Source organism: Lutra lutra, chromosome 8, assembly GCF_902655055.1.
Source record: "Lutra lutra chromosome 8, mLutLut1.2, whole genome shotgun sequence".
Taxonomy (NCBI): domain Eukaryota; kingdom Metazoa; phylum Chordata; class Mammalia; order Carnivora; family Mustelidae; genus Lutra; species Lutra lutra.
In genome coordinates, this window is record NC_062285.1 from 91,168,558 (window position 1) to 91,229,141 (window position 60,584).

The window sequence follows — 60,584 nt, forward strand, 5'->3', positions numbered from 1 at the left end:
AGAGGATCAACAATAAACCCAGTCAGGACCAAGTTCACCTACCAAGGAGTGCAGTTTCAATACCAAGGAGAGCAGCGGAATTCCAGAGGAGAAGAAAGCAAAGCATGGAACTCATGGCTTTCTCCCCATGATTCTTTAGTCTTGCAGTTAATTTAATTTTTTTTTCTTTTTCAATTTTTTTTTCTCTTCTTCTGCTAAATTTTTTTTAACTTTTACCGTTTTCTTTTTTAACGTTTCTTAAATAGTTTATCTAATATATATATATTTTTTTTCCTTTTTATATTTTTTATCGGTTTTCCTTTTTTAATAGTTTCTTTTTTTTTTTCTTTGTGAACCCCATTTTTATCCCCTTTCTACCCCCTCACGATTTGGGATCTCTTCTGATTTGGCTAAAGCATATTTTCCTGGGGTTGTTGCCACCCTTTTAGTATTTTACTTGCTCCTTCATATACTCTTATCTGGACAAAATGACAAGGCGGAAAAAATTCACAACAAAAAAAGAACAAGAAGCAGTACCAAAGGCTAGGGACCTAATCAATACAGACATTGGTAATATGTCAGATATAGAGTTCAGAATGACGATTCTCAAGGTTCTAGCCGGGCTTGAAAAAGGCATGGAAGATATTAAAGCAACACTCTCAGGAGATATAAAAGCCCTTTCTGGAGAAATAAAAGAACTAAAATCTAAACAAGTTGAAATCAAAAAGCTATTAATGAGGTACAATCAAAAATGGAGGCTCTCACTGCTAGGATAAATGAGGCAGAAGAAAGAATTAGCGATATAGAAGACCAAATGACAGAGAATAAAGAAGCTGAGCAAAAGAGGGACAAACAGCTACTGGACCACGAGGGGATAATTCGAGAGATAAGTGACACCATAAGATGAAACAACATTAGAATAATTGGGATTCCTGAAGAGGAAACAGAGAGGGAAGCAGAAGGTATGTTGGAGAGAATTGTTGGAGAGAATTTCCCCAATATGGCAAAGGGAACAAGCATCAAAATCCAGGAGGTTCAGAGAACCCCCCTCAAAATCAATAAGAATAGGTCCACACCCCGTCACCTAATAGTAAAGTTTACAAGTCTTAGTGACAAAGAAAAGATCCTGAAAGCAGCCCGGGAAAAGAAGTCTGTAATGAACAATGGTAAAAATATTAGATTGGCAGCAGACTTATCCACATAGACCTGGCAGGCCAGAAAGAGCTGGCATGATATATTCAGAGTACTAAATGAGAAAAACATGCAGCCAAGAATACTATATCCAGCTAGGCTATCACTGAAAATAGACGGAGAGATTAAAAGATTCCAGGACAAACAAAAACTAAAAGAATTTGTAAACACCAAGCCAGCTCTACAGGAAATATTGAAAGGGGTCCTCTAAGCAAAGAGAGACCCTAAAAGTAGTAGATCAGAAAGAAACAGAGACAATATACAATAACAGTCACCTTACAGGCAATACAATGGCACTAAATTCATATCTCTCAATACTTACCCTGAATGTTAATGGGCTAAATGCCCCAATCAAAAGACACAGGGTATCAGAATGGATAAAAAAACAAAACCCATCTATATGTTGCCTACAAGAAACTCATCTTAAACCCGAAGACACCTCCAGGTTTAAAGTGAGGGGGTGGAAAAGAATTTACCATGCTAATGGACATCAGAAGAAAGCAGGAGTGGCAATCCTTATATCAGATCAATTAGATTTTAAGCCAAAGACTATAATAAGAGATGAGGAAGGACACTATATCATACTCAAAGGAACTGTCCAACAAGAAGATCTAACAATTTTAAATATCTATGCCCCTAACGTGGGAGCAGCCAACTATATAAACCAATTAATAACAAAATCAAAGAAACACATCGACAAGAATACAATAATAGTAGGGGATTTTAACACTCCCCTCACTGAAATGGACAGATCATCCAAGCAAAAGATCAACAAGGAAATCAAGGCCTTAAATGACACACTGGACCAGATGGACATCACAGATCTATTCAGAACATTTCATCCCAAAGCAACAGAATACACATTCTTCTCTAGTGCACATGGAACATTCTCCAGAATAGATCACATTCTTGGTCCTAAATCAAGTCTCAACCGGTATCAAAAGATTGGGATCATTCCCTGCATATTTTCAGACCACAATGCTCTAAAGCTAGAACTCAATCACAAGAGGAAATTTGGAAAGAACCCAAATACATGGAGACTAAACAGCATCCTTCTAAAGAATGAATGGGTCAACCAGGAAATTAAAGAAGAATTGAAAAAATTCATGGAAACAAATGATAATGAAAACACAACGGTTCAGAATCTGTGGGACACAACAAAGGCAGTCCTGAGAGGAAAATATATAGCGGTACAAGCCTTTCTCAAGAAACAAGAAAGGTCTCATGTACACAACCTAACCCTACACCTAAAGTTGCTGGAGAAAGAACAAGAAAGAAACCCTAAACCCAGCCGGAGAAGAGAAATCATAAGATCAGAGCAGAAATCAATGAAATAAAAACCAAAAAAACAATAGAACAAATCAACGAAACTAGGAGCTGGTTCTTTGAAAGAATTAATAAGATTGATCAACCCCTGTCCAGACTTATCAAAAAGAAAAGAGAAAGGACCCAAATAAATAAAATCATGAATGAAAGAGGAGAGATCACAACGAACACCAAAGAAATACAGACAATTATAAGAACATATTATGAGCAACTCTACGCCAACAAATTTGACAATCTGGAAGAAATGGATGCATTCCTAGAGACATATAAACTACCACAACTGAACCAGGAAGAAATGGAAAGCCTGAACAGACCCATAACCAGTAAGGAGATTGAAACAGTCATCAAAAATCTCCAAACAAACAAAAGCCCAGGGCCAGTCGGCTTCCCGGGGGAATTCTACCAAACATTTAAAGAAGAACTAATTCCTATTCTCCTGAAACTGTTCCAAAAAATAGAAATAGAAGGAAAACTTCCAAACTCATTTTATGAGGCCAGCATCACCTTGATCCCAAAACCAGACAAGGATCCCATCAAAAAACAGAACTACAGACCAATATCCTTGATGAACACAGATGCAAAAATTCTCGCCAAAATACTAGCCAATAGGATTCAACAGTACATTAAAAGGATTATTCACCACGACCAAGTGGGATTTATTCCAGGGCTGCAAGGTTGGTTCAACATCCGCAAATCGATCAATGTGATACAACACATTAATAAAAGAAAGAACAAGAATCATATGATACTCTCCATAGATGCTGAAAAAGCATTTGACAAAGTACAGCATCCCTTCCTGATCAAAACTCTTCAAAGTGTAGGGATAGACGGCACATACCTCAATATTATCAAAGCCATCTATGAAAAACCCACCGCAAATATCATTCTCAATGGAGAAAAACTGAAAGCTTTTCAGCTAAGATCAGGAACACGGCAGGGATGTCCGTTATCACCACTGCTATTCAACATAGTACTAGAAGTCCTAGCCTCAGCAATCAGACAACAAAAGGAAATTAAAGGCATCCAAATCGGCAAAGAAGAAGTCAAACTCTCACTCTTTGCAGATGATATGATACTATATGTGGAAAACCCAAAAGACTCCACTCCAAAACTGCTAGAACATGTACAGGAATTCAGTAAAGTGTCAGGATATAAAATCAATGCACAGAAATCAGTTGCATTTCTCTACACCAACAACAAGACAGAAGAAAGAGAAATTAAGGAGTCCATCCCATTTACAATTGCAGCCAAAACTATAAGATACCTAGGAATAAACCTAACCAAAGAGACTAAGAATCTATACACAGAACTATAAAGTACTCATGAAAGAAACTGAGGAAGACACAAAGAAATGGAAAATGTTCCATGCTCCTGGATTGGAAGAATAAATATTGTGAAAATGTCTATGCTACCTAAAGCAATCTACACATTTAATGCAATTCCTATCAAAGTAACATCCATTTTTTTCAAAGAAATGGAACAAATAATCCTAAAATTTATATGGACCCAAAAAAGACCTCGAATAGCCAAAGGAATATTGAAAAAGAGAGCCAAAGTTGGTGGCATCACAATTCCAGACTTCAAGCTCTATTACAAAGCTGTCATCATCAAGACAGCATGGTACTGGCACAAAAACAGACACATAGATCAATGGAACAGAATAGAGAGCCCAGAAATAGACCCTCAACTCTATGGTCAACTCATCTTCGACAAAGCAGGAAAGAATGTCCACTGGAAAAAAGACAGCCTCTTCAATAAATGGTGTTGGGAAAATTGGACAGCCACATGCAGAAAAATGAAATTGGATCATTTCCTTACACCACACACGAAAATAGACTCAAAATGGATGAAGGATCTCAATGTGAGAAAGGAATCCATCAAAATCCTTGAGAAGAACACAGGCAGCAACCTCCTCGACCTCAGCCGCAGCAACATCTTCCTAGGAACATCACCAAAGGCAAGGGAAGCAAGGGCAAAAATGAACTATTGGGATTTTATCAAGATCAAAAGCTTTTGCACAGCAAAGGAAACAGTGAACAAAACCAAAAGACAACTGACAGAATAGGAGAAGATATTTGCAAATGACATATCAGATAAAGGGCTAGTGTCCAAAATCTATAAAGAACTTAGCAAACTCAACACCCAAAGAACAAATAATCCAATCAAGAAATGGGCAGAGGACATGAACAGACATTTCTGCAAAGAAGACATCCAGATGGCCAACAGACACATGAAAAAGTGCTCCATATCACTTGGCATCAGGGAAATACAAATCAAAACCACAATGAAATATCACCTCACACCAGTCAGAATGGCTAAAATGAACAAGTCAGGAAATGACAGATGCTGGCGAGGATGCGGAGAAAGGGGAACCCTCCTACACTGTTGGTGGGAATGCAAGCTGGTGCAACCACTCTGGAAAACAGCATGGAGGTTCCTCAAAATGTTGAAAATAGAACTACCCTATGACCCAGCAATTGCACTGCTGGGTATTTACCCTAAAGATACAAACGTAGTGATCCGAAGGGGCACGTGCACCCGAATGTTTATAGCAGCAATGTCTACAATAGCCAAACTATGGAAAGAACCTAGATGTCCATCAACAGACAAATGGATAAAGAAGAAGTGGTATATATACACAATGGAATACTATGCAGCCATCAAAAGAAATGAAATCTTGCCATTTGCAACAACGTGGATGGAACGAGAGGGTATCATGCTTAGCGAAATAAGTCAATCGGAGAAAGACAACTATCATATGATTTCCCTGATATGAGGGAGAGGAGATGCAACATGGGGGGTTAAGAGGGTAGGAGAAGAATAAATGAAACAAGATGGGATTGGGAGGGAGACAAACCATAAGTGACTCTTAATCTCACAAAAGAAACTGAGGGTTGATGGGGGGAGGGGGGTTGGTAGAGGGGGAGTGGGGTTCTGGATATTGGGGAGGGTATGTGCTATGTTGAGTGCTGTGAAGTGTGTAAACCTGGTGATTCGCAGACCTGTACCCCTGGGGATAAAAATATATGTTTATAAAATCAAAAAAAAAAAAAAAAGGTCTTTCTGGCTGAAGGAGCCTTACCTACAAGAATCATGACACTCAATCAAAGTTAAATCTCAACAAAGTTAGAGATTACTTCATAACTCATTCTTTGGTTACTTACTTTGGACATAGAGAGGAGACAGAGATTATTAATATTAAATGTGGATATCCCAAGGATTTATTACCTAACTTATAGTAGATTCTCTACATGCTAGTATTTTTTTAATTTTATATGATTGAATTCTCAATAGTATTTTTCATATGAATAGAAGTCTACTTTTTTAGTAAAAAATCATTGTTCTCATTCTGGAAAAATGTTAAGAGTACAGTAATAAAATTCAACATAACATTAACTGTTTTAGTAACCCAACATACAATTATCAAGTATCTGTTGTGTTTCAGGCATAGATTGAGTGATGAATATAACAAATAAGAATAATAGAATGTGATTCTCACTCTCAAAATCTAGAAAGCATTATCACATCACAGTGTGGGCTTTGGACTGTTTGATAGGAGTTCACTCTGAAAATGTACTGTTCATGCAACTATTTGCATATAACCACTCAAAGTCAGTTTTTCATGTAAAAAATACAGATCAACATATAAAGTGTTAGACAACCCAGGAAAGAGAGAGTGTCTCAGCCATCTTGAGAGACAGAGGTCCTCCCATAGTCACTCCATGTCAGAAGCCTTGTGGGTTAGCCATTATACTGAGGGAACCCTCAATGCCAGAAAACCAAGGTCTGTTCTCCAGCTATTTGATTAACATAGATAAAATTCCTTGGATCCAAGTTAGTGAGGATGATTACATTTTAAATAATTCTACACAATGTATTTGGATGAGTGTTGAGGGAATCAACTCTTTCATGCACAGAATTCCAACTAATCTAATGGTTATACTAATGCCTCCTGTCATTTTTCATATCTGATATTTCTGAGCTCTGAGTCTTTTGAGGGTTTCGCAGGTGGTTGGTCCCTCCTCAGGTATTTCCCTCTGCTTATTCTAGACTTCACTTCCTTCTGTTTTGTTTCATCCATGATTATATCTCTATCTTTCAGAAATTGGCTGATTTTTTTTTTCCTTCGCTGCCAGAACTCACTTCTTTTTCATTATTGTTTGAGGCTTTTAAATTTTTATTCCTTTAATATAATTTTAATGGAGGTTTAGAAGAACCAGGAGATTAAAATCTATGTTTTCTATATTGTGCTCAAAAGGAAAATTCTATGAACCTTTTTTAAACATAAGATTTACTTTTTTTTAATGACACAACCTTAAGTTATTTTGACTGAGAGTTTATTTCTGCCTCTTAAACATAATTTTCCATTTTGGAAATTCTCTGCAGAATCCATGCTTTAACTCAGTTTGATGCTAATATTATAAAGCACATGAGAGAATAAGAGGTTTAAGGGAATTTTTACCTAGGTGTTAAAAAAAAAGTATTAGCTAGGTAAATGCAATGTATTTCAAGATGAGAAGTCTATCAATTATTTCTATCACCTCCATAATAAAATCTCTTTTTCTTTATCCTCCTTCCAAATTGCTATTCCACGTTGGAGAAAATGTTGAAAGATCAGAGCTTCTGCCAGAGAATATATGTCTAAACTAAAAGAGGAAGTGGTTTATAGAAGGGGAAAAAAGGGTATGATATCTTCTGTGGTGTTAGAATTATTCCAAACTTAGAAAACTAACTGTAGAGCAAGTAAACTGCTATAAGAATAGTAGTTTTCTTCCATATCATGAAGTGTTCAAAAATCTATTCCTTGATTGGTAAGACTGAACACATTGTTTTTGTCCTATATTCATAGAGGAAATCCATCAAATTTGAGAGAGCAGAAGAAAATTGTCCATCTCGATTTATTTGACTTACCGGAAGTTTATTTGCAGAACTATGAGACTCCCTTCAGTAGAATGTCATTTTTGGTCTTCTCTCTCTTTTTAAATGTGCAATGGCTGGAGATATAGTCTATGCTGATATTAAAATTGATAGGACTTTTTCTTTAGAAAATTCATCGTCACTTCAGAAATCTGGTAAGTTGGCTTTAGGGGTCCTTTTAAAATTAATATTTTACTTTTAATCTCCTTTATTTCTATCCTGCATTTGTATATGTCTTAAATAGTTAGCAGGCTGGATTCCAAGAAAAGTTGATTGAATGCAAGAATAAGAGTGACGAGGTGATGGACATTGGGGAGGGTATGTGCTATGGTGAGTGCTGTAAAATGTGTAAGCCTGATGATTCACAGACATGTACTGCAGGGACAAATAATACATTATATGTTAATAATTTAAAAAATAAAATAAGTGTAAGAAAACTAAAATAAATAAAATAAAATAATAAAAATAAAAATAAAAAAGAATAAGAGTGAATGTTTTTAATCAGACAAAATTAATTGTAATTTTATTTTTTTCTTTTCTTTTTCAAGTTTTTTTTTTAATTCCAGTTAGTTAACCTACAGTGTAATATTAGTTTCAGGTATAGAATTTAGTGATTCATCATTTACATATAACACTGTGGATGCAGCTAGAGAGTATTATGCTAAATGAAATAAGTCATTCAGAGAAAAACAAATACCATATGATTTCACCCATATATGGAATTTAAAAGACTAAACAAATGAATATAGGAAGAAAAAAACAGAGAGGCAAACCAAAAAACAGACTCTTAACTGCATGGAACAAACTGAGGGTTCCTGAAAGGAGGGTGAGCAGGGGGATGAGTTGAACTTTGCTTTTGATTTTCATAGCCTTTCTATTCTTTTTATTTCTTACAGTGAACATTTATACAGTGACTTCTATATTTATGACCCCCTTTCTTTACAGTTTCATGTACCTCTGATTAAATCTGTCTTTTGACTATAATATAAATTCTCTTAAACAAAGGAAAAAAGTACTTGGCTATAATTCACATTGTTAATTATCTTTTTGAAATTTGCATAATGTTAGGATAACAATGTTAAACTAAACTAAGAGGACATGAAATGCTGGTATTTTATTTCATGAAGTTTAGAATTAATGAAACTCTGAGTAATAGAATATTTGTGGAATACGAAGAGAAAGGTACATAACTAAGGATAACATTGTACCTTAAACACAAGCCACCGCAAAGGGTGGTAGATTTTCATATTCAGTGCGTTTTTTCATCCTCTAAAGTATTAGGGAAACTTTTGTGTTGCATTTCTGTTCTTTTCTCTAGGGTAAGAATTTGTTATATTATAAAGTTTATATAAAATGTTTACATAATTTAAGTCTCATTGCATTTGTACTGTGTAATGAATATAATGTTTTGCTTTACTATATTTCCAAATAATGTATTTCTACTTTTATATTTTTTAATTTGCTGTTACCAAATAAATCTGAGGTGTGGTTTTCTCTGATTGCAAACACATATTATTTCTTATTTTTAAACATTACCTCTCTGACCTTGTCCAATAAAAGCTTATCCGCCTTCTTTTTTCCCTAGTCTGAGTGCTTTCATTTTCAATGACAAGATAGAACTTAATTTTAAAAATAATGTGGACTAGAGTTGCCTTCTTATTCTTCCACCCAGGAAAACTCTCATACTATTAGTCCAATTTGCCAGAAGTTATTTTAGCTCAGTTCAAGGAACAAAACTAGTATTTTCAATTCTGCATTCCAGGGTTTGATTTCCTTTTTGTTTACAGATAGAACTTTACTTCCTTCCTGGTTTAGAGATTTGGGGATAACATTTTTAATGCTATCTGGTCCAGTCTACTAATATTAAAAAGAGAACACCTAAATATATAAAGATTAAGTTACCTACTCACAATGGTGCTTGTGACCAGAAGCCAAATATTTTATTACTTCACTGCATATCCCTAGGGTAGGATAAATAAAACTTCTGTTCTCATGTGTCATATCATTGTAAATGGAAAGAATTATTTGATACACTGAATTGTCATGTTCTACAGAGCCCTACATATGATATGACATGGCCTTAGTTTTCCTCTTCTAACTCCCTATGTTTTACTTATTTTGCTCTGGCTGTTGTCCTCTTTCCTCCTTGAAGTTACATATGCCTTACCACTTCAGAGCCTCACATGTGTTGAGACCCTTTCCCTATTCTCTTAATCTTCATATTCATTTGTTCTTTAAGATAAAACAAAGAGACTGTCATGATAAAATTGAGCAGATTACTAGTGAGAAAGTATGATTCCACTGGGAATATCCCAGGCAAACATTGAGAAATTCGTGCTTTTCATAAATCTTACTTTGGGGCCTGAAAGAATGACCTAATAACCCTTATGTCAGTGTTCTAATGAAATCTGAAATTTTATTCTGTAAATTTTTAGGTCCACACACCTAGCTGTTTATATTAAAAACATATGTAGGGATACAATCCCCTTCTCCTTGCAATTGCCTTGATGGGCACAATTTGCATTGTTTTACATGATACATGAAAATACATGGATATTTTATGCTCTGAGAATTAATAAGCTTCCATGAAAGATGTTTTATTCAACAACAGTAGTCATTTAAACATAGAGCAAAGTTCTCTGTAGTAATAGATAAGAATTTAGGTTAATCGGTCTTGATGCTTGACTTTATAATTGGTTATATTTCAACATCAGTTATTTCATTACTTTCTCAATGTATTGTATATATGTTTGCATATGTCATGTATCTAGTGGCATTGATATACTGCAATTATTTTGGAATAGAGATTGTTGGTTTAACCATCGGCCAAAGCTAATAATTCTTGCTTCTTTTCCTGATTTATTTTTATCTTTTGAGTACTCCAAAGACAATGAGGTAGTATGGACAGCAAACCAGCCACTGTTTGGGTAGTCAAGAGAGCCGAAGCTTGATCTCAGCTCTCTTTTCAAATAACTGTAATTGTGGACTTGAATATCCACATAAATATGTAGACATTGGACAAGGTAATCCCTAAAAGTACTTTTATTTTAAAATAAAAATGAGTGAAATGTATGAAATTACTGTTATGTATCACTATGTAAAGTAGGCATATTACATAAGAGAGAAAAGAATGGATTAATCCAAATAGGTGGATGTTGTCAACAAACTTACAAGAGAATCTGGAGGGTCTCAGTCTTATATAAAAACATAGGACTGCAGAGAGCAGATCACTGTAAGATTAATGCTGTGAAACATGTATGATGAACCCACAAAGAAAAACTCATATCCATTCACAGTTTTATAAGTCTCCTCTTCACAAACCGGAAAGCCAAATATGTTCTCTGTGTGTGTGAACATGAGCAAAAAGAAGCTGGGTCTATGTATTTCAAAGGAAATTAACTTAGAAGCTTGATAACCAAGGAAGTTTATTTAGCTCCCTCTTACCTCTGACTATATAAGGATTTAACTGCTGGTCTTATGATCAATTTCTATCTGTCCAATCTATCCAATATTGTAGATTCTCACCATCATGGCATTTTCCTGAAAGTTGGATGTGCAATGATCATCACCCTATTTGTAACAGTAATTGTGCTGAGCATTTTGAGTAAGTAATTAATCAAGATTATTCATTTATCCTAAAGCATTTTTCTTTAATGACCTGTTGTAATTGTGTTTGCTGTTCAAGTGTTTCCTGAACAATACAGGACAACTTCACAGAACATATGAAATTTGAAAAAATTAAAATTAGAGATTTTTTCATAGACCTTCAGCATGTGATGTCATTACGGATTCATTTCACTGATAAAGGAAAAAGAAGTCAAGAATATGTTTATATTTTGTGATCAAATCACACAATGCGGGTTGATAGTGCGTTATACACAAGCTTCTCTAAAACTACATTCAGATGAAAGGAAATTAAATTATGTAGTATATTTCTATATAAGTTTATTCATATTAGCTACTCCTGGCCACTATCAATCTTGTATCAATAAGTGAGAAATCTGCCTACAATTAATCAACTAACTTGAGTATTTAAAAATTGTACTCATGGATTATGCTGAGTGAAATAAGTCAAGCAGAGAGAGTCAATTATCATATGGTTTCACTTATTTGTGGAGCATAACAAATAGCATGGAGGACAAGGGGAGATGGAGAGGAGAAGGGAGTTGAGGGAAATTGGAAGGGGAGGTGAACCATGAGAGACTATGGACTCTGAAAAATGATCTGAGAATTTTGAAGGGGTGGGGGGTGGGAGGTTGGGGGCACCAGGTGGTGGGTATTGTAGAGGGCACGGATTGCATGGAGCACTGGGTGTGGTGCAAAAATAATGAATACTGTTATGCTGAAAAAATAAAAAAAAATAAAAAATTAAAATAAAAATTGTACTCATGTACTTTGGACATAAGGGCATAATTCAATATTCAGATAGCAAATATTTTAAGTATTGAATAAATGTTTGGAGAAAAGTTCTTCATATATATCTATAGAACAAAGGTAATATATAGATTATATATATTCCAAGGAATTCAGGCTTTCAGATGAAATCCTAGAACAGGCCAATGCATACAAACCTTAAGCCCCAGAAAGCTATTTAATTTTACAGCTTTAATAAAAGTTTTAATTTTACAGCTAATTGCAGCTGTAAAATTAGGGCAGAGGGAAGCAAAAATAAAATCTCTTCTATATATTTTTTGTTAGGTTAATAGATTTGTTTGTTACTAGCATAGCAGTTTTTTAATAAAATATTTTTGTTACTAATAGATTCATTACTAAAATAGATTTTTAAAGATTTAATTGCATAATACACAATATTATGAAATTAGAAGTTACCAAAAGTAAGCTCAGTTAAATGGCCCTCAAAAAAAAAAAAAAAAGATACCTTCCTCATTGGAGAAAAACTACTCTGGGCTCACCCTACCCTTCTCTATGCAGCATTTACATGCAAAATCCTGAAAGAACCAGAATTATGAACCAAACCAAAACATACAAAATCTTCCCTCTGAATCAGGTGACACTGGACATAATTTAACAATATCTCACTAAACCCAAACTATACAAATGAAGCTTATGACTACAGCTGGTTATTTTGTGTTCATTAAAATAAATATGAAAACTCCAAGAAAAAAATTAGGTGACTAGCCCTCCTCTCCCAGATCATATTTTATTAATATGTTAATAAAAGTAATAAGAATGCAAAGAAAAGATCAAGCCTTAGAAAAATAGTGTTGTTTGTCTCCTTAAGTTTTTAATTATTTAACTTACAATAGAATTTCTACGTTATTGGACTTTAGAGAGTCACTAGAACCCAATAGTTTTATGCTTTGTATTTAATTAGGAAAATACGTTCCTTCTTTCATCAGTTATCCAGTTGAAATATGCAAGACATAATGCAGTGGAAAATGAATCAAAAGAGAAATTTTGTACTGGTAAAAATAAATCTGGAACAATCACCTCAACAGGTAACATAATTTTATGTTGTCTAATTCCAGAGACATGGACAGTAACATCGGTTTTACCAGAATATATTTGAAAAGAGAGATTCCTCTACCCTATAGAGGGATGGTTAAGGTCATTGTTTTTTATGGATCCATTATAGTCTATGACAAAAATGTTCAAGGATCCAAGACAAATGAGGAAAATGAGCTTATAAAGAGTTCTAGATTAATGAAAATGTATTTCATGGAAATGATTGCATTTTATCATTTTTATTTCAATTGGGACATACACAAGTGCAGAATGTAGTCAAAATATTTTCATTCTTATTTTTTTTAAGATTTTATTTGTGTATTTGACAGAGAGAGAAACAGCAAGAGAGGGAACACAAGCAGGGGGAGTGGGAGAGGGAGAAGCAGTCTCCCGCTGAGCAGGGAGCCCAATGAGGGGCTCCATTCCAGGACCCTGGGATCATGACCTGAGCCAAAGGCAGACACTTAACGACTGAGACACCCAGGCACCCCTATTTTCATTCTTAAAGTTCATGACATATTCATTTTTTTTTACCAGGTAATGTTATTACATGCAAAATTATTGTAAATGGTAATGTTATGTTAATCTTTCTCTTGCTCTTTCATATTTGCACACTTTTAAAAGTCAAGAAAACAATTATTCAGCCTTTCTGCATTTTTTCCAGTGGTTTTATTACATCTTTAAATTTCTTAAAGTCAATCAGAGAAAGACAACGGTCATATGATCTCTCTGATATGAGGAATCTGAGAGGCAGGGCAGGGGCGTCGCGGGGAGAAGGGAGTGAAAAAGTGAAACAAGATGGGACTGGGAAGGGAGACAAACCATAAGAGACTCTTAATCGCAGGAAACAAACTGAGAGTTGCTGGGGTTGGGGGTGTAGGGGTAGGGTGACTGGGCGATGGACATTGGGGAGGGTATTTTAAAAATTGGTTAATTTAATTCTTAACTCCATATTGAAAAACTATATATCATTCTTCTTTTGAACATCCAGGTATAATTCTATTAGAAAGACCTACTAGTCCATAATGTTGTGTACATACAAATTCTGGGAATGCATTAAACCATTAAATTGGACTTTGATATTTCCAAGTCCCCTTCACCACATTCTAAAAACTATCTGATACACCATATGTTCTTCTTTTTCTAACTTGTGTGACTCTGAGGGCAAATTTTATGAGATGCTATCCCCAGAGAAAAAGCACTGCGGTATACTATTACCAATACAGAGGCAGTAGCAGTGGTATTAAATAAAGCTCTAGCTTTAAATTCTGTCAAACCTGTTTTCTTTTTTTTTTAAGATTTTATTCTTTATTTGTCACAGAGGGAGAGAACACAGGCATGGGGAGTCGCAGGCAGAGAGAAAAGCAGGCTCCCCACTGAGCAAGGAACTTGATGCAGGACTCTACCCAGCACCCTGGGATCCTGACCTGAGCCAAATGCACACTTAACCAACTGAGTCACCCAGGCCTCCCAAACCTGTTTTCTAATCCTCATCCTATTCTTATAAATGTGTAAGCCACCACTCCTAGAATCTTAGATCGAATTCATCAGGAAAGAAAAACAATAAAACTTTTAAAATATGTGAAGTAAAACTTAATTGATCTATTCAGCCATCATTTCTAATGCTTTGTTAACCTTCTCTCTATTTTCTTTCTAGAATCTAAATCTAGAATTTAGATGTACAATAGGCTTATGCTCCCCCATTTCAGTTACCATCCCATTTTTGTCTTCCTTGTCGATTTGTGCTGAAGGCAATGTTTCCAGGTGTATCCTGCAGCTTACAAGGTCCCTCTCTTCCTGTGTCCAAGCAACGGACTCATTCATGGAATCTAATTTCAATGATCAGAGTTTTCTCTTTTTTAAAAAATAATATATATACCTTTAAAAAAGGTATATATTGGGGCACCTGGGTGGCTCAGTGGGTTAAGCCTCTGCGTTCAGCTCAGGTCATGCTCTTGGGGTCCTGGGATAGAATCCCATATCGAGATCTCTGCTCAACAGGGAGCCTGCTTCCATTCCTCTCTCTCTGCCTGCCTCTCTGCCTACTTGTGATCTCTGTCAAATAAATAAATAAAATCTTTTTAAAAAAATGGTTGGGAAATCCTGCTTCATACTATCTAGTCAAATTATCTACTATCAGAAATATAGAAGTAAAAATATAGTAGTTTCTTATTAAATATGTTCTTAAAAGTCCCAGTTGCGTGGTTGCTGCTTTAACTATAATCACAGCATATATTTGGCATTATTACCTGGAAAGGGTTGGATTTGGTGTATTATATCAATCTAAAGAAAAACTGTACAACTGAGACAAGTGTGGGGACTTAATATTGAAAGCAAGAGCAAGGATCCTGTGAATATACATTGCTCACCTTCCACTTTTATTTTTACCTATATGCTTGCCATTTCTGATGTTGTTCTCTCTCCGATACGAAAGTTTCCAGTGAGAAACATTCCCCATTGGTCCGAAGAATTTTCTCTGATATTCATTGTAGTGACTATTTGATAATGGATCCTTTTAGTTTTCTTTTATCTGAAAGTGTCTTAAATTTGCCATGCTTTTAGAAAGATATTTTCATTGGATGTGAAATATTTTGTTGATTTTTTTCCCTTAAACAATTTTTTAAGGTTTTTATTTAAATTCCAGTTAGTCAATGTACAGTGTAATATTAGTTTTGGGTATGCAATACAGTGATTCAATAGTCCCATACAGCACCCAGTGCTTATCACAGCAAGCCCCCTTCTTAATCCCTATCTCCTACGTCACTCATTCCCCATCCACCTCCTCTCAGTTTGCTCTCTCTAGTTAAGAGTCTGTTTCTTAGTTCCCTTCAAAAATTTGAAGATATTTTTCACTATGTTCAGTTCCCCTCAATGCATGATGAGAATGAGGGATTTTTTTCTTTTTAAATAGTTGTATTCTTGTAAATGGCACACAGTTTTTCTCTGCTTTCAAGATTTTCCTCTGTCATTGGTTTTAAGCAGTTTGTTTTATTTTTACATATGATTTTCCTCATATTTATCCTGCTTAGGGCTTGATGAGTTTCTTGAAAGTATAAATTTATAAATTTAAATATGTTAGAGAAATTTTAGCTATTATCCTTTTTTCCCTTTATTTTCTCCTTCATCTAGTTCTAAGACTTCAATTTCTTTTTTTTTTCTTACATTTTTTTAAAGGTCTTATTTCTTTATTTGTCAGAGAGAAAGAAAGCAAAAGCAGGGGGAGCAGCAGGCAGAGGGAGAAGCAGTTTCCCCACTGAGCAAGGAGTCCGATGCAGGATTAGATTCTAGCACCCTGGGATCATGACCCAGGGCAGACACTTAACTTCATCAGTATATGATATTAGGGATACGGTTTCTTTTCATTACTTATCCTTGTTCCTTCTAGTTTCTTTCAATTTCTCCACTGCTCACAAATCATGCCCCTCTAAAGACTGGAAGCTACATGGAGGGAAATGTTACTGGATTGCTGAAGATAAGAAATCTTGGGATGAAAGCAAAAATGACTGTGCCATGAAAAATTCACATCTCCTGGTGATTCAAGACTTCATTGATATGGTGAGATATCAAACTTAGAGATTATAGCATCTTTCACATTTTCAAGGCAGTCATTGGGCTACATATTTGAAAATTTATTTTTTTGAAGATTATTTATTTATGTGTCAGAGAGAACCCAAGCAGGGGAAGTGGCAGGCAGAGCACACAGAGGGAGAAGCAGGCTCCCTCCTGACCAGGGAACCTGAGGCAGCATTCGATCCAGGAACCTAGGATCATGACTTGAGCCAAAGGCAGACGCTTAATCTACTGAGTCACCCAGGTGTCCCACATATTTGAAAATTTCTATGAAATAAATTCTAAACTTCATTGCTATTAACTACGCAAATACTGTTTGAATGAATCATTGAACTACAGGATTATTTTTGGCTTTTTTGGGGGGGGGGCTATGGATTGAAGGAATTCATTTGGTACTGTACACCTAAGTTCTCCTCCACAAGAGATCCCCACTGCTAACTAGATTCCATTTTAAAATATAAGACAGTAAGTATTTTATCTCCTCTCTCATGTTTATTGCAATGTTCCCAAAGGCTGCAGTCAGATATCATGGCAGCTAAAATTAAGATGATAACTGAGAGAAAGGAAATATAGAATAGTCGTCACTAACATTTCATTCTCCCTTGAGCAGAATACTTCGTTAACTCTGGTTTAATTTAAATGGGAGTTCTATTGCATGAATGTCAGACACAAAACCTTTAATTAATAAGGCCAATGTAGATGTTAATTAGCAAGCATCAAACAAGGATAATCAGCATGAGGATTAGTATATTGGCATAACAAGTTATGTCAAAGCTTCTGGTTCTGAAAATCCAGTGATCAGAAGTGCTGTACTACCGTGGTTGAGTCATAGCCATCTGGGGTGGATAGCACAGCTGTTGAAACTTCTGAAGAGAAAAAAAAGTCTCCTGAGTTTGAGAGGAATCCACCACAACTAGAAAAACAAGAGCAGAAGTAAACTATCGTCTCGCTGTAACCAGAGTAACCCCAAATCTCAAACTGTCAGACTGTCTATCAGATGCAGTTCAAATTGATTCAAATATCAGCCAAATTCAGGATAGATTAAGAGCTGAAAAGAGATCTATTTTCTTCTCCAAGAGGTAATTTTAAGACAAAAAAGGGGAAGCAGATATCAACTGGAAAGCATTTCGTGAGAATGCTCTGAAAGGGATAAATAATAAATCATTTCATGGAGAAATTATGCAACAAAAGATTTCACTCAGAAACCCATCTATTTCCTGCTCACCATCAAAGGGAAGGATGCTGAAATGGAGAAAAGACATGTCTTCTAGGCAATTGATTAACCAGACTAGGGAGACCAGTAAACTGAGACAACTTTTTTGAAATTTTTTTATTTAAATTCAATTTAGTTAACATACAGTATACTATTAGTTTCAGGGATAGAATTTAGTGATTCACCAACTGTGTATAACACCAAGTGCTCATTACATCATGTGTCCTCCTTAATGTCCATCATCCAGTTACCCTATCTCCCCACCCAACTCCCCTCCAGCAACCCTCAGTTTGTTTAGAAACTTTCTTCTTCCTGTTCAGATTACCTCTCTCACATTATTCCTAAGCAAATCAATGGGCCAGATATAATTGTTCTCTTTCATGGATAAATAAAGAATCTGAATGGAATCAGCATAGGATTTATGCACACATATTTCTCTTCCAAAAAAGACATGTATTAGAGTTGGTGGGAATGCAAGTTGGTGCAGCCACTTTGGAGAACAGTGTGGAGATTCCTTAAGAAATTAAAAATAGAGATTTCCTATGACCCTGCAATTGCACTACTGGGTATTTACCCCAAAGATACAGATGTAGTGAAAAGAAGGGCCATCTGTACCCCAATGTTTATAGCAGCAATGGCCACGGTCGCCAAACTGTGAAAAGAACCAAGATGCCCTTCAACGGACGAATGGATAAGGAAGATGTGGTCCATATACACTATGGAGTATTATGCCTCCATCAGAAAGGGTGAATACCCAACTTTTGTAGCAACATGGATGGGACTGGAAGAGATTATGCTGAGTGAAATAAGTCAAGCAGAGAGAGTCAATTATCATATGGTTTCACTTATTTGTGGAGCATAAGAAATAGCATGGAGGACATAGGGAGATGGAGAGGAGAAGGGAGTTGAGGGAAACTGGAAGGGGAGGTGAACCATGAGAGACTATGGACTCTGAAAAACAACCTGAGGGTTTTGAAGGGGCGGGGGTTGGGAGGTTGGGGGAGCCAGGTGGTGGGTATTAAAGAGGGCACATATTGCATGGAGAACTGGATGTGGTGCAAAAACAATGAATTCTGTTACACTGAAAAGAAATATAAATAAATAAATAAATAAAATATATATTAGAAAAAAATAATTCCTCCAAAAACCAGAAAATAATTTTCTAGCAAATACTTTTCTAGCTCTCAAATAAGTGAAGAATAAAATGAAACAAAGAGAATTATTAGTCCATCTAGAATTCCCTTGTGCCATCATATGGCAAAAAAAAGAAAAAAGAAAGAAAAGTAGAAAGAGGAGGGGAAAAGGAAGTAAGAAGAAGAGAGTGAGAAAAAGAGATAGTTAAACAAACAAAAAAAAACAGGAAAAGAAAGGAGGTTTATAGCTTTCACGAATGATGCAAAGATCTCGAAATGTTACTACAATTTTTAAATGAGAAAGAGTCGATTAACTTTAAATTGCCAGCTTGTTTCAAATTCATTGGAAAGTTAAGTTTGCAGAGCCAAAATCTCTGCTGAAACAGGTACCTGTGGGAGAGAAGACACGTCCTCACTTACTTGGAACACACAAATCAGACACCAAACATCAGAAAGGGGAGTTCTGTCAGAGTAATTGAAAAATGAGTTACGTCTGAGAGCGAGTGGGCAAAAACAATGTGAATGAAGCTCCTGGGCTTGGCAGAAACTGGAGGATTCTACAACCCCTTGAAGGCTATTTTTTTTTCTGTAAATGCCACTGGTTCTCAAGATTAGAAAGAACCATAAGAATGTGTCCTTCGCGGTCCAGACTCGGGAGAAGAAAAGAGCAATGTTGAAGTAGCAAGGAATTCCGCCAAGATCCTTGTCCCCAGTCTGCCCTGTGCGCTATGGAACAACAGCTTTCATGCATGTGTTGGTGAGAAGGACAAGTGCCCTTGGGGAACTGGTGCGAAACACCGCTGCACGTGCGAAAGAGGATGGGGAGGGGCGAGAATACTGGATGGGATCACAGTTACAGGCAGGGTAGGGGTGGCAGAAGGGAGAAAGCCACACAGAGAAGACACAGGGATGAGTGACTGCCTAAGACTGAGGCATAATCAGAACAAACAAGACCACTGAGTCCACCGCCTCTAACTGTCATGCTAACAGATTTCAAACAGGAAGTAGAGAAGAACACTGCTGCGAGAGGGGCAGGGGAGGAGGAAGAACATGCAGAGAGATCTTCTCTGAGGCATGGTGCAAAGGGAAACTGAAATGCTCCGGTCAAGCAGACATTTCTCTGGCAAACAAACAAACAAAAACCAGGAAACACGAGACATTACAGGAATTAGAAACCTGTGGCGCATTGAGGATAGCAATAATTCGCACACTCACCCCCGTAATGATAAACTTAAACCCCACATTGAAGACACAGGAGAAGGAACTCTGTGTTCATTTCTATCCACAAAACTATTTAACTCAGTCGCCACATGCTAGACAGCTTTCAACAATCAAGTACGAGGTATAAAAAGAGGAAGGAGGAGGGGGAGGGGGGAGGGGGAGGAGAAGGAAAAGGAGAAGAAGAAGAAGAGGAAGAGGAAGAAGAAGAAGAAACAAGACCCTCCCAAGAACAAGGAGAACTATTGCACAATGATAAAGGGGTTATATGAGTTTGCCAGGGCTGCCATAACAGAATACTACAAATTTAATGACTTAGGCAATAAAGATTAATTTCTCCAGGTTCTGAAGGTTGCAAGTCCAGGATCAAGATATTGGCAGGTTTCATTTCTCATGATGACTCTCTCCTTGGCTTTCAGCTGGCCACCTTTCTACTGTGTCCTCACATGGTCTTTCCTCTGTGTATGTGCATCTGTGTCTGTGTGTCCAAATTTTTCTTATAAGGCCACCAATCAGACTTAATTAAGACCCATTCTAATAGCCCTACTTTAGCTTCATGACCTCGTTAAAGGCTGTGACTTCAAATGCAATCATATTTTGAGGTACTGGGGTTAAGACTGCAACATAGGAATTTTAGAGAGACACAATTCAGTCCATAATATTACGCCATTCTGTCCCCTGAATCTCATAGCAGGGATCAATTATATATGTATATGCAGCAAGGTTAACACTGATAGAACTAAAAAAGGAAATGGAGAAATTCACAATTACACTTGGAGTTGTCAACACTCCTCTTTGAGTAACTGAAAAAACAAGTCTCATAAATAAATAAATAAATAACCTGAACAATGCTTTCAACCAATTCAACCTAATTAATCTTTTTAAAAATTATTTTTATTAACATATAATGTATTGTTTGCTCCAGGAGTACAGGTCTGTGAATCATTGGGTTTACACATTTCATGGCACTCACCTTAGCACTTACCCTCTCCAATGTCCATAACCCAACCACGCTTTTCCTACCCCGCCCCGGCAATGCTGTTTGTTTCCTGAGATTAAGAGTCTCTTATGGTTTATCTCCCTCCCCAGTCCCATCTTGTTTCATTTTTTCCCTCCCTTCCCTCCATGACCCCCTGCCTTGCTTCTCAAATTCCTCATGTCAGAGAGATCATATGATAATTGTCTTTCTCTGATTTACTTATTTCACATAGCATAATACCCTCTAGTTCCATCCATGTTGTTGCAAATGGCAAGATTTCATTTCTTTTGAAGGCTCCATAGCATTCCATTGTATATATACACCACATCTTCTTTGTCTATTCATCTGTTGATGGACATCTAGGTTCTTTCCATAGTTTGGCTATTGTAGACATTGTTCCTATAAATATTCAGGTGCACGTGCCCCTTCGGATAACTACATTTGTATTTTTAGGGTAAACACCCAGTAGTGCAATTGCTGGGTTATAGGGTAGCTCTATTTTCAACTTTTTGAGGAACATCCATGCTGTTTTCCAGAGTGGCTGCACCAGCTTGCATTCCCACCAACAGCATAGGAGGGTTCCCTTTCTCGGCATCCATGCCAACATCCTTGACCTAATTAATCTTATAGAAAACTATATCCAATAAAAGCAGGTTGCACTTTTTTTTCAATACACCTAGAACTTTCATGAAGACAGACCATATTTGGAGACCCAGTAAACTTTAAAAAATTACAAATACAGATATTATCTAAAACATGTGTCAGACCATAACAAAATTAAACTGGAAATTAGAAATGGAGTAGTATTTGGAAAATTCCCAAATATTTGAAAATTAAACAATACACTTTTAAATAATGTATGGGTCAAAGAAGTAGTGATCAGAGGAAAATTTTTAAATTATATGATGAATTGAATGTAAACAACATTTTAACATCAAAAGTCACACGTTTCAGCTTAAGAAAGAGCTTAGAAGGAAATTTATAGCATTGAGTGTTTACATTTGAGAAGAAGATAATGTAGAGTCAATCATCTAAACTTCTCTTAAAAAAAAAGGCTAGAAAAAGAGAAAACTAGACCCAAAGCAAGCAGAAGAATGGAAAATGTACATTACTAAATGCAAGTCTTACTATAAAGCAAAATTAATTAATATAGTATAGAATTGGCAGAGGAGAGATATGTAGATCAGTGAAACTGAACAGAGACACTAGAAACAGGCCTACCAGAATTTAGTCAACTGATTTTTTGGCCATAGTGCAAAGATAATTCAATGGAAAAACACTTATTCCCTCTCTTGTATGCCAATGACTATTTATGTTCCTACAAACAGTTATGACATTTGGCATATGAGTTTGACTGCAGGTGGGGGAGAACCAAAATCACTGGAGCTTAACCAAGGTAGTTGTATACTTTGTTTATTGAATCTGAAACACTTTTAATTATAAGAGGTAACATTAGTACACATAAAAGCATTAGCACAATTAAAAAGAAAAACAAAGCTCCCAATTAAACTGCTACAAGCTATAGACTGATGTTTCCAATTTCAAAGTGTTAAAATAGGAGGGAAATCTGTCTATTCATATATGCAATAGGTCATGTCAACCACATTGTAGTCCATACAGCTATGGATTTCTGGGCTCAACAGTAGGGTGCTCTCTGTGTTACCTATTTCCGGTTGATTTGCACCATATCCATGTGCTAGCCATCAGAAAAGAGGAAAATGACAAATGGAAGGATATAGCCCTAGCTTTTAAATGTGCGATTAGAATTTCAGTATCTGGCTAATTCACTAGCCAGAAATTAGGTCAGTCACATTGTCACACTAAGCCAAAAGGGAGCCTTAGAAATACAGCCTTCATTAATCTGGCCATATATATGGCTCAGGGGTTATATTCCTATAGAATAAGAAATATTCATGGGGCACCTGGCTGGCTCAGTGGGTTAAAGCCTCTGCCTTCAGTTCGGGTCACGATCCCAGGGTCCTGGGATTGAGCCCCACATCGGGCTCTCTGCTCAGTGAGGAGCCTGCTTCCTCCTCTCTCTTTGCCTGCCTCTCTACCTACTTGTGATCTCTGTCTGTCAAATAAATAAATAAAATCTTAAAAAAAAAGAATGTTTAAAAAAAAAGAATAAGAGATATTCAGAAACTATGAACAGTATGTCTCACACCAGCTCAGACATTGCTTGCTTTCTTTAATTTTCCCTGTATATTCCCCTCCTTCTATATATTATTTCATACTCGTACTTAACAATAACCACTAACATTTATGTAATGAGAATTTATTATGTGCCAGGCAGTATATCATAATATTATTTAATAGCAAAACAATGGTAGCTCTTTGAGATAGGTACTATAATAATCTGAGTTGCAGAGATTGGGGAAAACAAGTAAAAAATTTAATAACTGCAGAGATGCATGGTAGTAAACAGTAGAGACGGGACACACATTTGGAAGTTTGACCTCACAGCCTTAGTATCTCCTGCAACCATACACAATTCCACCTTATTGTTGCCACATGGCATGGCAGTAGTTTGTCCCACTGCTCTGATCTGTTAGAAAAATGTGAAGTAGGCGCACCTGGGTGGCTCAGTCGGTTAAGTGTCTGACTTCAGCTAGGTCATGATCCCAGGGTCCTAGGATCCAGCCCCGTTTCTCCCTCTCCTTCTGCCTCTCCCCTCAACTCATTTTCTCTCTCAAATAAATAAAATCTTTTTTGGAAAAAAAAAAAAAAGAAAGAAAAATGTGAGGTATGTCTTACCTGCCCCTTTCCTGCTTCTAGCACAGGGCCAAACACATAGGAGCTTCGCTAGAGATATATAGTTTTTTTGTATCTGTAAGGATCAGTCAGTTGTTTCATGTAACATTTCCGATTCTCTTTAGAGTTTCCTGTGGCGGTACCTCAATACCTCAGTGTTTTACCTTATTGGCCTATCTATTCCACCTGGAGGGCAGTCATGGACCTGGGTAGACAACAAACTTTTTGACTCCCATTTGTGAGTTTATTGTTTTTTAGCTTTCTTGCAGTCCGAATCCCATATTGTGTGACAAGAGTCGTCTGATGTTGTTAGAAAGAGGTATAAATTTCCTGACTGACTCATGACCTGATAAATACATGTATAAAATGGTCTAGTTGGAAAGTTGAGAAACAAAAGAAATCTCCCTCGACCCACTCAGAAGATTTAGGTGTGAAATAAGGCTTGCCAATGGTGCCTTTTTATTTTATCACCTTATTCAAGAGGTAAATGGAAAAGTGTAAAATCTCTTATAAGAGCACAAGTTTAGTTTACAAAATATAAATTTATGCTCATTTCAATAATTTCTAAATAAGCAAACCAGAGGTGCCCTTTTGGCAACATCCATACACATCTCTGACTAACCATCATTAGCTATTAACTTCTCTTGAGAAATAAAACTGAGGGTGGGAAGAATTACTTTACCCATCATACTATGTATTGTTTACGTTGTTTTCATGATCATATTTTTATTTTAAAAATTAGAAAGTATTTTCTGAAGCTTTCTTGAGTCTCTGGACATATACTGATGTAAAGATAAGCATTTTCTTTCTTTATAGGTTTCCAGTAGAAGAAAAACGGATAACCCGGAGCATGAAATGTGCCCAGGTGTCTCGTAGGAAGGTTACCAACCAAAACTGTGAGCAAAATGACCAGTGGATTTGTCAACTCTAATCCGCACTGCAGAAAATCAGTCTCCATTTCTCTGACTAAAAGACACATGACACCACATGAAGTTTGATGTCAGACCATATCAGAGTCCAGAGGGCTCTATCTGTGTGCACACGCACACACACACACACACACACACACACACACATTTGTTCATTCGTGTGGGTATAGTACTATTTCTCAGAGATGTAGGAAGGCTAATAGAGGAAATGAAATGTCATAGAAACTGAGTAGATAGAATGAATATATTTTTCATCTGCATAATCAATGACCAATGACTCTCTTTGCCTGTATTTTTGGAACTTCAGTCTTCTCTACATCTTGCCTCTACAATATCCTTACATTCTTCCAACTTTAATGACCACGATGTACAAAGCAATTCCTCTCAAATTTACATCTCTGGCCCAGTCTTTCCCTGATCACCCTAGTGCTTATTTAACCTATCAAATCTAAAATCTCAAAGGCATTTCAAACTCAATGTATAAAAATAATTCATTAACTTTCCTCACAAAAGGAAAAACCCTCCAGTACTTAGCCTCTCAGTCAATGGCACAACATATAAGAAATTACACAACCTATAAACTGGCTGTCTCGTTACCACTTTCTCTCTGGCCCACACTTCCGGGCTGCTCTCCACTCTACTTCTCACAAAACCAAGTCTTGTCACCTGTTTTTTTTTACTAATATCTCTCAAATCTGACCTCTTCTCTTCACCATTTTCACAATCTTAATAACAAAGAATTAAAATGTTAAATAACTGCCGTAACAGGGTCTTCCTGTTCTACTCCTAACCCATTTCAGTTACTCTCTGTCATGCAACCTAGGTGATACTTAAAAAATACATATACTGACAGTTCACACTTTCTTTTGAAAAACACTTCAACATCTTTCTTTTTTTTTATTTTTTTAATTTTTTTTTTATTTATTTGACAGAGAGAAATCACAAGTAAGCAGAGAGGCAGGCAGAGAGAGAGGAGGAAGCAGGCTCCCTGCTGAGCAGAAAGCCCGATGTGGGGCTCGAACCCAGGACCTGGGATCATGACCTGAGCCGAAGGCAGCGGCTTAACCCACTGAGCCACCCAGGCGCCCCACTTCAACATCTTTCTTGAAATAACACCAAAGTCTGTAACACTGCTTAGAAATCCCTCGTTAGGTCTCATCCTTACTTACTTAGTCAGTGTCTGTCTACACAAAACTTACCCAAACTCCCAACACCACAGCCACATTAGACAAAATTTTAAGAACTCATACAGAATTGCACCAGACTGCATTACATTTTCCCTATATCTTGAATTCTCTTTTCTCTCTTCTCCATTGGGTGAACTCTCAAACATCCTTTGTATATAAGCTGAATTTTTAAGAACCCTTTCTTGAGTTCCATAACAAGGTCGAATATCCCAACATTATAGTCCTTTCCCCAATACTTACCACATTTTTGGTCTTATATATATCAATCTTTGAGTGAATATTTGATTAATGTTCTCCACCCTCAGTCACCCTCAGTCACCCTCACCTGACTGTAAATTACATAAGGTTTCCATATCTGTTTTTGTATTTCTAGTATCTTTTAAATTGTCGAGCACATAATAAATCCTCAAAAGACAATTTAGTATACTAAGTATATTAGTATATTAAGTTTTCTCTAAGCAATCGCAGAAGTAAAATATTGATGTGTGGCTGGGGAGACAGGCTGGAAAAGAAACAGAGACTTCCGACAACAGAGAATCAATTGGTAAGTCATTCTGTGCCAGGGAAAACTGAAGAATTATTCTGCATGGGAGACTGATATTGAAAGAGAATCATACAAATGCCAAGGAAGTTTATGTGAAGGGTTAAATGTTTCAGAGACAAACTTTATTTGTGATGTTTATGTTCCCCTCTTTATGGTGATCACAAACTTACACGTTTTCTTGCACATCATATCATAACAACGACAAACCAACTTGTGTATGTTGAGTTGGACAGTTATATAAACTGATGGGTAAAACTTTTGTATTGTGGTATGTTGGCACTGCATTCCAGCAAAAAAAAAAAGTTTTATTATATGAGCACAATAGTGTTTATAAAACTATAAGAATACGTATTTGCCTGATTTTCAGACTAAACTACTTGAAAACACAAAATATTTCAAGGCACAATAATCACCAAGGCCTTGCTTTGTACAAGGGATAGACACAGAAATACCTAACATTTGGGATGCCTGGGTGGTTCAGTCTGTTAAGAAGCTGGCTTCTGCTTGGTTCATGATCCTGAGGTCCTGGGATCGAGCCCCACATCGGGCTCCCTGCTCAGCAGGAGTATGCTTCTCCCTCTGCACCTGCCCCCCCTAAATAAACAAATAAAATCTTAAAAAAAATACCTAACACTTTATGCTGCAAGTGGTCTACAAAAGTCCTGGAATTCAGACACTGCTAATGACACTGCAGGTATTCTGGTTCACATTCTTTCACTAAAGGGCATGGGGTGGGATGTTTTCCACTCATGTGATTCTAGGGTAGAGTCTAGCAAGTGATTCTTTGGTGGTCCCAGAATAATTCGTTTGCTAATCTTGCCTCAGATATTTTGGGAATGATCCCTTACTTTCTTTCTTCACTCAAATTTGGAAGTCCATTCCCATATATATATATATATATATATATATATATATTCTTATATATATGTATTTATATATATACACACACACATATATATGTGTATACACACACACACACACACACACATATATACATATACATATATATATCTCCAGGAGTTCTTGGATTATAGTCTTCAGGAGATAGAAGCTACCGACATCTACGGGCTTAGCTGAAGGGTCTTCCCAGAAAGAAGTCTCTGATGGATGAAGAAAATAGGCCGACCTATGAGCAGACCTAAGCCACAACTTCAATCATCATTTGAACTCCTTATGCCCCCACTCTGATCAGTATACTACAATGACGGTTTGGGTCTCCTGAAATTAGTGTCCATTCAGAGCCACTGCCCAGCAACTCCTCAAAAGTCTAATTATTTCCCTTTCCTTAATGCATAGTCATTCAGGATAATGGTCATAGATCCTTTTGGGGAAGAATGGGGAAAAATGAACTATATAATTTGTTTTCTTGTTTCATAGAGTTCTTTCTCAAAAGCTTGCCTCCCAGTTTTAATTAAAGAGATTCTGGGCCTGTACAATGTTTCAAGTCAGGAAATTGACTGAAGGGACATAATCTCTTATTTATAGAATTCAGGTTAGACTTCTGTTCACTTGACCTAGAATCCATCTACTTAAGGGAGGGCATTACAGGTGCTTCAAGCAAAGCAAGGTTAACCTCTTCGTATGGGTGAAATGAGTACATTAATTAGCAAAAAAAAAGGGGGGGAAAGGAAAAAAACTCAATAGAATTTAGGGTTCCATGTCCCTAGCTTGCTTGATTAGAATCTTTCCATATGTCCCCATTCCTGTTTTCAAGATCCCAGTCTTTCCCAATTGATGCCCTCAACTTTAACAAAAGACATTTTGCAATGCTGAAAATCCAGAATTTCCCTCTACTCAGTCACTCACAATGCTGCTAACAGTAGTTTTATCTTTAGGCCAAATTCCTGAAAAATGTCCAGCTGTACCTGGGAACTTTTCTAGCTTATCTCAGACAACTTTATCTAGTAACAAAAAGAAGCAGTACAGACTCTCTCCAGCAGATGGAGCCAGAAAACTTCGCCCTTTTTCTCTATGGTCTGGGATACTGACAGCAACTACTCACATCAGTAACTGACTGACTTACTGCCGCTTACCAATAAGAAAGGAAAAAAGAAAAAAATGCAATTAGTAGACACCATACAACAAACTTAGGGAATGAGAGAAAACCCTGACCACAGCAGGAACAAATTGATAGGGAGACAAGAATATCCAAGTAAGAGCTGACTCCTCTGCAGAGCTCAGTGACACCTTGTGGTCTCCAGTGATTCTCAAGAATAACAGGAGGGACATGTGGGGGCAGTTCCTAGGGAATGAGGGTAGGAGGAGACTGAAAGAAAGTTTCAAGTTTCCTGCAGCCAGGCAAGCTGTCTACCAACGTCTTTGGAACAAAACCTGTACCCAGAAACTGAAAGCTGAGCTATGATTCATAAGGAATCATTAGATCACTTTTTGTTCATCTCCACAATGCATCTGATTCCTTGTACAGCTCAATCAAATAATTAAATTAGCCTTAAATTTCAGGGGAGGGGGAGAAAGCATGGAAACATGTAAATAAATCAGTATCAATACATCTCATTTTTGCAGTTTCCGTTAACCAGAGAACCATACCACCCCACTCTAAATATAGAAGTGAACCATAAAACTGACACAGACTGTTTGATAAGAACGGTGGCAACAGAACCTGGACAGTAACTATGAAATATACCAGTTGGGGGGAAAAGAAAACAAAAATCAGGGTACTACAAGGTCAACATGAATACTAAAAATCAGATGCTCTGTGAAAAAAAATTGACTACAGAGGTATGACTTAGAAATTTTTATCAGAATGCTTAGAACAGTTGAAATGAACAGGATCTCTGATGTAAATTGAATAGAAGGTAATCATACAAAATCATCCCAAATCTGCTTTAAACACCTCACTCTCTTGGGTCCCCAACTTGAATATTAAAAAGTCACCACTTAAATAGTAGCTACTACTTGTTGAACATAGTTCTAAGGTACTTAAGAATTTTAAATATATTTGAACCTCATCAAAAAGCTGCTAGGTAGAGGCACATGGGTGGCTCAGTCAGTTAAGTATCCAACTCTCGATTTCAACTCAGGTCATAATCTCAGGGTCATGAGACTGAGCCCCGCACTGGATTCAATGCTCAGCACGGAGTCTGTTTGAGATTCCCTCTCTCTCTCCCTCTGCCCCCTGCACTCTTTCTCTCTCAAACAAATAGATCTTTTTTTTTTTAACTGCTAGGTAGGCATGGTTATGATTCTCATTTTAAAGATGGAAAAACTTATCCTTCTGGAGAATCTGAGTAAATTTTACAAAATCTCACATCTAGTAAGTGATAGAGTGGAAATTTAATCTCAGGTAATCTGATCTCAGAGTCCATGTTTAACCATTCAGTTAGTTATATTGCATCTAAGAGCCAGATGGGAAAGTTAGCTGAGTAAAGATGAGAGCTGTGGGGTCTGTGGCAAACTTGGGCGGCCCTTCAAAATTGGTATTGGTATTTTCTATTTAAACCTCCTGTGCGACAAAAATCCTATAATTGTAAACCAAATACCATGGTTGTCCATGATATGAAGTCTCCCTTGGACCAGTATTATATAAACTTGATTATGAACATCACACATATGTCTTGGCCCAGAAATATTAACAACATCAATCATTAATTCTCTTAGTTCTAAAGGAACCACCTGTGTTTTGGCAACAGTGTGTCAACAAAATAAAAGTTTGCCTGTGATCTAATATACCTCAATACAGAAAAGATCATGGAAGAGATACACTTTTGAGTACTACAAAATTAATTTTACAACCCCTAAAGAATTGATATGCTCCATAATTTTAATAGTGAGAACTGTATAAATAATCATGCTTCACTCTCACTTTTAGCTACCTGAAATCTCAAAGTTAGTTCTGGCTATCAGAAAGCTCAGAGTTAGATTGAGTATTGAAAAAATCATAGGTTTTGCCTAGTTTTACGGCAGTATATTAAGTTTCGTCCCTTTCTTTCATTCCTGATAATGAGTGAATATTTCTTTAAGTGTATGTATTTTTATAAATCAACTCAAAAACTTTTAAAATAAATTTTAGTAGAAATAAATTTATTTTTGTTTTATTTATTGTGTTTGAGACAACTCCAGGATATTTCTTCTCTTAGTAGATGTCTGGATTTGCATTCACACCAAACTATCTTCCAGAATAATTTGAGACTAGGCTACTAAAGACCAAGAGTCTTATTTTACCTGTATCACTTCCTGTCCCTCGAGGAACTACATATGCTGCCTCTTCTGTACCACCAACCCCAATTCTATGAACAGAGTAGTCATTTGAATGAATTAATTAATAAATGAGTGAATGAAGTCAAAATTTTCATTCTCAAGGAGCTTGGAAACACCAGTCAAGTCTCTAACTCTCCTTTCTTTGGGGTCTAGGTGGCAACCTATGCACTCAAAGGATTCAGTTTTATCTCAAGTTTCTATCAGAAGAGTCCTAGTTCACAAGAGTTCACATGAATAATTGGCCTAGCAATCGATTGCCACTTCATGCCAGACCCATCATTCACTACCTGCTCTGTTGTCATGGAGACGGACTGTAAATTTTTCTGCCATGCCAGATGGCACAGAGTTAAATTTTGTCAGTCGAGGGTACCGGAAGAACTCTGTAAGACAAAGGAGTTTCTCTTCCTAGTTCCAGTGTACTTGGTTCACCAGACTGTAACACAGTTGGGTTTTCTTCAGTACCCAAAGGCCAGCTGCACGGAGCACCTGCCCCTAGGAAACTTTTGATGACACTATTTCAAGTGCCTTCAAAATTGAGTGGTGCCAGCAGGGCAACCCTGATGGTGGACTTCCCCCCCATGTGCTCTGGTGGCTCTGGAGTGAACTCCTGATGGTGGACACTTTACCCAGAAGATTTGCAGATTCCTGCTGACTTGCACCTTTCCAAGTGTTCCAGTCATCTGGTGAGCCATGCTGGCGTCCCTCTGCTGAGATCAGGATTTCAATCCGCAGTGTGGCATTGGACGGAGGCTCTTCTTTCCGTCTTCTCTCCCAGCCCAAGCACTAGTGGATGACTGCTTCCTGTGTCTGATATTGTATTCTTTAGAGTTTTCTTTACCTCCTTTTAACCAACAACCCATAACTTTAATCCTCTATTAATATTTTTATTAAATTTTCCAGTTCAACTTATTGTGGTTTCCAATCCCTTGCTTAGACCCTGCATGATATAAGAATGTAGTAAATTCGATTGAAATTTTACTTGATCCTTTTTTTTCACCTCTAGTGCCTCTAGAATTTCCCTCTGATTCAGTAATATTCGAACATTTTAAGTAACGGAATCCTGTTTAGAGACAAAAACCCATGTGGAATACCAATAGGTATAACGCATAAAAAACAAACGTGCTTTGATTTAAGTGGGTATAGATTGCAAGATGTCTTAGGTGTGGCTTCTCCTCCTCCTCATTCTTTGCCCATGGTTGTCTTGAAACATCTCTCTGGAACACAGAAGATTCTCAGGACACAGTGTCTTAGTCAGTTAGGACTGCTATTAACAAAATATCACAGTCTGAATGAAATTTATTTCTCATAGTTCTGGAGGATGGAAGAAGTCCAGGTCAGGATGCCAGCATTGGTGAGTGAGGAGCCTTTTCTAGGCTGTGGACCTCCAGTTGTAGCCTCTCATGGTAGAAAGGGCCAGGAGCTGTATGGGGTCTCTTTTATAAGGTACTAATTCTATTCATGAGGGCCTCACCCTCAAGAACTAATCAACTCCCAAAGCCCCCACTGGCTGATACCATTACACTTGGTGTTAAGATTTCAACATACAAATTTTGGGGACTGCAAACATTCAGATCTCATAACATTGAGAAACAACTCTGTGTCCATCTTATGTATAATAAAATAAAGAACCTTCTTCCAAATTTACAAATTGTATTGGCGTATTGGTTATAACTGGTTCCTTTTTATTCAAGAAATAAAATAATGTCCTTTAGACCAATCCAAATACCTAATCGTGAAGCTATAAGATAAGGTAGCAAGAACTTAAGGATCCCTGAACCAAATGTCCTTATTTCTATTAAATCAGAAAGTGGACTCAAAACAAGAGGAAATGATAGGATGGGATGGGATGTTTAAAAGGATGGATTTCTCAAACGGAGGGTTTTGGAGAGGTAAGGGGGTGAGAGGCTGGGAGGGCCTGGTGGTGGGTATTATAGAGGGCACGTATTGCATGGAGCACTGAGTGTGGTGCATAAACAATGAATCTTGGAACACTGAAAAATAAAATAAGATTTTTTAAAGGATGGATTTCTAATTTCTGTAGCTGAATATTAAACTGAAAAAATAAAATAAGATTTTTTTAAAGGATGGATTTCTAATTTCTGTAGCTGAGTATTAAAAATTATGTAAACATTAAAAAACATAAACTTCTAATTCACTTCTTGCATGGAAGACAGAAACTGCCAGTTTCTCTGGAAAGTCCCTGTTCTCACAGGGGCGAAAAGGGAAATGCTGAGAGAGACAGCTTCTCCTTTCATAAAGAACCATTCGGTCAAGAATAGACTTACCTTCTCACCAGAGTACTCAGTCTGAAAAGCCCTCCCTTCAAATCTGCACATTAGCTTTATATTACCCACCCTCTAATTCAGAGAATGATTGAATATGAGCTACACCGCAGAGGTCTCATCCTATAGCATCAGCATCCGAGGACTGCATATCGCAAAGCCCATTAATATTCCAAAATAAAGTGGAATAAAACTATTTATCTTTACAATGACTTGCTATCCTGACATCAACATAAAATGAACCTGGTTTCCCAAAATAATATGGAAAGGAGTAGGATATAGTGATCATACAGTACAGATTTTGGTGTTCTGGAAGAATTTCGTGGAAGGAGGAAAGTATAAAATAAAAAATATCATAAAAATACTATAGCATTCTCCTGAGATTTCAGTGTAATAGGTACATTCTGGAAACAAGATACAACCAGGTTTCATGTTAGCAATCATCCACAAAAACAAAAAACAAACAGAAAATACTCTGCAGCTTGTATTATAAAGAGGATTATAGTAAAAAGGTTCATGTATTGTCATTCTTAGACTCTTAGACTATGCATCGATTATTTCTAATTTGATAACCCTCATTTGAAAGAGAATGGCACAATTTTCTGAGAACAAGTAAAACTAAAAGAAGTAAGTTTTGATTATTGAACACAGAAGTTCAAATTGCCAGAAGAGTTATGAGTTGAGAATGTGATAATACAGAATTGACAACTCAAACTTCTACAAAGGTCAAGAGGTCATGTGAGTATGGAAGTTTAAGTGAGGACTGGTTTAGTGGTAAACCAAAGAGCATGTACGCCACCTCATACCCCATGTCAGTGCCTGCACATAGAATTTACTATGGTTGAGCCTCCATTCAAAGATTACAGTTGAGTTGGTCACAAGTGGGACCCAGGCTTGTGTGCTTTAAAATCGAAGTGTTTCTAATGTATTCAGGTTTGAGAACCCTGTCATCTTCCATTCTCACCCTCAGCTCCCACAGAGGTTGTTACTAAAAATGATTATAGACCCAATGATAATATATTCCTGTATTTCGGGAAACCTTATTTTTTGTGTAACAGCTCATGACATTCAAGTGTCATCTAATATGGCACAATGTTTTTCTGAAACATTGTTTATGCAAACAAAGGAAGTATAAAGACTGAATCCCATCCATAGGTCACCAGGTTTTACTTTTTGAATCAGAGACTTTTTTCCCCCAAGGAAATATAAAATATTCAAAAGGAAATTTGGCTTTTGAAGTGAAATTCAATAGGAAAAAAACATGAGTTTTGAAATCAGACAACATATGTTTAGCTGTGTCATACCGAGTAATCTTTTGATTCCTGACCTATAAAATGTGTATCATAAAAAAATGTTCTACCTATAAAACACAGAAGTTTCATGAGGATCAACTATGTATGGGAAAACAATTTATATTTTTCTAAAACTTTGACAAATTTTTGTTAGGTTTTGGGTTACATGCCACACTTTTACCTCAAACTTTCTTCCTTTTTGGAAAATAGGAAGATGGAAGAAATAAAACAAAACTCACAAAAGACAAAAAAAAAAGAAAAGGAAAAAGAAAAGAAAAAAAGAAAAAGAAAGAAAGAAAAGAAAAAAGTACAGGTGTGAGAATCTTTTCACTGTTTTTGGAAACCCTGTCAGCATCTGGACCATCTTACCCCTCTAATAATATTGACCACTTCTCAATGTAAACCTGCAATCCAACTGGGCCTCTCACTTTTCTGTTAATTAAAAAAAGACATAACCATAATTATTCCAAAAGGAGGGGGCTGTGATATTTGTCTAGGTCTGGATTAGAAGAGCAATTATTTTAGAGAAGGTGATAAATTATGATCCATGGCTAAGATCTGCTCCCCTCAGGAAAAAATAGAAATGGGATAACAAAGAAAAACTGCAACAGTAAATGAAGGCCCCGCCAGAGCAGAGTCTTAACCCTACCCTGTCCCTCCAAGATGCACATCAGTGCCTGAATCTGGGGACACCAAGATACTGGTGAAAACAGGTTCTGGGAAAGGAAAAAACATTCATCTGCTATAGCCTTGGCTCAGAGTCAAGGTATGAAGAAGCTCAAGGTGATGGAAATAGCAAGAAGGGCAAAAGTGCTGGTTATTTTCCATGAAGAACTCATATGTCTGTATTTTCTTTGCCAACAGTATAAATTATCTGGTAGAATAATGCCAGCTGACACAAACTCCATGTGTAGACAACACCTCCCCCTCTCACAATGATTCAGAATTCACATGTCCCATTCTTGCATCTCCAATCACAAAAATAGAAGATTGGATCCTGGATTACCCAGAGATCAATGTCATCAAGAAAGGAACGCACAGCACCTGTACTAAAGAGGTAATATCTCATGTACTTTTGTAATGAGAAAGTAAACACATTAAAAATAAAAATGAGAGGCACCTGGCTGTCTCAGTCAGCTAAGGGTCGGATTCTTGCTTTTGGCTCAGGTCATGATCTCAGGATCATGAAATCAAGCCCCTTGTAGGGCTTGTGCTCAATGTGGAGTCTGCTTGGGATTTTCTCCCTCTCCCCACCCCCAAATAAATAAATAAATAAATACAATCTTTTTAAAAATAAATAAATAAAAATTAAACTAGTTTTTGTCTGTTTTCAACTATATCAATCAAGCCATCTAGTGGAGGTGAATTAGCAAATAGCCCTCCACATATCAAATGTCTTAACACTAAGTTAAGGGAAAGAAAAATTAGTACTCATAAATATAAATTTGAGCTAAAAGAAAAAATTAATTATTTCACATTCTATATTGAAGTTTGAAATGCAGTGCAGTAGATCTTACCTTTACAAAATTGCACATGAGACATTTATTTATATATATGTTGATTCCTAAAGTAAAAGTTAAAATTAGAAAAATTTCATCTATACAAATAATTAATTCCACATTAATAAGTAAATATATAACTTTTGTTAAAGACACAAAATTACAAATATTCTATCAAAATGAAGAGGTTATATTTGTTATATTGCAAAGTGGTAATTGACTTTTCTCAATGAGGATTAAACTTTCATTATATGCTATTGTTTTGAAAGAATCCACAGCACCCACAAATACAAATGTAATAAGATATTTGCTCTTCTTAGCAGTTGGCTCAATTTATTTATAGAGAACGACTCAATTTGTACAAATAACTGAACTGAATTGAATTGTTGCCGAGTGGAGGTGAGCTTTGGTCTGGGACCCAGGTTCCTTAAGAAAGAAGGAAGCCACATTGCCTAACAAAACTGGAAGAATGAAGAAAAATGGACAAAAGAATAAGTCTCTGCAATATATTAGGGAAAGTGTATGGAGAATATTCTTTTAAGAATGAAGCAAAGTTTTTGAAGAGTCAATTATAAAATATCATGAATAATATGATATCTCTATATAAAAATTTTGTTCGTCCTTTATATGTATTCTTACTCCATACATTATTTGTATGTACAGTTGAACCTTGGACAATAATGGGGGTCAAGGGTATTGACCCACTGCACAGTCAAAAATCCAGTTTACATTTGATTCCTCTCAAACTCAACCTCTACTAGCCAGCTGTTGACCAGGAGCCTTACTGATAAACATAAAGAGTATATGTATAATATACTGTATTCTCACAATGAAGCAAGCTAGAGAAAAGAAAAATGTTAAGAAGATAATAAGAGAAAACACATTTATAGTATTGTACTGTATCATTTATCCAAAAAATCCACATATAAGTGAACCCATGCAATTTTAACAAGATGTTCGAGCATCAACTCTGCAGAAAATCAATAAAGAAATAAGAACATTGAACAACACATTGGACCAGATGGACCTCATAGATATATACAGAACTTTCCACCCCAAAACAACAGAATACTCATTTTTCTCAAGTGTACATGGAACTTTCTCCAGAATAGACCACATACTGGGTCACAAATCAGGACTCAACTGATACCAAAAGACTGAGATTATTCCCTGCGTATTCTCAGATCACATTGCTTTGAAACTGGAACTCAACCACAAGAGAAAGTTTGGAAGGAATTCAAACACCTGGAAACTAAAGACCACCTTGCTTAAGAATGCTTGGATCAACCAGAAAATCAAAGAAGAACTTAAACAATTCTTGGAAACCAATGAGAATGAAACACTTTGGTCCAAAACCTATGGGATACATCAGAGGCAGTCCTAAGGGGGAAATACATAGCCATCCAAGACTCCCTCAAAAAAAATTTAAAAATCCAGAATACACCAACTATCTTTACACCTTGAAGAACTGGAGAATCAACAACAAATTAAGCCAACCCCACACACAAGAAGGGAAATAATCAAAATTAGAGCAGAGATCAATGAGATAGAAACTAGAGATACAGTAGAACGCATCAACAAAACTAGAAGCTGGTTTTTTGAAAGAATCAATAAGATTGATAAACCATTGGCCAAACTAACCCAAAAGAAAAGAGAGAAGACCCAAAATAATAAAATTATGAATGAAAAGGGAGAGATCACGACTAACACCAAGGAAATAGAAACAATCATGAGAAATTATTATCATCAGTTATATGTCAATAAGTTAAGCAACCTAGACGAAATGGATGCATTCCTAGAAATCTATAAACTTCCAAAACTGATTCAGGAAGAAATTGACAACCTGAATAGAACAATATCTAGTAACAAGATTGAAGCAGTGATCAAAAACCTCCCAAAACACAAGAACCCAGGACCTGATGGATTCCTTGGGGAATTCTACCAAACTTTCAAAGAAGAAATAACACCTATTCTCCTGAAGCTGTTTCAAAAAATTGAAGCAGGAGGAAAACTTCCAGACTCTTTCTATGAAGCCAGCATTACCCTGATCCCCAAACCAGGCAAGGACCCCACCAAAAAGGAGAATTTCAGACCAATATCCCTGATGAATATGGAAGCTAAGTTTCTCAACAAGATCCTAGCTAATAGGATCCAACAGTACATTAAAAAGATGATCCACCATGACCAGGTGGGATTTATCCCTGGGTTGCAAGTGTGGTTCAACATTCGCAAATCAATCAATGTGATAGAACAAATCAATAAGATAAGAGGGAAGAACCACATGGTATTCTCAGTTGATGCAGAAAAAGCATTTGACAAGATAGAGCATCCATTCCCAATTAAAATGCTTCAAAGTATAGGGATAGCGGGAACATTCCTCAATATCATAAAATCTATCTATGAAAAACCCACAGCGAATATTATCCTTAATGGAGAAAAGCTGATAGCCTTCCTTTGAGATCAGGAACACGACAAGGATGCACCTTGTCTCACCACTCTTATTCAACATAGGTTAGAAGTCCTAGCAATAGCAATCAGACAACAAAGAGAAAAAAAAAAGGTATTCAAATTGGCAGTGAAGAAGTCAAACTCTCTCTCTTCACAGATGACATGATACTTTATATGGAAAATCCAAAAGACTCCACCCCCAAACTACTAGAACTCACAAAGCAATTCAGTAATGTGGCAGGATACAAAATCAATGTACAGAAATCAGTTGCTTTCTTATACAATGAAAATACAGAAAGGGAAATTAGAGAATCGATTCCATTTAGTATAGCCCCAAGAATCGTAAGATACCTGGGAATAAACCTAACCAAAGAGGTAAAGGATCTGTACTCAAGTAACTACAGAACACTCATGAAAGAAATTGCATAAGACACTAAAAAATAGAAGAACATTCCATACTCATGGATTGGAAGAATAAACATTGTTAAAATATCTATACTGCCTAGAGCAATCTACACTTTAAATCCCATTCCAATCAAAATTCCACTGGCATTTTTCAAAGAGCTAGAGCAAACAATCCTAAAATTTGTATGGAATCAGAAGAGACCCCTAATTACTAAGGAAATGTTGAAAAAGAAAAACAAAACTGGGGGCATCATGTTGCCTGATTTCAAGCTTTACTACAAAGCTGTGATGACCAAGATAGCATGGTACTGGCAGAAGAACAAACACATAGACCAGTGGAACAGAGTAGAGAGCCCAGATATGGACCCTCAACTTTATGGCCAACTAAATTTTGACAAAGCAGGAAAAAATATACAGTGAGAAAAAGACAGTCTCTTCAATAAATGGTGCTGGGAAAATTGGACAGCTACGTGTAGAAGAATGAAACACTACCATTCTCTTATACCATACACAAAGATAAACTTGAAATGGATAAAAGACCTCAATGTGAAGCAGGAATCCATCAGAATCCTAGAGGAAAACATAGGCAGTAACCTCTTTGACAATGGCCACAGCAAATTCTTTCATGATATGTCTCCAAAGGCAAAAGAAACAAAAGCGAAAATGAACTTTTGGGACTTCATCAAGATCAAAAGCTTCTGCACAGCGAAGGAAACAGTCAACAAAACAAAGAGGCAACCCACAGAATGGGAGAAGATATTCACAAATGACACTACAGACAAAGGGCTGATATCTGAGGTCTATAAAGAACTCCTCGAACTCAACACACACAAAACAGATAATCACATCAAAAAATGGCAGAAGATATGAACAGACACTTCTCCAATGAAGACATACAAATGGCTAACAGACACATAAAAGAATGTTCATCATCACTAGCCATCAGGGAGATTCAAATCAAAACCACATTGAGATACCACCTTACATCAATTAGAATGGCCAAAATTAACAAGACAGTAAACAACAAGTGTTGGAGAGGATGTGGAGAAAGGGGAACCCTCTTACACTGTTGGTGGGAATGCAAGTTGGTGCAGCCACTTTGAAAACAGTGTGGAGATTCCTTAAGAAATTAAATATAGAGCTACCCTATGACCCTGCAATTGCACTACTAGGTATTTACCAAAGATACAGATGTAGTGAAAAGAAGGGCCATCTGTACCCCAATATTCATAGCAGCAATGGCAACAGTTGCCAAACTGTGGAAAGAACCAAGATGCCCTTCAATGGACGAATGGATAAAGAAGATGTGGTCCATATATACTATGGAGTATTATGCCTCCACCAGAAAGGATGAATACTGAAGTTTTGTATCAACATGGGCGGGAGTGGAAGAGATTACGCTGAGTGAAATAAGTCAAGCAGAGAGAGTCAATTATCATATGGATTTGCTTATTTGTGGAGCATAAGGAACAACATGGAGGACATGGGGAGATGGAGAGGAGAAGGGAGTTGGGGGAAGTTGGAGGGGGAGTCGAATCATGAGAGACTGTGGACTCTGAGGAACAGAGAGTTTTAGAGGGGAGAAGGGTAGGAGGTTGGGTAAGCCTGGTGGTGAATATTTGGAGGGGCACGTACTGCATGGAGCAATGGGTATGGTGCATAAACAATGAATTCTGGAACACTGAAAAGAAATTCAAAAAAAAATAAAATTTAAAATAGATGAATATGTGTTGTTTTAAAAAATCAACTATGGACACATAGATCAATGGAACAGAATAGAGAGCCCAGAAATAGACCCTCAACTCTATGGTCAACTCATCTTCGACAAAGCAGGAAAGAATGTCCAATGGAAAAAAGACAGCCTCTTCAATAAATGGTGTTGGGAAAATTGGACAGCCACATGCAGAAAAATGAAATTGGATCATTTCCTTACACCACACATGAAAATAGACTCAAAATGGATGAAGGATCTCAATGTGAGAAAGGAATCCATCAAAATCCTTGAGGAGAACACAGGCAACAACCTCTTCGACCTCAGCCGCAGCAACATCTTCCTAGGAACATCACCAAAAGCAAGGGAAGCAAGGGCAAAAATGAACTATTGGGATTTTATCAAGATCAAAAGCTTTTGCACAGCAAAGGAAACAGTGAACAAAACCAAAAGACAACTGACAGAATGGGAGAAGATATTTGCAAATGACATATCAGATAAAGGGCTAGTGTCCAAAATCTATAAAGAACTTAGCAAACTCAACACCCAAAGAACAAATAATCCAATCAAGAAATGGGCAGAGGACATGAACAGACATTTCTGCAAAGAAGACATCCAGATGGCCAACAGACACATGAAAAAGTGCTCCATATCACTCGGCATCAGGGAAATACAAATCAAAACCACCATGAGATATCACCTCACACCAGTCAGAATGGCTAAAATTAACAAGTCAGGAAATGACAGATGCTGGCGAGGATGCGGAGAAAGGGGAACCCTCCTACACTGTTGGTGGGAATGCAAGCTGGTGCAACCACTCTGGAAAACAGCATGGAGGTTCCTCAAAATGTTGAAAATAGAACTACCCTATGACCCAGCAATTGCACTGCTGGGTATTTACCCTAAGGATACAAACGTAGTGATCCGAAGGGGCACATGCACACGAATGTTTATAGCAGCAAAGTCTACAATAGCCAAACTATGGAAAGAACCTAGATGTCCATCAACAGATGAATGGATAAAGAAGATGTGGTATATATACACAATGGAATACTATGCAGCCATCAAAAGAAATGAAATCTTGCCATTTGCGACGACGTGGATGGAACTAGAGGGTATCATGCTTAGCGAAATAAGTCAATCAGAGAAAGACAACTATCATATGATCTCCCTGATATGAGGGATAGGAGATGCAACATGGGGGGTTAAGGGGGTAGGAGAAGAGTAAATGAAACAAGATGGAATTGGGAGGGAGACAAACCATAAGTGACTCTTAATCTCACAAAACAAACTGAGGGTTGATGGGGGGAGGGGGGTTGGGAGGGGGGTAGGATTATGGACACTGGGGAGGGTGTGTGCTATGGTGAGTGCTGTGAAGTGTGTAAACCTGGTGATTCACAGACCTGTACCCCTGGGGATAAAAATATATTATATGTTTATAAAAAATAAAATTAATTAAAAAAAATCAACTATGGTTTCTATTGCCTCATATATATGGACAATGTCAAACCTTTAACTTTATTGCTTCCCTACAATCTGAAATTGTGTATACCAATGCCTACTAGACAATTTTACTTAGATGTTCAGAGGAACTTTAATACCAATGTGCCCCAAAATGAATTAGTTCTATTATTCAACTATGTTCTTTCTGAATTTCTGATCTCAAGTGCTGCAAGAAGAAACTGCTAGCACCAATGGAAACACTTTTGACTCCATGAATACTCTGTAATCTAAATATTTATGATCCCACCCCTACCCCAGACTGTCTTCCTCATATCCAATGCTTCTGAGCATAAATATGTCCCTACTCAAGATCTGACTAGGGTGCCTCTAACTGGGTATATCCCACATGCTCCTCAGCATCCTCAGTTCCAGGGGAAGCTGGGAAAGGGAAACCTTTTTAGTTTCTACAATGGAGAAAGGCTTACCTGCCTTCTGGACTCGTGTGGCGAAGAACAGCCTCAGCAGAGGAAAGTGGCTCAGTTGCCATACATCTGAAATAATGACAAATAAATATCCACTACACCATATCCTTCTGGTTATCCAAGTCAAATGCCTGGAAGTTATCCTACAGCTACCAGTCTACTCATATAAATATTTGATGGGATGTGTCTTGATGGGAACAAAGGAAAGTGGAGTAGGGCCTTGGCATGATGCTAAAGAGGGTAAACAGAAGACAAATTTAAAAATAAAGGCACATAGGGATGATTGATGAGATAAGTCCAGGTGCTAAGGCTACCAACAACTGAAAAGATCTCTTATGTGAAGTTCTCTGAGGGTCTAGTGAAAGGATGGCACAGAAAAGTACAAAAACAGACACACAAATACACATACACACACCCACACTTCTGGATTTTTGCAAAATGGTTCATAAATCCCTTGAAGTTCAAGAACTTACTTTATAATGTATCTTTCAGTGTAGTATCTTTTGCTTTTAAAAAAAATGACACTACCTAGTACAATATTAAGTGGTGTGGACTCAAAAATTTCTGGTCTTGACTAGAGTTTTTATATCCAACACTAATCAATTAAATTCCCATGTAGAATTAAGAAATTAATCTCATCAATTAGAAATATTAAAATAAATGGCATATTTTTTCCATGAACAAAAAAGAAATCTCAAATAGCTGTGATTAGGCATGGTGAGAAAAGCATGGGTTATTTTTGAAAATATGAAAAGTGATGTAATTGAAGTGGCAAAACTACTTCTTCTAGTATTTTTAATATACTTCTCATCTTCAGCAACTAGTATGTTTATGGTTAACTGTAAGAGGAAGAGGGCAATGAAAAAGAATTTGAGGAACTCTGGTCTTTCCTTTCCATTGACATGTACTAAAAAACTTTATCCTGAAAGATTGACATGCTGATTCTTTCAAACAATATTTATTTCATTAAAGAAAGGAGGCTACTCATATAAAAATATAACTAATAATAAATGCATGTTTGAGGTGTTCCAGATAAGTTCTATCAACACACTGAAAAGGATAACTATTTTGAAGGCAGATTAGAATAGAATAAATAGAATAAATAGAATGGAGAATGACATTATCAAAAGGATGGAAGAGATTTACAGTTTATGCTTTAGCCTTGCGTGGTACTTCCAGTTTGGGCAGTTCCTTATGTCTCCCCATTTCTCACCCATGCATTTGGCTTTGGTACTTTTTTTAAAATTAGGTGATGTTTTTGCTGTATTTTTTTTCCCTCATAGACACAGACCCATGGTTTGGTTTGAAATTTTTCAAGCTCTGCTAGTTATTAAGGTAGGTTGTTTGTTTGATTGTAAATTTGGTTTTACAATCTCTTTTACAAACTCTTGAGCTGAATAGACAAGTGGAGGAGGGCACATCAGATAATGGTAAGAGCCTGAGCTAAGGCAACAGAGTGAAAGAATGTGTGTTTGGAAAATGATGCAAAGTCCACTACAGAAAAGATGGAAAAGAGATGACCCAGATAATGTAATTCGACATTTGAATTGCTTAGGGTTATTCTAAGGTGCTTAATTTTTATTTTGGAGATGATAGAGAAGAACTGACAAAAATTAAGCAGTGAGACTTATGAATAGATTAGTGATCTAGGAAAAAAAAAAAACAGAAGAATCATGTCAGAGTCTCCCATCACCTCCAGTGGCTCCTCCAACTTCAGTGAGATAGAATGATATCTGGACAGAAATGTAGCAAAAAGGCAGGAGTTGTGTCATTGATCAGACTTCTGAGGTAATTCATCATAATTCTTATATTAGTGTGGTATTCTCAGTTTAGGATGTTGTAACACTGTGTTCTCCTTTTAGACTTTAACTCTTTAACTCCTTTTAGTCTTTAACTCTATATCCTTATTTTAGACGGTCTTCATATTACTGACAGGAGATCCAACAGTGGGCAGGGATCTTGAATCCAGTGCTTTCCTTACAACAAATCTGTATTTTTGCTTTGCTGAAAAGGAGGCATGGATGATAACAGAACACTGACAAACTCAGGAGATTCCCAGTCCTCAGGTAAGAAGCACACGTATGCCAGGCTTTATGCACTATTTGTAAAGTAAATAAATTTACATTTGATGGGCACCTGTTATCAATTCTGAGTGCTAACCCTCCTGAGAGAGTTGGTATCTCTATTCTCTTCATTTCTTCTCTCTGTGTCATATTATTTTTAGCTATCTTTCCAAAGTATCTTATAAAGACCCACACTGTGTGGATAAAAGGTAACTTTTTTGGAATGATTTTTAATAGCTTTATTAGATAAAATTGACATACATTAAAATGCTTAGAAACAGCTTGCCAATTTCTACTTTCCAAAAAAATGCCTGCTGGGAATTTTGTTTGGAATTGTGATTAAACTATAAATTAATTTGAGTTGAATTGATGTCTTCACAAAATTGTGTCTTCTGACTCACTTAAATGGTATCTTTCTCCATGTATTTATGTCTGTAATTTATTTCAGCAATGTTTTCTGGTCTTCAATGTACAAGTTTTGCATGTTTTCTGTCAGATTTATCCATAAGTATTTAATATTTTTATGCTATTGTAAATAGTATATTTTAATTTTGTATTGATCACTGCTAGCATATAGAAATATAATCAGTTTGTATATATTGACCTTGTTCCTACAACATTCTAAACTCCCATTTTAGTAACTAAAAACTGATTGTAACTAAAAATAACTAAAAATTGATTTCTTTATAGGAGATGTTATTACTTTCAACCTTACTAGAAAATCACAAGGACCCTCAAAAAGGGATAAAAAGCACCTTTGTAGCTCTAAAATTATCACCACTGTCATCTTCTTCCTGGTGCTTTTGATAACTACACTGGCCACAATTTTAGCAGGTGAGTTGCCCACTTCCCAAATATTCTCATGTTAACTCTACTACAAAATATTACATCATCTGTGTGCCTTTTACACTGTAGCTCAAGATTAAGGGTAATTTCAGACATTTTTGTACATGGGATGAATATATGTTTCTTCTATAAAATGAGGATAATATCTATACTGCATATTGTGAGGATAATAGTAATTTAATACATATGAAACTTCCTTCTAAACCAGTATTAGCTATAGTCCTTACAAGGTAAGGGGATCATGGTAAAAATGTAAATCACTATACAGTATATTTGGTGACACAGTTAGTTACCAATGTGCCCAAGGTCCTTATCTCCTTTTGGAGACTCTTTTACAAACCATATAGTAGCAAACAGTTTATGGAACATTATCCAGACATGGATTACCTTTCCCTAAACCATATACTTTTACATAAATATTGGTATCTTTTTTTAAGCTGCTTTTAGCTAATGACTATTTTTACAAGACTGGGAAACTGAGTTAAAGATGTAAAACATCTGCTCTCTCTCTGATTGTGCAGCTTTCAATGATGCAGTCAGATTTACAAGTCCCAATCATAATTCATAGCTATACATGTGAGCTATAGAGAATTGGACAAGAAAAAGTTGTTACTATACTAATGAGCATATTTTTTATACAAAATATAGCTTACTTTTAGCCTTTAAAAGCACGTTTAGAATGATATATCTCCCCCTTGTGATGGCAAAATATGCACATGTATGCTAAAAATAACTTGAAGCAATTTTAACAAGATGTTTAAAAATATATACACAAGAATATGTTTATATAGATGTGCATATAAAAATATGTATATGGTTTATGCATGAATATATGTATTATAAATGTATATATTATACATGGATATGTAATTTGTAGAAATTAATGTGCATATGTATTATATACACTTGTATACATAAATGTGCACATAAATATGTATAAATGAGTTTATATAGTATAGCTATAATGACCAAGCTTATACTATCAACTAGGCATTAAGCCTTGCATATATACATGATTATGTACATATACTTGACTATATTTACATATGTATAGAAATGAATAAATATGTAAGCTAACTGTATATATATAAATGGATGGATAGATAGATATATAGATAAGGAGATAGAGAAAAAAATCATGTGAAATGGGCATTATGTTAGGTGTTGACCAATGATTCTTGCCCTCATGGAACTTACTCAACTGGAGAAAAAGGAGGATGATGAAAAGGTGGAGGAGGAAGAGGAGTTGGAAGAGGAGGAGGAAGAGTTGGAGGAAAAGGAGGAGGAAAAAGGTTTCTGATAAAGCTATATATTTAAAAAGCATTTTATGCTTTATATTTTAATGCATAATATTTTATTTGCATTTTTGAGTGACCCAGAGAAGTAATGAAGTATTATTTCCCTTATTGTCTTTTGTTATGTATGACTTTGAATTTCAGAGATAGTAGCTGACTATCTAAACACAGCTAAGTAAAGTTACAAACTGAGTCTAAGTCTTCTGAACTTTATTCACTGTTCTTTACCACGTCTACAAGTTGTGTCTTCCTAAATGAGCTTATTTCCTACCGTTTATATAATATAAGCACCCAGTAATTTGTTAAAGGAAATAAAATATGTTCAACCTGTTATTAGAAAGAGTTTCTTCTAGGCCACCTGCTGAAGTCCGTGCAGGCCATCCTTACCAGGGGCTCTTAATTTTCCCTCAGTGGGATTTATTCAATGGAATTCCTAAGAATTCTCATTTTTGTTCTCTGATTCAAGTTATATTCAAAAGACTATTTTATAAACTGTACACATTACACTCTAGACAGTTTATAAAGGTTAATATGGTTTATCCTGCAGTGATACTGAAATGTGGGGCCAGAATTCCATCTCGAGGTTTTGTCATTGGTTATAAGTCTTCTAACATCTCAGCTTCCCTATCTATACAACACAGGACTGGACAGGATAATTTTTAGTGTTGCTTGTAGTGCTGAAATTCTGATTTCCTAAAGTTATTAAGTAAAAATAAGGGTTATTTAACATAATCTAGGAGAGGAGAAATAAATATGCTGAACTCCTATGCCAGATCAGATGATTGATTTGGGGCTTTGGCATAAAACAACTTTTCGTACATAATAGATATTAATGCTTAGGTTAAAATAGTCTGCAATATATAAGTCAAAAATCTAATCAGGTCTAGAATAAAAATTTTTCTTTCTCTTAGGTATGCTTGAGAATGGTTACATAGATTTTTCTCAGAGACATATGACAGTTATATATTTTGTTTATTTATACAGCAAACAGACATGACATAATTTTCAGGTGCTGGGATAGAGAAAGAAGAGGCAAAATTTATAGTCATTACTAGAATGTATTAAATCTGATGGTCTATGAGAAGCCAAAAGCATGGAAAAGAGAATATGATCAATTCCACTGGGATAGAGTAGAGGGAATTTGTAGAGGAAATTAGCTTTAACATAATAGATTATTGAAATACAAGTAGATACTTTCCAGTTGGACAGGGATGGACTTTTTTACTGCAAGTTAGGGTGGGGCTGTGGCATTGGGGAACACAGGTCAGCATGAACAAAGGCCCATATATCACCTAAAAGTAACATGACATGTATTAGGGACTACAACAAGCTTGGTATACAAGGAAATGAAGAGGAAAACAAAGTGCCTACAGAAAAATATGACAAAATAAAGCCAAAGATGTAAACAAAGATCAAATCCTGATGCACATTTCATTATAGTTTAAAGAAAAATTTAGGGGCACCTGAGTGGTTCAGTTGGTTAAGTGGCTGCCTTTGGCTCAGGTCATGATCTCAGGGTTCTGGGATCGAGCCCCACATCGGGCTTTCTGTTCAGTGGGATGTCTGCTTCTCCCTCTCTCTCTGTGCTCTTGTCTTCTGTGTTCTCTCTCTTGCTCACTCTCAGATAAATAAATAAAGTAAAATTTTTAAATCTTTTTTAAAAATTAAAACAAAAATAAAGAAAAGCTAGACTTTAAACATGGTTTAAGCTTAGTGGAAGCATAGGTAGAACTGGATCAGATATATTCCACTTAGTTGTTTTCATACACTTCAAATGGAACACTTGTCTTTTTCCCAAATCTGATTTTCTTCTGACAGTTTTTTTTATGAATCAACATGCCATCCATCCAGCCCATACATCATCACCTATCTCTAGTTTGGAACAATCCTTTTAGTATAAGTTGTAAAATCTTTACCGTGTACATAGGCAACATCTCGTTCCTGTTCATTCTTCTGGCCTCAGTTCTTGTTATGTTTCTTCTTTCTCTCTATACTCCACTTGGATTGATCTTCCTTTCTCAAGTGAAAAGATCACTCACCCCAGGGCCTTTACACATTCACTTCCTCTTTTCTAAGAACGTGCCTTCCTCATTCTTCATCTGCCGATCCAGCTCTCTGCATCCTTAAAGTGTCAGCTGAAATGTCTACTCCAATTCCCATCCTTGAACTAGACCAGTTCCCCTCAACTCATTGTCTCTCAGTACCTGTGGCTATTCTGCTTGTACCATTCCTCGATTTTGTAATTATTTGTTGAATATCTATCTGCCCCACTAGACTCAGCACAGTGATGGCAGGGACTATGTCTCTAATAAACATATACAACAGTGCTTAGCATAGTGTGTACTCACAAATACTTTGTTATTCAATGAATGGGTATCCTTTAGGTAGTTGTATATGGGAAATTTCTGATGAGAGGCCTGGGTTGGACATATCACTTTAGTAATTATCTGTATAAACATGATATAACGTCATGAGAATGACTATGTTCTCCTAGGTGAGTGTGTCACTTGAGAAGACACCCACCCCTGAATCTGATCCATAACAACATATACATGAATGCCATCTCCCAAGGATTTCTTTCAATTTAGCAAGAAAAATAAATACAAACATTTAGGAGCTGACCTCATTTGAAGAAAAATAAAGAATGATTAATGAAGTCCAAAACCTTCAGATCAAAGGGCCAAGCTAGTTTGATGAATTTCATTGATGTGGATAAGATAACTGTTTTAAATTAAATTCTATTATATCTCAGAGCAGGACATTCAGGTTATGCCACCAGTAGTTAATATGTTATTAAATCACTTTCAGTCGAAAAACACAGATATTCCACTGAACCTATGCCATGCTCGAGTGACTGGATTGGTTACCTGGGAAAGTGCTTCTATTTTTCTGAAAGTACAAGAACCTGGGCAGCAAGTCAGAACTTCTGTGCCTCTCATTTAGCCACTCTTGCTGTCTTCAACACGACAGAAGAACTGGTAAGGCAATTCTTTTTTTTTTATTTTTTTATTTTTTATTAACATATAATGTATTATTAACCCCAGGGGTACAGGTCTGTGAATCGCCAGGTTTACACACTTCACAGCACTCACCATAGCACATACCCTCCCCAGTGTCCATAACCCAACCGCCCTCTCCCTAGCCCCCTTCCCCTGGCAACCCTCAGTTTGTTTTGTGAGATTGAGTCTATTATGGTTTGTCTCCCTCCTGATCCCATCTTGTTTCATTTTTTTCCTTCCCTACCCCCCAAACCTCCCACTTTGCCTCTCAATTTAGTAAGGCAATTCTTTTGAATTATAATTATGTTTTCAGAGATCATAGCTGTTGTGGAGAAGGCACTGGAAATGGAAAGAGCCAGAAAAGACCCTCTCACCCAGCCTCAAAGCCCTTTTTATCCACATCAGCTTAATCGTAGAAAGAGCTCACATCAGGTCAGAGCAACCCTTAGAGTACAAATTATCAGGAGATGACTGCCCTACTTGACTTTTCAAGTGGGAGTAAAAAGAATTTAGAAATAAGTTACATAGTAGGCCTTTTCCCTATGCCCTGTATAGAGCAATTTATATACTACTACCCATTAGAAAGACCCCAACTATTGTCCAAAGAAGTTCAACTACATATTACCCAGCTCTACATTTTCAAGTTGGAATACAGCACCAAAATCCAGGGAAAACCCAAAACCACCTCCCACGAAGTTCAGACCCATGAAGCCATAATAAAGCCCTCATTAATGAACTATTATTACCTACCTATTTTACACCAAACTAAAGTTGCCTTTGGGGGAACTATATTCAAAAACATAATAAGCAGAAAGTTATGGCAAACCACTTGTCAAAGATACTGGAAAGGACTTAAAATGAGTCACTATAACCAAGAAGGTCTGGAGCTTCTGGCACAGAAAAAGATCAATGGAGAAACCAACCACACAGTACAAATCTTCAAAAACCTGAAATAATAGAGATGTAGAACAACAAGTGTTAGGAGGCAGAAGAGTTAAGACCTCAAGGAGCATAGGGATATATTTAACATTTACTGACCATATACTCTATGAGGAAAGGACAGAAGAGGGATTGTCCCAAATTGATATTAATTTGGTAGACCATTCTGACAAAGATTTTTAGATAAGTACATTTGGATGGCTGAAAAATATAAATGAAGTCATATAGTCCATCCTATAGAATAATAAATCAAGAAAAACCAAAGCAGAGAAAAAATGAGAAATGATGAATATTAAAACAAAACAAAAGAAATATTTTAACTAAAAACACAGTAATTGAAATAATTTGGGGAATAAACATAAAAGAGTCCAACAAAATAGTGAGGATATACAAAAGCAAAACTGGTTCTGTGCATAGACAGGATTGATCACAGAAAAGGGAAAAAGACATGCACCTAATAAATACAAACAGTAGGTCTTTAAAAGCATAAAATCTTCAAATAATTTTATGTCGATAAATTTGAAAACTTTGAAGAAATGGATAATTGCCTTCACAATTATTTAAATAATTGTTTAGACAACCTATATTGAGATATGTATAGACAGGCATTTATTTTTAGATAAATGGTAAGCACCAAGGAGTAAAAAATGTCCTAACAAATGAAGGTGTTCAAATAAATTAAAGATGTAGAAAAAGTGTCAATCCTATAAAATTCAGAAAAGGTAAAAGAACAAAGAAAAACTAGTAGTCAGAAAACACAACCTTAATAAATCCAAATATAACAGTGATCATGATAAAACATGAATGTTCTAATTTGTTTCTTAAATGACAAAAATTATCAGACTGTTTTTTTAAAAAAACAACAAAGTCCAGTAACATGCTACTTACAGAGACATACCTAAGCGCGTGTACACACACACACACGCGCGCAAGTGTGCGCTCGCGCACGTATGCGCGCACTAGAAAATGAAAAGAAGAGTATGCAAACCAATTATTAACCAAATCCAAACAAAACAAAAAAGCAGGGTTAATGGTAATACATCAGAAAATATAATGTAGCAGAATAAATTATGAAGATATATAAAAACCTGGATGAACCAACTATCTTACTGTTAAGATTCTCCCATCCTAAAAGACACCAAACCTAGGATTTACTGGCAAATAGGAGCAAGGTATCACAGAACAGGCCATTTCTGTCTTTTAAAAACTCTTTGGAAAATACAAAAGAAAGCTACTCAATGCAATTTACTATGATAATTGTTAGAGAAGTAACCCAACCCATGAACTAAACTGTGAACCAGATAAGGATGCTGTCCCCTCTATGATCACTTCCAAATATAAAAGTCTGTATTTCTATAAAGAGTATACTGAGACAAAAGAAAATGCAACTGAATGAAGCATTTGCTATTCATCCTATAAATATACTCTATTAAAGGATTTCCTGAAAAGATATTCTGACCATTCTCAGTATTGGATTGGACTGAGTCGAGAACCAGGACAGATGTGGAAGTGGACAGATGGAACCATATACAGTGGCTGGTAAGTCCTGGGTATATAATTTATACACCTAAAGTCGGGGCTCTGAGCCCTTTGCCACCACAAAAAGATCTGAGTTACAGTCCATATGCACCATTCTCCTGGAAGTTTCCGTTGTGGTGGAAAATAAAATGAGCCCAGAGGAAAAGTAGTAATGTAAATATTACTGTACAGAGTATTAATACCTACAGTATTCCAAACAGTGCTTCATAATTGTGATCTCATTTGACCTGCACAACAACTGTGGGAAGTAGGTATATTTATCGCCACTTCACTTGCTGTTCACGTTTGTGAAGACCTACACTATTTTACAACACATATATAAAATGTATTTGGCAATAAATCCCGCACATCTCCATCATATAGCTTATAGATTTCTCAAGTTTATAAAGCCACATTTTAGATCAAAGCATATGAATTCACTTTGCTTTGTATTCAAACACTGCAGTGTTGGGTGAGATAAAAGCTCACAGCAGAAACATCTTTAAGAAAAAAAAAAATTTAAAAAGGGCACCTGGGTGGCTCAGTGGTTAAGCCTCTGCCTTCAGCTCAGGTCATGATCTCAGGGTCCTGGAATCGAGCCCTGCATAGGGCTCTCTGATCAGCAGGAAGCCTGCTTCCCCTCTCTCTCTGCCTGCCTCTGCCTACTTGTGATCTCTGTCAAATAAATAAATAAAATCTTTTAAAAATTAAAAAAAAAAAACTCATGGCAGAAAAAATTTTTTTCACTATTTCTTCCAAACAGTGCTCACCAATCTATTGCCTTTCATTTTTCCTTCTGTGTTTTGTTTCAGGTTTAAAATAATTGGAATTGGAGAATGTGCCTATTTACCAGTACGCACTTGGTTAGGAAATGGATTTGCAGCAAACCAGACACATGTATACCCAGAACTTAAGACATCATAGTTCTAAGATATCTTACAAAAAATGTAGTATAAAGTACATGAAATTCATGTTTAGAAATTTTCATTGGTGCTTTTTATTCCCAAATCTCTAAACCACTTTTATAGATCTACTAAATACTTAGTATTCAAGAAATATATGCCCAATATATGTCCCCAAACATCCTATGGAGTAAAATTTCTGATACATTAAAATATAAATGAAAAATTTAAATGATATTTTAAGATATTTACTCATATGAATTCAGACTAAGATACTTTTTTTCAAGAACTCTAATAATATTTTTGCCCCATCTCCTTACTTATATTATCAATATTAGTTGTTGATTTTCTTTCAGTTTGGCAAGATGAGATCCACTCATGAATGTAGTGTAAATTAAACTCAGCATTGTATTTAAATGTGTTGATTTCTTAGTGAACTGAATCTCTTTCATACACCAACCTCTCAGCAAAAAAAAAAAAAAAATCATGTTCAGACCATCATGCAAAGGGCATCAAGATTCTGAGTGAACAGGCTGCACCAGCAGCTTTCTAGTAGTGAATGCCACGAGGCTGTTGCATAATGAACAATATGAATGGTACAAATTTGGGGAGCAGATGGGTGAGGGAGCAATTTGCACTTTGAGGCTCAAGCTTCTAGTTGAGAAAATGATAATTGGGTTCTGCGTCAGAATGTGTAACTTTTCATGTTTACTCAAGGTTAACAAGATCTCTTCGCTAAAATCATCATTTTCTTAAAAGTGAAATCTGTAATCTACATCCTATGGGTGAGCAATCTATACTTATTGATAGAAATTAGAACACTTGTAATAGAGCACATACTGGAGAATGGGATGAGAAAGAATTTAGGGAAATCACTTAAGAAGGTTTCATTCTTGTATCTTTTACAAGCCAGGCCACATTTCCCATCTTTTCAATCCCTCTCCACACCCTCATTTTCACTTCCTTTTCCTCCCTGTACTTCCCCCTCCCCCATTCTTTAGAAAATCAGAGATGGTCTAGAGGAACTTTCAACAGGTCCTTACCAAACATTGTAAGGAGTGCACAGACAAATGTAGATGATGTATGAAAAGTTTCAGTGGCAGCATAAGAAAGAAAGTGTCCAAAGTCTGACAAAGACATTCCCAGGGAAATCATTACAGGGAAACTATTGTTAAATTGACAAATAAAGTAAGGGTTTTCCAGGAAGAAAATTCTCAGGAAGAACATTGCCAGCAGAGGGGAAAGCACTGATGTTGCTCCATTGGGGATTATACTAGTCTGGAAGCACTGGGATGAGAGGTGTGAGATAGGAGAGAGCAGAAGCTGAGGTTGGGAGTGAGGAGGAAGAGGAGGAGGGGGGAGGGCTAGGGCCGAGTTTAGGAGAACTTCTATGTCATGTCAGGGGAGGGTTAGCATTGAAATTGCTCTAGGTTGTTGGTCTAAAGTTATTGAATACTTGCAGATAGGATACTGACATCTTCAAATATATAATTTAGAATAATTCTCAGGGCAATATAAGATACCTCTGATAGACAATGAAATTATTTAGAAGGATTTTCAAATGATTAGAAGAAGAAATGATAAGGACAGTGCCAGAAACAGTGTCAAGAAGAACAGAGACAAATGAGTGGATTCAAGAACTCTTTCAGAGAGAAAATCTTAGAAAATATAGGATGAGGGGGATGAAGGGGAAATAGACAGCAGGAATAAATCCCAGGTTAGGTAGATGAATCGTGGTGCTCTTATTTGATAATGTAAAGTAAAAGATATTTTCAGATTACTGAGTGTTAGGAGCCCATGAGAAATTCAGGTGATGTTTAGTAGGATGTCTATTGTACTGTTCTGGAACTCATGAACAAGTCTGGGTTGGATATATGACATGGACACAAACAGAGCTGCAGAGGTCTGAGGGGTGAGCTGACATCACAAAAGACACAAAGCACTTGGGAGCAAAGAGCAGATGATTATTTGCTCAATAAAAAAATAATCTTTTATAAATGCTTATTTCTTGATTTTCTGTTTTTTTTTTTAGGTAAGCTCTAAATTTAGGTTGTTTATTTTTAGTCCCAGAACTGAATCTGTGTGCATAAGAGCACTAGTAGAACAATAGTGTAACTTTAGACAAATAAATTAGTTCATGTGTATTTACAGAAGTCTTAAATGAGAGAAGTGCATATTTTTCAGAAGACAGATGCTGAAATACTCCGAAGTAGTAAATCTGCAAAACTTCTAATACTGAATTGTGTCCGAAATCAAGTAGGAAAATGTACTAATCTTTCTTTGCCCTTTCAATGTGTGGTGTTAAAAATTATATGATCATTGTATCAGCCCTCTCTAATAATAGAGCAGTAATGTCAAGAATCCCTTTGTATGACTTGTGGCTTTTACAGCACCTAATGCTATTGCATACTTAATAACATAGATTTTAAAGTTGTCTGCCTCAAGTGTACTAATTAGTACTAAAATAAAGTTGTTGCTTTAGAAGCAAATTAAGAGTTTTGGTGTTTTTATAAATAAAATCAAAATATTCTTACATCTGTCTTGCAAGAAAACAATGAATAATTATGCTTGGAAGTGCATATCCATAAAATTTTGGAAAGACAATTTATGAAAGTTAAAACATTTTTTATATTTGATTTAAAATTTTATTATACCTTTAAGTATAATGTATTTGCACTTATGTTTAAGTACATATGTATATGTTATGTATATATATGCAGAACAGCTAAGTATATATTTTTAGTATGTATATATTTATAGTATATATATGATATATATGTGTGTGTATTTTATATATAGCAAGTATAAACAAAGTATGAAAGTAACATGTTAATTTACACAATGATTAGTGGAAAAGCCGGGGCATTCAAAGCAATTGAGAATAAATGAGGCAGGGGGGAGATGTTTAGGAATATAATCTTATCACTGTGTAAGAATGAATATATGATTCTTCATTTGACTTGAAAAATGTTTTTTTGAAAATGGGAATACTAATTCAGTTGCTATACAGTATTTACGGGCATGTTTCCAGAATAGTAATTTAATACATATGAACAGGTCGCCTGGGTGGCTCAGTTGGTTGGGTGACTGCCTTCAGCTCAGGCCATGATCCTGGAGTCCCAGGATGGGGTCCTGCACCCGGCTCCTTGCTCAGCAGAGGGTTTGCTTCTCCTTCTGACTCCCCCCCCCCTCTCTCATTCTCTCTCAAATAAATAAATAAAGTCTTTAAAAAAATACGTGTGGACAGTTTACTGTTAAGGGTTTATTGAACAATTCTTTTTTCTCCTTGAGAGTTCTCCTATGGGTTTGGCCTAATGCCATACCCAACATTTATCTCAGACCCACCACCTTTGAGTTGCCATACCATCCAGTGTACCTCTTAACTACTAAAATAATCCCACTTTTTCTTCTTTGTTTTTGGGAAATAATCCAACTGGTTTCTGGGAATGAAAAAAGTTCAGTGGGAAAATAAGGATAATGAAGGAAGCCCTCAAGAGTAAAGAAGAAAAGCAGTATGGAGAGTTCCTTAGCTGGTGTTTCAACAGGTGTTGCAACAGGGTGTTCCAGCAGGTCCACTCTGGGACACTGGCTACTCAGTTAAACCAGCGTGAAGGGAGCATGTGCAGAGGTGCACCTTACTGTGTTAACAACGTCAGAGAGAAACGTGCTGAGGGGACAAGCGGGTGGTACAATTGGTCCTTATATCTTTTTCACATTTCCTATCTACCTAATGTTAGCTCTTTTTTGGTTATTAGAGGTAATGCATCAGATGAGGTGAAAAAGTGTTAAAATTTTCAAAGAAGGTGAAAAAGGGTCAAGGAACAATAGGAGCCAGAAATGACATAATAAGACTTCGGGAGAAAAAGAATCTTAGCAGGTCTTCCCTTCCGGGAGAAGGGACGCAGTCAGTCTTAGCACTCAACTTTAATAGAAGTATAAATGGGAAGTTGAACGTGGTCTCATCAAAGTCTTTAGCGAAGCAATAGTGAAGCAGCAGTTTTCCCCAACTGCATATATACACATAAACCTATATACGTATCAAAAGAAGTCTAAAGTTTAAGGATAAAAACTTTGGAAGTGCCATAAATTATAAATTTATTCCTAAAGGATCTTCTATTGAGATCTTCTGATTTATGTCATTTAATATTCTCCCATCCCAACAACTAGAATCACTGTATAATGAAAAATATTAATTTGGAGAACTGTGTAATCTAAAAATAACTTTAGTTATTATAATTCAGGCAGTCTAACCCCTTAGAAATATATATATATATATGTAGTCTATAGTGGAAACAATAAGACAAACTTTGATTACTAGAAGGATTTTTAGACATGACTAATTAAATTCACAGTAGTTTTTAGAATTCATGTATCAAAATTTCAGCATAAAATATTTCCTTAGGGATGCCTGGGTGGCTCAGTTGGTTAAGCAGCTGCCTTCGGCTCAGGTCATGATCCCAGCGTCCTGGGATCGAGTCCCACATCAGGCTCCTTGCTTGGCGGGGAGCCTGCTTCTCCCTCTGCCTCTGCCTGCCATTCTGTCCGCCTGTACTCGCTCTCTCTCCCTCTCTCTCTGACAAATAAATAAAATCTTTAAAAATATATATGTATATTTCCTTAGATGCAAATGCAAATTTTAGAACTTAATGGGAAATAATATTTCAAGAATAATCCTTGAACAAAATTTTTTTAAAAATCCAGCTAGACTAATTGTTTTAGGTTTTAATATTTAATTGAATGCTTAAATATTTAATCAAAATCTGAGTTACAAAGAGCATTGATAACTTAGCTTTGAATTTTAAAAATATCCACAGACTTCTTAATCTTTCATTTTTCCCTTCCTTTTCTTTAACTGCAAATTCTCTCCTAACACTCTTCCTGCATTTCTCAAATGTACACATTTAAAAAATAGTACATGTTTGCATTTATTATGCTAAATATAGACTTGTGTCCTCTGTTTTTAATTTTTTAAGTGACTCTAAGTTCTTATATTTCATTTCCTATAAACTATAATTACTTCTGTTCACACATACCAGTTTGTAATAATTTTTTTAAATTCATGTATGACCTTTAAGTTTTTCTCTTCGTGGATCTAAGACTTTAAAGTAGGTTTCCCATTGGAATATTGACAAATATTGACAAATATTACTGTAATAATCTATCTGCTCCAAGTCTCATTGTAGGTTCTAGGTCAAAAACAAAAACAAACTAATAAACCTGGAAAACGTCATTTATTAGCTCATGTATACCTAACACTGACCTTTATTGAAAAAAAACAAAACAAAAAAGAGTAGGCAGATAATGATCATCAAGGCTAAGGGAAGCTTTGTACAAATAGGAAGTTGTGCTGGGGAAACAATAAAATGTTACAAATAATCTCAAAAGCAGAACAAGTACTTATTTATCATCCATCATGCATCAGGCACCTTGTCTCTCCCATACAGTAATGAGGATCATGTCCTTCCAGAGCTTACAGTATGTTAATAAATACAAATAATTAAACAATGGTCAAAAAATAGGGTATTAAATGTTAAGATATGTACAGGAAACTATGAGAATATACATCAAATGCATATAATTTAGTCTGGAGTGGAGAATGGTTAAGGAAATATTTTCCACCAAATGCATTTAACTAGCCTTCTCAAACATAAGCAAGAGTTAAATAGGAGAAATGAAAGGGAAGAATATCAAGCCAAGCCAAACATACAATTAGATATGAGGCAAGAGAAAGCATGACACATTTGAGAAAATGAATAAAGTTTAGGTTATCTGCATCATTACAATCATGGTGGTGGGGGGAAGAATGAAGAGGAACCAAGACACAAAGGGTCTGGTCAGAGATGGTCAAAGATTTAAGCAAGGAAAAACCCCTACACAGAAATATGTAGTGAATAATGTGGCATGATATCAGATTTAGACAATCACTGTGGTCATGATATGGAGAATGGACTTTGGCAGGCAAAGCTAGAAACAGACAAACAAGTGTTGAGGGAATCCATGACCACAGGATCGGTCTGCAGATACGTAGATGAATTCAGAAATAATTATGTGGTAAATTTGACAGGTTGAAATGAGAGTTTGAGTATCATGGGTGAAAAGAAAGAAGTCATGGTTGACTCCAGGGACTCTGGTTGGACTAATGGGCGCATTGCTGTCATTCACTAAGCTAATGAGTTTCATTTTAACATGTGAAAGCTAAGGGGCTTTGAGGTGTCCAGTTAGAGATGTACAGTGGCCAAAACCTATAATAAGTTCTGGGTTAGAAATATGGGTTTGGGAGTTACTAATAAATTGATGACAATAGAACTTACAGTGTAGGTGAGTTTAGCCAAGAATTGTGTATGATTGAGAATTCACTTAAAACTCTGAGGAATGTCAGTACTGAAGAGATCAGAAGAGAGAAGAGATCCTTCAGAAAAAACTGAGGAACAACGGCAGGCAACGTAGATACAGGTTCAAGAGAGCATTGTGTCATAGATGCTGAGGTTAGAGAATATTTCTAGAGGAAAGAACAGGTCGATAATGAGCAACACTGCTGAGAGTTAAAATGAAACCTAGAATATCTTCATTGTGTTTCGCCAGAGGAAAGGCATTTATGACGTTGTGAGAACAGTGAAATAGGAAAAGCAGAAACCAGATTTTAGAAGAACCTGGAGTAGGAGGTGAAAAGAAGAAAGTACAAGTAGAAACAATTTCTAGGAGGTTTGACTTAAAAGAGGTGGGAGAAACTGGGCAGAAACTGGAAGCCACATGTGGTTCGGGGAAAATTTTCTTGTGCTCTTGCATGTTTTGTTGCTGAAAGAAAAGGAGATAGAAGAAAAGAGGGACCAGAACGGAGATGATAGAGGAGGGACTGTCCTAGAAAAAAATGAAAAGAGAGGCAATCCCAAATGTAGCACTTAGAAATTTTATTTAGACAGACAGAGGGATACCCTGTCTGGAAATAGGGAGTGAGGAAAAAGAAATAAGATGCAGACAATTGTGTAAACTCAGTAGTAGAAAGTCAATGAATAATAAATATATCATCTATCTGATGGCTTCTTTAAAAAAAAGAAAAACTCCTTTGCTAATGGTGAATGAGAAGTGTAGGGAATTTTTTTAATTAATTAATTAACTAATTAATTAATTAATCGACTTTTTAGAGTGGGAGGAGGGGCAGAGGAAGAGGGAGAAAGAAAGAATCCCAAGCTGACTCCTCCCTCCACCAGAACAGAGCTCAATGCCATGACCCGGAAGCTTAACAGACTGAGCTGCCCAGGTGCCCCTGGGACAGAATTATTGAGTAGACAAAGGGACAGCTGTGTCTAAAATAGCCACCATAATGCACAGGAGATAACTGTGGAAATATAGCACCAGTGACCGGGTAGAGCTAGGGCGATGAGTTGAGGCTGATTGCCCGAATTGAGAGTGACACAAATCAACACCATTATCATCATTATCACCATATTTGTTGTAAAAATAATGTGTTTCAACAAAATACATAAATTAAAAAGTCCTTGTGAATGGTTTTTACAGGAAGGATAAACTGGGATCAGTTTAGAGGTCAGTTTCTGCAGAAAGCACGCGTTGACAAATCCAGTAACTCTGATTGCAACACTTTTCAGAAAACACACCCTTCTTTGTTATCACAGCACAGGCATTATCTTCAGCTTGGCCCAGGACTTGAAATCTGTGGAAAAGTTAACAAACATTCTGTTCTCATTCAGGTGAAAACATAACTGTGTGTATTTTGTATGTTTTCTCTCAGACAAAGAACACCTGTTAAAAAATGACTTCTTTAATGAAGGTAGTTGATCCAAATAGTTTCTTAAACAAAAATGGTCATTTTTAAATGGA

At 36.3% G+C, this 60,584-nt stretch overlaps 1 protein-coding gene and 1 long non-coding RNA gene across 2 annotated transcripts in view; one reads left to right on the top strand and one right to left on the bottom strand.

The window, feature by feature from the left end:
* The first annotated feature begins 7,281 nt into the window (after positions 1-7,281).
* Positions 7,282-25,515, top strand: LOC125106196 (killer cell lectin-like receptor subfamily B member 1B allele B). Its single transcript, XM_047739916.1, has 6 exons — positions 7,282-7,568; positions 10,931-11,017; positions 12,774-12,872; positions 16,265-16,434; positions 23,872-23,984; positions 24,563-25,515. Exons 1-6 carry the CDS (start codon positions 7,487-7,489, stop codon positions 24,675-24,677), a joined length of 666 nt encoding a protein of 221 aa, XP_047595872.1. The 5' UTR covers positions 7,282-7,486; the 3' UTR covers positions 24,678-25,515.
* Positions 25,516-57,962: 32,447 nt separating this feature from the next.
* LOC125106202 (uncharacterized) overlaps positions 57,963-60,584 on the bottom strand; it is a 10,134-nt gene continuing 7,512 nt past the window's right edge. The window contains exon 3 of the long non-coding RNA XR_007129266.1: positions 57,963-60,417. This is a non-coding gene — a long non-coding RNA (uncharacterized LOC125106202). The remainder of the gene's footprint in view (positions 60,418-60,584) is intronic.

Coding starts and splice junctions, on each gene's coding strand:
- LOC125106196 (XM_047739916.1), top strand. CDS start 7,487: ATGGCTGGAGATATAGTCTATGCTGATATTAAAATTGATAGGACTTTT. Junction 7,569..10,930: donor ATCGTCACTTCAGAAATCTG/GTAAGTTGGCTT, acceptor CCAATATTGTAG/ATTCTCACCATCATGGCATT. Junction 12,873..16,264: donor TGGAACAATCACCTCAACAG/GTAACATAATTT, acceptor TGTTCCTTCTAG/TTTCTTTCAATTTCTCCACT.